Source organism: Sipha flava, unplaced genomic scaffold (genome assembly GCF_003268045.1).
Source record: "Sipha flava isolate LNK unplaced genomic scaffold, YSA_version1 165_pilon_pilon, whole genome shotgun sequence".
Lineage (NCBI taxonomy): Eukaryota > Metazoa > Arthropoda > Insecta > Hemiptera > Aphididae > Sipha > Sipha flava.
In genome coordinates, this window is record NW_020271833.1 from 709,101 (window position 1) to 781,189 (window position 72,089).

The following is a 72,089-nucleotide window of genomic DNA, read 5'->3' on the forward strand; positions in this document are numbered from 1 at the left end:
ATTTATACTTTCTAGTAACTGTTACAATATTCGATTCCTTAAAAGGATAATTAAATAATACAGATAATCGTTAAATTAACTTCACAATATTTTAACCATAAATATTATTCCATAATAAGTATTATATAAATTTGAATGAATTGTTTTATAAAATTACGAGTATAACATACCTACAGATAATAATTATTTTTTTTTAAACTAAGTACATATTATTTATTACTTATTACTTTAAATAATTTTTGTTCATTATTTATATTGCAAGGACTTATTAAATCATAGTTAAGTTAATTTTAATTTAATTTAATTTTTTAAATATATAAAAAAAAAGTCTTTTTTATCCAGATAAATAGTGTTTTATCTTTTATCTTTATCTAAATAAATTTTTATTTATCTTTGCACAACACCACCTGTTATGTAAGTATAATTATTATAATATCATAATGTATAATATTATAACATAATATGCGACGCGGTGATCGCACGCAGTGGCGCCGACTTGTACATGTTTAATTTACTTGGGCGAAGCATACAAAATAGTTGCAATCGCCCACTAAGTCAGAGCACAATAATGACCGGACACATGATTATATGGTAAATTTGATCGTCACAAAGCTAAATACAGGGCCGAATCACCCCATAAAAGTACGTGATCGGCGCCACTGACTGCGCGCACCGCGATGACGTGGAACTAACTACTTGTATATTACTTAACTTTTGTGTAGTTCGTGTAGAAATCACAGCGGTACAATAAATTCCGGGATCCGCGACAAAACAAAATATTATAATAAATTATAGGAGGGCTTGAAGGAGGAAGGGTTACCTGCGTTTCGTATTGACGATAGAGGCGTGGGTTGTTTTAAGAACTTGCCAGGATTCGGTCCACCGGTCCAATAAACATTAACAGGGATTAAGCCCCTACACCTGGCCTCGGTTGAACCCGCATCTATACAATATTATAATACACGATTACCTATATGTGTAACGCACAAAAATTTGATTTACTTTGCTTTGCTTTCGGTGTGTATAACATCGTTTCGTTCTCGGTTAACGAAAACGAAACATTGCTGTCGGTAGTAGTAGTAGTCAGTAGTCATTTTCAGGGTATGTGATGTTCAGGAGCATTTAAATACATAAATTGTGATACATATATTTTTTAACGCATAAATTATTATTATAAGCTGATAATAAATTACATTTTTTGCACAAAAAGGAAAGGAAATAATATAAAATTATGATGTATTGTAAATATAATGTAATTTTTGTAAATTTGGAACCTTTCAAATCCCGAGGCTTTTAGTCTCATGCCTTAAGATGGCACAGGTAAGGATAGGGAGTGGGAGAAACAGAGCAAAGGCATTTCTCCCAAGGGCTCGGTGATTTTGATAAAAGAAAAAAAAAAATAAATAAGGAAGAATAGTAGTGGTAGTGGTAGTAAATAAATCGTGAAATTATTGCAAACAATTATTATAATTTGTTTTCCGCTACGACGATTCCCGAACAGTAAAATAATGAAAAACTAACCATATTCATTACAGGACGTTTTTTCCGGGCGCAAAACGATCCGCAGACACCTTGCGCGCAGTGTTTACCCGTGCAGTTTCCAGTGTGCGAGCAACTATGGTGTTTACCCATTATTATCCGTAAATAATCACCATCAAGTGTGTGAAAAAAACATGGTTCACCCTCTTTAGGGTCCGAGACCAGTGACCCGGAATGAAAAATGAAAAATAAATTATACTAACAAATACGCTCGGGAAAATGTATAGAAACCGTTTATAATTTTCATTCAACGGACCGTTGTAGATTAGTCGCAATAATCTACAGCTATTATAATCAACTTTTCAAATAAAATATAAACTCGAATGCATATTTATCCGAACACAATTGCATGCGATGTATTAGCATTATCTGTTTTTTTGACCGCTTCGGACCCCTTCTTACACTTGAAGATGGCCGTATCGGCTCCCAATCAACATTTTCTTTCCATTTATAGGCTGAGAACTGGTTACAGTGAGAGAAATTCTGTGTAGGCATCGTTAAAAATGTTGCCAACATGTAAAATAAACAAATAAAATCTAAAAAATGTAACCAAATGCACACTATAAAACATGTAGTTTGATCTTGAAGGAAATATTTTTTACCAACACCGCTCCGGTAATTTTTACTTGTTTAAACCGATCAATACATTTCTGAATGACATTACAAATGTTTCGCTGGTTTTTAGACTTTTCCTTGTATTCTTGCAGCGGAGCTTTATATACGCGTCAGATTGTATCTGCTTCAAAACGTCCACGAAAATGAAAATGTTAAAGTAGAAATTAGAATAATGTCTACCTCATGGTTATGATCAAGATTCTATTCCAATGTCACTTCCTTTCATTAGTTCTACGAAAGCGGTGCACCAACGTTTCATTCACTTCCACCGCGCAATGCCTCCTGACAAATCTTTTCCGAATTTGTATTTGTTGATCACAAGTAATTGTTTACCAGCTTTGTTACTCGTGAAAAAATGATAAAAATGAATAAAATGAAAGAAAAAATTAAGAAAAAAAATAAAGAGAAAAACGCTTTTACGTACCACACTTTACAATCAAACGAGAACTAACAGCTGTTAATATTTATATAACTGAAATTATGCGATATCGCTATTATTATAATAAATGTATTTTTTTTTTTTTTTTTATTATTACAAATAATCTGGTCATCACAATTCGTTATTATAATGGGACGCAATACTTAATCGATGACAAAGTCACGTACCCGCAGCCGATACGGACTCATACCATCTAGTGGGAGCCGATACGGTATTATCGGTAAATGTAAGTTGCGTTCCAAAAAAAAAAGGTTCCGATAACAACACACGTAAGTTGCGGCCCGTGTTTCTGTTTACGTTAATTACGTCCGACAGAAAATCCGTAAAACTAATATTTACTATCAATGTACTACGTGTCTATACAAATTAATAAAAAATATGCGAGTATTTTAAAATTAAATTTATATAGTGTTCAAACAAAATCTGTAATAAAAATCATCTACTGTTTTTTTTTTCTAACATTCAAAAATATTATTGAACTCGTCGTTATTCAGAACTATTTAATTAATTATGATAGTCATAATCAAACGATAGATACAATTTTTATTATGGGCTATTTTATTGCCTTCGATTAACGTAAATCGGTCGTTAATGGTAAAATATTTTTAAGACTTTTAAGAATATAACCGTCATTATACAAAGTGCGTCGTCGTAGCACCCGTAAATTATCATAACCCTCCTTAATCTATCACATTTGTTTGTACTCGATTTGTATCCATTTGTACCCTCCTTAAATACATTTGAAACCTTTTTCCTTTTACGCAAAACCGAATTCCCCGTCCGGGTGCTGTAACGACGTCGTAGTAGCATCCAGCGTTTGAATTAATACTTACTATTTTTAATAATTTTTGTTTTATGATTTACCTAAATGTAACAACTCTATGAACAAGTTGCTTTAGGTAATTCTTCGCATACAGTTAATGTTAACAAAAACTAAAAAGCTACAATTTTTGGGGGATATACATTATTCGGGTTAAACATGGTTAGACTATAGGTTAGACAATTAAATGATTATTTTAATCATGCTCATCCATTTTGTATGCTCAAACTAAGGATATTATTTTCAAATTCCTATACATGGAGAACTTACGTGTTAGTAGGTTAACCTAAATAAAACTTTGTTTTCCGATTCATAGATTGTATACATATAAAAATAATTAAGTATCTACCAGGTGGACGATAATGACTTTTGTTTTTCAAACGGAAACAACATATTTGCTTTACTTATTCTCATAGGCACAATATGGGGTGGGCTTGGTTGTGCTTAGCACCCACATTTTCGAAATTAACACCTCCAGATGTGTTTATGTCAGTTTACATTTAAATACTCATTACTCATTATGTATAGAAAAACATAATAGTTTTTAAGTTTTTTTGTATAAATATATACATTTTTACAACATATACAATACGAAAATATTTCAAAATACGAAAAAAAAATATCTTTGCTATAGTGTAAAATTTTCAAATTTCTAGCCACATTACTTTTGGAATTATGACTAAATAACTAAAATTTGAAATAAGAAAGTCTTATTTACAGCATATTTTTACCATTTCAGGACAGTTTTTTCCTCACATCTAGAAAAACTATTAGGATTTAAAAAAATGACCTATTTAAAGTACCACCGCATGCCAATTTAAAATCTAAAAAGTGTCCTAAAAAAATTTTTGAACCAGTATTTCTATCTGAAAAAGTGTTTAACAAATAAAATACAAACCATTATAAAACTATAATATCCTTCGCTTCAGTCAAAATCTAAAAGTGATAAAAAATTTGTGTTTACAGACAGGTAATTCGTTATACGCACAATAAAAATATAAAATCAAAGTGAACAATTTAAATTTAGAAATATTCATACATTTATCAAATATTTTAGTAACTGTTGAATTGTACGGTTTGCGGGTGTCTATAACAATTAAGGAACATGAAAAAGATAGAAGGGCTTCAGCACCCCCAGTTTTTTCATTGAAATTGCACCCCTGTTTATTCTATTAATTTTTTCGGAATCGATGATATAACACAGTAATCATTTAGACCAGTGCTTTCGGAACCATTTAAATTTTAAACAACTTAGGAAAAGCGTAAAGATATACTATAATATGTTTATACTGTAAAGAAATTTGAAAAAATTAGCTCTAGACAGAATAGTCTCTGAAAGAGTGCAGTCAATCTACCTAGATCGGCTTATAGTCCGTGTAACCGTATAAATTTGTTCATGATATTTTTCTCTAGAGCACTTATAGCGTAGGTAATTGATTAATTACAATATTTTATACGAAACGTGTCGGACCGAAAACGTACTGCTACTGAAAATGTAGTGTATTGTATAATACAAAAAAAAAAAAAAGAGGTCATTTGGTATGAAATTGGATTTTAAAAAGAGATGATGGAGTGCAAGCAGTTACTGGAAGAAATCGGAGTAGGTACAACAGAGGCGTCAAACTCGGAGTTCAAGTTTGGTCATGATCGGCCTTTTTTTTTAAGGTGGTGGGTGGTGAATCCATGGTGGAATTAGTAGTAAATTTATCCATTTAACTATAAATGTCCAATAAATAATTACTAATTAAGACGTTTAAATACCTAAACGCTAAAATAGATAAAACATTTTTGGAAGGGGTTGAACTTCCAACCCCTTAAAGTAAGTCCTTTGATGAGGTGGGCTAAAAGTTGTAAGTTGGTTGGCTATTGACCAGACCATTCAATATTTTGTTTACCGGAGTAGAAGATAGCATTTCATACGAAAACTTCATGGTCAACTCATTTCTACGAGAGAAAGGTACCGTTTTATGATGTTAGATCTTTCTACATAATCGTGATATCGGTGAACGGTTCGTATCGGCGGCCCAAGCCGTTTAGTGATTTTCAAAAATGTTATAGGATGTAAGCATTTCCATAAATCGGAATTCGAACAAACGCACGGTATAATCGTAAAACGGACAAACGATTAAGCGATTACCCTGTACATACGTCAACGGTTCCGCTTCTTTAGAAATTTGGATTAGATGTTGAAAGATGGCTAAAGGTGGTAGTGTGCGCGTAGTTATCGTGGTGAAGATTTTTTTATTATTTTTTTTATTTTTATTTTTTATTAATCACTTTAGGCTACGTATTAACACATGATGCGTGCAATCGTATCGTACAAATGCGTTATAGTATTCTAATAGCAAGTTCAAGAATGTTGACAACAGAATATAGTCGTACGACAACCAGAGGTGGAAAGTTGATTTATCAGACCCCCCTCGTTGTTTGTAAAAGCTGTATATCATACATAAATTATACAACGTTACAATAAATATGAACGCTGCGCAGAATTTCGTGGTATACATTATACGATGCGCGTTCTGTTAGTATAATATTATGCCATTCGGTATAGGTATCCTCGTATTATTTAAATTTAAGTTCAATATTTTCCCCGTTTATTAATACACGCGTGCTCGGTTGCAACTGTTAAGAATTCTTTACGTTAGCGGATTTGTCATCATTATAATAACGTTTTGATTTCTCGGACGAGAGGGACGCGATGACAGATCTGACGAGAAAACGATATCGTCATCATGTTTGTTCTCAACACGTCACGTAAACATTTCGAAAAACGCTTCTGAAAGAATTGATCATAAATTAACGAGGGAAAAAGGTCTCTTCGTTGGGTCCATGGTAGAATTGTTTAGATCGGCTGTCCAAAATCTCATCGCACGGATGGAAATGGTGAAAATCAAACAAGTACTTCTGCACCGTATCTGAAAAAGGAGCACGGTAAACATTTGAAGACAACCGGCATGAGTAACGATTAGACAAGACACGTATGTTCTCGGCGGGTGGAAAATAAGCGATGAAACGGATCGTCAGACGATCAACGGGAACGGTGCAATAAATATGTAATCGTTTCGGAAAAAAAAAACTTTCAAGTAGGAGAAATTCCTCGATAAATAGCAAACACGGCTGTGTGTTGCACAGAAATCGCTGCAAGACGATTCGAAATCCAACGGGAATTCCGCACAAACGCCTACGAGTTGCCTACCGACCACGTAATATGTAAAATATTTCGAACGATTAAATTGTTAACGGTCGCGCGGTCTGATTGCCCGCGGTCGGCTACTGGCAAACTGATAACGTTTCGCACGTAGATCAGAGCCGTTTTCCGTCGCATCAATGGAACTATTTATACCATCACCATCGCTTCATATACACTGTTCAATGGTGGTATTTATTTAGAGGATATAAATAATTCGTTTATAGTCGCTCGACGGAATAGACTCCAACAAAGTCGTCCCCGTGTGATATAAACAAACTCATTTAATTTTACACATTATTTGGAAATATAATTTATGTTGTGTGATTGAACAATTGTTTTGTGCAACATAATTGTTTATTACGTTGGTTTTTTTAATTTTTTTTATTTCACTGATCTCTGTTAAACCAATGATATACAAATGTTATTAATAAATGAGCAATTATAATTGTTCATTTATATCACTGGTGCTGAGCAGTTCGTCAATTGCATAGCATTTGATAATATTCATACGATTGATGAATTGTATTATATGCTACAAAAAAAAAAAAAAATAACGAAAATAAATTCAATAACATGTGTATGTATATTTTTCCTGGATTGTTTACTGGAAAAATCTCCAATAAAATCTCTGTAGTAAAATGTATTTGTGATATCCATTCCTACCTGTAACAGTTTAGGAATTAAGTCTTTTTTCTTTCATTGTTGATCTTGAATAGTTCTTAACTCTCTTGATGTGGAAAAATACCGTTTCGTTGAACAATTTAAAGCTGGAGTATATACAATCATACTAAATTCTATATTAATATACGGATAAACCTCAGAAATATTTTGTATTGTATAAACAATGATTTCTATAATTTTTTATTTTTAAACTTTTTTTTACCGAAGTTTTGGTAAAAGTTGCTACATCTCGTTGCGAAATATCAGTTTAAGTTTAAGGCAAATAACATTAAACCGAGGGAAGGGGAAATTCACGCAAGTTCCACAGGATTATTTCAGATTAGCAATTAGCACGCATAAGTTGGTTCCCGGTTAGAAAAAAAAAAAAAAATTAACTAAAATAATAACCTAACGAAATAATTTAATTATTCAACTTTATCCTCCAACAACTCGTTATTATTTATCATTTTGTTCTTACATATACAACTCAGCGATCCGTAATAACGAGCGAGATTCAAACCAATTTATTATTATGTTTACGTAACGCCCGTACTTATTGTGTGGTGCTTGAGAGATTGATTATTTTACAAGTCAAAAACTCGAAATAAATGTGAAAAAAAATTCGATTACACCAAGTCATCGTTACTGTCATTCAAAATATGGAATTATATTTTGCACATTTCGGTATGATCTGGTCGTGGACATCATACGTTCAGTTTCGTATAAAAACTCTTCCATTGTTTAGATTATTTTCGTCTTCATTGCATATTATTTTTGACACATATTAGTTAACGGATCAATATTATCGTTTTTCTTAGCTGATTTTCATAGTAAAGTTCTATCGGTATTTATACTCATTTGATATTTCATACTTCGAAATAAATAACAATATTTTTAATTTAAAAGGCCAATTTTAAATTGCAAAAAAAAAATTTAATAATTTCTCGGTACACGTCTAAAGGATAAAAAAAATAATAATAATAATAATTATAATAGTATAAAATAAAACTTGAAATTCAGCGTGAAAAATGTTTAATGATAGTATAAATGTTTTATCAATTAGTTATCTTGTAAATGTGATTTTTTATGTTTTAACATTTCAGTAGGAGTCAAATATAATACTTCCGAACAATCCGGACAGGTGTAACGCTTTGCATTCGGTTTTAGTTTCACTGTGTTATCTTCTTGTGCTGCGCCTAAACAAAAAAAAAAAAACAGCAATATTAATGAGTTGTATCGTAAACAACATTAATTAGGCATTCACGAATGTAAAGAAAGGATTCAATTATAAACATCACGAAACTAGTAACTCAACTAAACTCGAAGTTCGATTAAAAGTAGTTACTATATAACATACTATATGTGCATAAATATTATATTATATAACTACGTAATAAGTTGATTATTTTAAAAGGGTAAATAGTTTTCAATGAAATATTTACATTCAATTAAACATTTCAATATGAGTTCAAGTATTTTATACTAACAAAAGGGAATAAAATATGTTGGTGTTTTTTCGTATACAATATTTTAGAACCATACGCAGAAAAAAATATTAAATATTTTTTATAATACAGTATATTATACAAATTGAATAATAATTTTGAATGGTAATCATATTTTTTTTAGATTTAGTGAAACTCAGCTTCAATTATTTATTTCAATATTCTTGAAAATAACTTAATATTAAGATAATGTCAATTATATCATATTAATATTATTTACAATATATTCTGATTGTTTATAACCGTAGAAGTTAAATTTATTAAAAACTCAATATAACCAGAAGCTTATAAAATTATTTTACGTAAATATTAAACGGGAAATAAAATATCAGTACAAAAATATGAAATAATATCTGTCTTCATCAAACATAAATTTTATCATTTAATGGCAAAGATATATGACACACAAACAAAAATGTCAAAACGACCAACGGAAATAAATTGAAAGACCTACTAAAAACGCCCTTAAAATATCTGGCTGGTAAGAAAATAGATTGTTTTTTAAGTTGTGAAATATTTTGGTGAAATATAATTAATAGATACTCTCTAAAAATAAAATATATAAAATAATTATAATATATATAATAATAAAATAAAATAAAATAATATGCACAGTACAAATTTAATAGAAAATAATTAAATACTTTATTATTGAATATAGGTACCTACTATGTATTTGAACAAATCATACATGGTTATGGATATTTGATGTAGATTTATTCGAGAAAATCTAATAGCATAAATTAATAATGAATAATTTTTTAAATATTAAGTTTTTAAAACATAAAGTAATTTATTGAAAGAAATTCTTAATGATATTTATTACTTACTTAATTATTTAAGTTATTACCGTGAAAAAACTATAACAAATTTACGTATTAAAAGATGTTAAACCTTTAAATCATAAATTTGTTAAAAACATAATGCGATAATTACTAATTATTGCACTTCAGCTGTAACATTTAAATTCTTTTTTAATTTTATATATACATGTTTTCATTTCTTTTATGTAAATACAGCGACTATTATATACATTTTAAAACACATTATATTTATAACGAATACATAACGATGTATTATATGTTATGTTATAAGAATTAAATATACGGAAATCAAAGATATGTTTGATACAATTATACTGTCTAATAAGGTTGTAGAAAAACGTTTAAATAATCATGTAAATATGACTGATAGTCTAATTCTTGCTAGACATTGTAAACAGCATAATTGGCGAGTGATAATGAGAATACCAATTGTAAATATCAAAAAATATATAAGTACAGGACAAGCGTGGTAAACCCATAAAGCACGTTTGCTAAATTTCAATTACATATTAAAAAAATGTATAAAAAAATACCTTAAATTAGGGTTATTTCTAAAAAACTATTTTTTATATAATATAAAAATACTTTTATTTCTCGACGCATATTTAGACATGTAGAACACTTCAAAAATTTTAATTTTAACATTTAAACAAACAACTAGAAAGAGGTTCATTACCCCAGGCTTAATACAACTCAAAAATCAGTATTACTGATTTAGCACTTCTAAAACACGTATAGAACTCCGAAAGTTCAAAACTCAAAAGTAAATAAAAAAATTAAGTAGTAAGTAAGTACTTAAAAAAGTAAGTAACTAGTTTAGGACATTGATTTAAAAAAAAACATTTATAATTGTTTTTATTTCAATTATAAACAAATAACACCGATGATCACCAAACTTTTACAAACTTATAGTGAAAAGTAAATTGTTATGGTGTTTACGATTATGGGTTGGACGCCATAAAAATAATGGTTGTTAATAATTTCCATGATATTAACCTTAAGCAACGTAATTTAAAAACTTAACAATCAACGAATACGTTCTTAATAAAAGTAAATACATAATATTTATTATACTTGATTATTTTGTTATTTTTTCAAATGACCATAATAAAAGAAATTAAAAAGTCATGAAGAACTTTCAAATAATTTAAAATATAAACCAGCAATATTGTATTTTTCTTAAAAACTTTGTTATTAATGCAAAAAACATCAATATTTTTTAATGTTTTTGAAAACAGTATCAACCAAAGCTAGGACGGATAAGTTGGAAAACTATTTCATATAAAACAACAAAATTAAAAATATTTTTTTAAAGCACACTTTAGGGTGATATTTGTTGATCCCAATAATTATTCTTCTTAAAATGATAGATAGGTTCCAAGTTTAAAATAACAATATATCAATGCTATTCATTCCTTCCTTTATATTATCCTCAACCTAGGAGTTTCACCTTTATTTTTATTTAAGATATAATAATGATATTATTATGATGATAAAAAAAAAATACATAAATCGTTACATTAAATGTATTGTTTGAAAGCTAGGTACATAAATATTTTATTGTTTTAGTAATCACTGTAATGATACAAACTAAACTCAGTTAATAATTTATCCTATCAAGCGAATGGTTGAAACATAGTATAATTGTCAACTTCGTTAATGTTAATACAGCTAATATTATTTTAATACGAACACAGCAATGTAAGTTATTCTTGCATAATTATAATATTAATGTTTTATTATTGATCTACAAGTTAACATAACTTTCTGGTAGTATAAAATATTTGTTTTAACAGGGAGAGGAATATGTATCGGACATAAAGCATACATTTGTTGATGAATATGTTACCGGCAGTGTTGAATCGGGCACTCTATAGAATGCCAAAAATGAGCAGGAAAAGTATAAAATTGATATAATGATTAGGTATTCTATAGAATACCAAACCTCAAGCAGGAAATGTATATAATTGACATGTAATTATTATATTTTAGTGAGTTTATTTATATTTTACACATTTAAATGTCCGATAATCATAAGATACTACAGATAAATTGCTTATCATGCCATTTTGTGAAAATAGGTAAAATAATGTTATAGCATAATTGATTACGAGATAAATATGTGATGGATTTAATCAAATCCAAGTTTCAATTCAGTGTTCTTTGATTTCTTGTTATACAAAGATATCGAAACGGTTTCATACCGAATTAACTAAAACCAGAAAAAGTTTAAAAAATATTGTTTTTCTATCAAATAAGAAATACGATGAAATATTTTATGAATTTTCTCTACTTAAAAATGGTCAGAAGAAAAAGAAAACGTCACGCCATTATTGGATGCTTCAAAGGTATTTATCTATTTTTACCAAATTATTAGCTACATATTACAATTTTATTGAAAATTTGTAAATTTTCTTATTTTCTTTATTTTTGGTTTTTATTAAATAAGATATTTTAATTGTACAGCAAATTAGGAAATTAATTTTTCCAGTAAATGTAGAAGGCAAAGTATTATTTTACGTTAATGATGGCGAACTATATGAAATTCTAAAAGCGACACATGATTCTATTAGTCATGGTGGCCGTGACAAAAAGATTTCTGAACTTTCATTAAAATATAAAAATATAATTCGGAGTGATATAGAAGTTTTCTTACAATAATGCGAATCGTGTCAACAGAAACAGAAAGGCGTAAAAAAAGGAGTAGTGATCAAACCTATTATATATTTTTAGGTTTATTATATAATATATATATAATAATATATTAAATATATTATTTTAACGGAATACAATTCACGATGTCAACTTGACCTGATTGATTTTCAGTCACATCTTGATGGAAAATATAAATTTATTTTAGTATATCAAGATCACCTTACCAAATTTATAATTTTTAAACCACTTGAATATAAAAGAGCAGAGGAAATAGCTTTTAACATCGTAGATATTTTTACGCTTATCGGAACTCCGTCTATCTTACAGTCCAATAACGGTTGGGAATTCTCAAATAACATTGTTTTAAATTTAAAAGACATGTGGCCTGAACTTAAAATTGTTCACGGTAAGCCAAGGCACCGCCAAAGTTAAGGTAGTGTTGAAAGAGCGAACCAAGACGTTGAGAATATGCTTACAACATGAATGCAGATAGAGAAAAATTCTCACTGGAGTCAAGGATTGAAATTCGTTCTTATAGGGTGTTATATTTTGGAATTAAGATATCACTATATGAAGCATTTTTTGGCTGCAAAGTCAAAGTTGGGTTTAGTACTTTTAATTTACCAAAAGAAGTAATTGATAATTTAGAAAACGAAGAACAATTATTATAAATAATTTAAAAATATGAAATTCAATGTTATAAAAAGATAATGTGATGACCATAGATAAAGCAAATACTATTGAAAAGTTAGAAGATCCAATATCTACGATTCAATAAAATAATGAAAATTCGATAGAAAAGCGAAGAGAAGCTAAACTAAATCTTAAAAATCAAGGAGTTAAAATGAAAACATGGTCAAATAAAAAACTTAAGCCTGCAGACATTTGTGCTACAGTTTGAGTTCCAGTTCCTGTTGTGGACAAAGGTTGCGGAGATACTTGAATTTTAGCTGTTGTTACTGAAGTAAACATAATTTATGAAATAATATATAGTTATTAATATTTTATTGTTTATGATTATTTTAATATGTTTTCGGATTACTGCCAATGGTTATTATCGTTTAGGAACCCAGGAAGGCTTACTGAAATCTTTATATTCCAGATCTCAATTCACAATTTACCAAAAAAATATCATTGATACACATGAAGTTCTAATAGAAAACATTTTAGCCTTATGAACCATAGCAACCCATCAGTCAACGGGAACTGCACAAAGTTTTTTTTCAAATGTACATGCAAAACTAAGTGTGAAACCTAAAAATGTTATTGTAAAAAAAATAATATTTTATGTAATTCAAAATTTCATGCATCAACTATATGCTACAATAACTAAATTAAAATTATAAACATTTTTTTTGATTAAATTCTATTTTAAATTCATACTTTACCTAACGTAGCATTGGCATTCTATAAAAATTCTAGAAATTTTATAGATTGCCTCTAGGCATTATTTAAAATAACATTACAATTTAATACACTGCCCAATGGTACAAGGGATTCTATAGAATGCCTATACTCAACACATTGCCGGTAACATATATATTGATGATATTATTTCGGAAAACAAAAAATTAAAGAATTACAAACGTATCGAAGTTCTACCATAAATAATTATATAGAACAAAATCAAGCTGTCAAAAAGACATTAGTTGATAAGTTAAATTTAAACTTCCACCAACTGTCAATAAACTCTGAACAGAAGTCAACAAAAACCATATGCATAATGAAATGAAGCTAAGAATGAAAGATTCAAATAGAGCATTCATGTACCATGATGAATAAAATAATATTATATTCCGGTTAAATTAATTAAGGCAGTATCTACAGAGTAAACTAATTTAAAGCTATATCACTATATAACTTTTATGCGTACAGTCGTACGGATGTAACGGAAACTTAAGTTGTAAAAAGTATACCTATATGTGATATACATACGTACGAATCCATTGTTTTCATATTAAAATGATACTCCTTCGAGTTACTCAACCAAATCTTATGTTTTACCGAGTAGTTTTCTATGAAAAATATCATAATTTTTAATTTGTGTAACTTTTCTACTATAACGAATGAGTAGAATTAAACATAAAATTATTATTTAGATGAAGATTTAATGATAATCATGTAATACAGAAAATGTTAATTTATTATAGTATTAATATAGGTATTCGTTAAAAGTTCAAGTCCATCTTTCAAGAATCCAATTCATTAAATGCATATTTATGTGTTTTTTTTGTTTTTAAAACGGAATAATGACTCCCAAATTTACAATAGCGAAAGATTACAAAAACACGATATCATTATGTATCCAAATAAATAAATTATAATTTTTATAAACTTCTTGCATGAATAGATATTCTTAAAGACAGTTTTATTTCAGTATTGTATAGTAAATAATAATTTAATAAAAATAATACCCGCAAACTGAAAAGGAAAATATGATATTTTTTTTTAAAAAAATGTTTTTCTTATTTTATTTAAACCTAATCTGTGCCTATTTATACAATAAGAGTATAGACTATATTGTAAAAAAAAAACAACTTTAACAGATTGACGAAAGAAGCCACACATTAATGACACTTTCTGTATTTTTACAACTGTTACGCTTATGTAATTGTATATAATATATTCTTAGCTAGTACTCCTAAAGAATATTAATTATTTCATTTTATCAAGCCTAATAATATAGAATTTAATTGACAAATATCCATTTTGCCGTACTTAAAATACATTATAGTGCCATTCTATATATATATATATATGAAGCCAAAAATGTACATTTCATCAATTGAGAACGGCTGGGCTGATTTGGCTCAAATTTTTTTTAATTGTTCGTAATTGACAGGAGAAGGTTTTTACGAAAATTTTTGGAAAAGTGCTATTGTTTAATAAATCATAGTTTAATTTAATAAATTTTGACCCGGTCGATAACTGCGCAATTGAAAATTAATTATTAAATAAAACTATTAAAAAATTATTATAAACTATTAATTTAATTTTTGATATTAAATGACGGTTATTGCATAAAAATTAAACAAAAAGATCCCGCAACAGGTGCCAAAACAAATAAGAATGTTAGTTCGAAGAATTATTATGCATATCGGTTGATGTTTAGACGCGATCAGGACAAAGTTATTCTACGATGTCATGAGCTTTGTCGACAATTCATGGTCGAAATGTATGCAAAGATAGAGAGCTAACGATTTCGATACTTGCGATTCAATCAAAAAAAGCTGCGTGCGGAAGATTCTTAAAACAATTGTTAGATATTAGAGATGAGAAAGTTACTACAGATGAAACGGGATGCATACAATAACCGACCGATTTCTGCATAATCATTGATTCACAAGATACTCCCATTAACCAGATATTTCCCTATGTACACAGATAATACACAAATCATGAGTGGCTGGCAGAAAGAGCAATTTTAACAGCAAAATATGTGGACGTCAACGAATTGAATCTCAAGATACAACATTTGTTACCAGGAGACTTAGTGTCATACAAATCTATTGATACAGTTTGCGATGCTACTGAAGCTGTAAATTATCCAACAGAGTTTTTAAACTCATTGTATTTACTAGGCATGCCCCCGCATAATTTACAATTGAAGGTTTGATCTCTGGTTATTTTACTTCGTAATTTGACCCACCACGGTTGTACAACGGCACGCGATAAGTCGTTAAAAAATTAATGAAAAATGTTATCGAAGCTACTATTTTAAATGTCAAATTCTGAAGTAAAAATATATTATTACCGCGAATCCCTATTATACCTATATGTGCCAATATAATTTAAACGCCTTCAATTTCCAATTAGATTGGCATTTGCAATGACTATTAATAAGTCTCAAGACCAAACGATGTCTATATGTGGCTTAGATTTGAGCACATCATATTTTTCACACGGACAATTATACGTGGCGTGCTCTCGAACTATCCAGTTTATGTTGGCGTATGATAAGATAACAAAAAATATTGTACACTCTGTTGCATTAAGGGATAGATATTTTTTTTTACTAATATTGTCATAATTAGCGATATATATAATTTTAATTAAAATAGATCAATTTTAATAAATTATTAAAAAAATAAATGTTTGATGTTTTTTCATTTTTATATTTCGTCACCGTTCATAGCACTCCATACCTCTTCCTTACATCCTTATCCATATCCACATCCTTACATGCCTATATTAAATTAGCTATTTTTTTCTAGCAAAATATTCTCTAGAAATAATTTATATGACAAAACAACGTTTGTCGGGTCAGCTAGTATTTTTAATAATATGTTCACTTTATATATTTTTTGTTTAGTTTGTTTTGTCAAAAAAATACTGTCAGTATTTGAAAATAAATAGGAACTGTCTAATACACTGAAATATCTACCTAAATTTAAATATTATACAAATTAAAACAGTAAAATTATATTGTAATTTATTTAAAATAGTACAATAAGTTTAAAAATAATAAAATTGGAATAACTGCAGTTAAAAATATAATCGTCAAATGGCTTACGAGTATGTATAACATTTGAATGTTAAAAACTAATTTTGTGAATAATATTTTCAAAAGTAACTTAACCAAACAAATTATCCAAGGAATTAAATGTACAAACAACTTATATATATATATACACAAAAATATTATTTTGTGTAGCGAAATAACAAAACTATGCATGTTTAATTTTTTATTGATCAGTCCATGTTTGCGTATGAAATCTTATGCCTAATTCATATTATTACTGTGCCATAAAATAAAATTATGAGTAATACAAATGTCTTACATTTTGTATACACACTTTTAAACTTAATTACTTTTACATGTGTTAATAGTTAAAAATACTAGATGTATTAAATTTAAGCTACTTGGCAAGATTATTACGGTTTTACAACCTGAAAGTTAAAACTGTAAAAATATACAAAATAAAATTATAGGGTTTTTAAAATTAATAAAATTAAAGAATATTAAATGGTTTAGAATGATGCCAATACATTAATTAAGTCAAAAGTTATAACAATATATAAACCCCAATTCGGAAAGAATTTTCATAATGTAGTAATAAAATAGTTAATGTTAAAAAAATAAAAATATCTTATGGTTTTATATTACATATCAGTTAAACATATATCATATACAAATAATTAGAAAATATAAGTACTAGATACGCATAAGTGTGAATATTTTGGCTTGAAATTTCTCCTCCCCAAAATAATTTAAGATTTTTTTTTATTATATTAATAATAGTTTATTTTTCATTAGAAAATTAATAACTATAGGAATTATAATATAATATATATATAATAATAATAACTATAAATAACTATAGGAAATGCGTAAAGTACCATTTTGACCAAGTTAAACAATATTAAATCTTTCTCACTAACTTTAGTTTAGAATACAATTATTTTATACTAATCGTGATTTAGAAAATATATACATTTACCGTGGTTATTTAGTTATTTCCTTTAAAATGTCTTCAAAAGTACTTTTTTTATTGGACGTTTGATCAGAAATATGAAATTAGTATAGTAATAATAAATCAATATTTTTTCATTGAGGTTTCATTACAAATTAATTAAATTAATTTAATAAATATCAATACAACAAGTATTAATTATTTCTTAAATAAATCGTATTCAACTGTTTTAGATTAGTTGAACAGTGATATACCTACATCATCAATCATCAAAATGATAAGTTAGAAGTACTATATTTACAGATTAGGATATACATTTTGTTTTGTATTATATTCATAAGTATATATGAGTACATTATACAAGCTAACAAATTCTACTTAAATGATACATAGAAAAAAATAATATTATGTTTAGAATGCGTTTTTAAAACGAAAATTTAGCACGCTCGCAGAGGGAAGCCCACTTGTTTGCACAAATAATATACAATTATAGCTGAATTTTACGTAATAATGTGGAATCACATACATTTTTTTATTTGGTGACAAATTTTTTTTAGCTCATGTAGTTTTAATAATATATAACCCAATAGGTATAATATTCATAAAGACGATATGTTACACAAAGAAAACTTCAATTATAAAAAGTATGTACATACCTTCGACTGTGCCGGTAGTGGTTTGAGAGTCGCATACTTGCCGATGTTGCAGTCTTTCAAGAACACTTGTCACTTCTATTGTACTTTTGCATAAGGGACAAATCCACGGTTCGTAGAGTACTTGACTTTGACCCGTTAAACTAAAAATTCATCATACTGACCATATGAGATAATGACTGTCGAAATAAATATATTTGGCTCACCAATCATAAGTCAAGTACGGCGACATCCTCAAGCCACCATATTTATCGTCTTCACACACTTGCCATTCATCACTGAAAGGATTAGGACCCGTAAATGACACCTTATCACCCGACGGTCCAGCATACATAATTTTTTGATCCGCTGCTAGGAGCCTTTTAACGGTGTAACCGATTTCCACGTTCATGAACCGTATCATTTCTTCGGACAGCTTATGTTCTGCTCTTCTGTTACTCTTTTCTAAAACATACACATATTTTTGTTTAAAAGTATTACAAGTTGTTTTTGAAATGATATAACAACAAAAATTAGTGATACCTTCGAGCTTAAGTTTTAAAAGCTTATCCCAAGTATTGCGAAGTTTTGAAGCTTTTAGAATTAAACATTCAGCAGCTTCGGGTAAGGGAAACTCCAGTTGCAACCACGAGTCACAGATTATTCTAAAAAGAACAATAAAAATAAAAATAACAATTATTATTCGGCTAAATATCAATGAATACTAACTGAGAAAAATTTTGATTGGTGCAAATGTTTCGGCAAAATAACAAAAGAGTTTGTGCTGCAGGCATTCGTAACGAGTTCATAATATAAGCTTTAGTTGTTTCTAAAAGTGACCTAAAAAATAATCGTAAATATATATTAACTCTACTTTATCATAGATATAAATTGATGTTTGGTTTTAAAATACCGAAGCGAAAGATATATTTATCTATAAAATCTCTTCCTAAAAAAAATGTATGATATCTCACGAAGACATAATTGTACAACATAAGAAATAGGTACCAGAATAGTGGAATGAGTCGTTTAGAAAATGTGAAAAAGGTTTGATTAAAAATCAACCAATTTATTAAATTAAAATTAATTTTATGTATATTATATTTTATCGATTGTTGACAATTTTAAATATTTGTATAAAATATTAATTATGGTGCAAATTATATGTTATTTTTGTACATTTGTTACTTATTACATATACCCATAACTGACATATAATATTAAATAATTGGCACGTATGTCTTATAAATGTAATGTCATTTTTGCACTTTTGGCGCTTATATCATATAGCCTTCTTTTATAATAGGTCAGCTGCAGGGGTTCTGTCTCATGGCCAATGAATGACCGTATGCATAAAAAATATTTTGAGGGGTTGACTGTGTCCCAAAAATGCCCAAAATCATTTATATACAATTTTAAATAAGTGATGGAAATGAAACCACCAAAGCACTGCTTAACTATATTTCTAAATGGCGGTTTTTTCTTAAAAAAATAGATTTCTAGACTCGTATCTTATAAATTTATTTGTCTAGAACCCTATTTAAATTCAAACGGAATTCAGTTTTAACTTATAACTGTTGTTCAAATCATGAATATAAACATAATATTCTATACCTGTAATATCTGTCTACAGACGTTTTGTTATGATTCACATAAAAAATGATGATAAACGTTTTAATTATTCAATATCGATATATCAATATATCAATAAATAAATATTTTACAAATTTATAAAGAAACGTAATATTTTTCGTAAAGTGCATAAGTATAAAAATCAGAGCCACTAATTTAGAGGGACATGGATGAAAATTGTTCCCTTTAATTTAGTAGACAGGAGGGCAATTTATTAATACACAATAGTCAATTTTCAGATATAACAAAAAGCATAAATTTATATTACGTATTTAATACTATGCAAGTGCAGCGACCAATTTATTTATAGGTGGGTATTGAATACTATTATTTTTTCCTCTTAGAATAAGTTCTAACTGGTTTGCGCCTCTGTTAAAAATGGTTGGTTGATCACAAATAAGCATATAAAATCTCAGAAGTGTTAAGAAAATTTAATTAACGTAATAACAATATAAGTAATTTCGATGGTACACATGAGGAATGGAACGAGGACTTGTTTGACAATATTACAATTGGATACATCTAAATACAGTGACGTAACAAGAGTGTCAAATATGCAGGTGCAGACAAATGTACATGGGCCCCTCTATCTTAAGATACATAAAAAAATCGGACTTCAGATTATGGGAATTTTTTACTCCTTAGATCGGATAGTTTTTGAGGATGTATTGAATTTTAAAGAACCGATGGATACTTTTCTCGCTGAAAATATTCTGTGTAAAGCTTCAATTTAGTAGGTATACAACATCACAATTATATATTGGGTAGATTTTATTAATAAAAAAAACTTGTAAAATAAAGTACAAAGATAGATAAAATATATAATATGAATATATGATTATTGATTTTATAAATATGATTTACAATAAAATATATATATAAAAGTAATCTATTTATGTCACTCTAGGCTTATTTTTCCCAATATTTAGATAAACAATTCCAAATAAAACGGACTAGACTCTACATTTTGTTAAATAAAATTAAATACAAGATAATAATACAATAATCATGAATCAAATTGAAAGAAAAAAAATTGATGGCTATCTATTGTGGGCCCTTTGACCATGCGGGCCCCAATGCTGTGCACCGTCTGCACATATGATTTTTACAGTACTGTCCAAATATCTAAAACGTGTTTTAAAAAAAAATTATTTTACCTATTTTAAAAAAATTAATACGCCAAAAATATTATAGGTAGGTACTTTATTATATTATTTAAATAAGCATTTTCGAATCTTGCGTTTTATTTTTTTTAAAAATTAATAAAATAACAGGATAAAAATCAAAATAGGACTAATTATTATATTCAACTTTTTAATAATGATTCAAAATATTTATTAGGTTATTTATACGAATTAAATAAATTATTACATTTGATTAGATACCAAGAAAAATATAATGTTTAAGAGAACGCTTTACATGTATAAATTCGTCCATAAAAATAGTTTCACGCCGGATAGAACCACTCAGACTGTAATAATGTTTAAGACTTCAAATTTATATACAATATAGCTAAAAACATTATCTGTGAAATATCGTTTTTATTTTTTTGATATCACTTATGCGAAAAAAGTTCTTATTGTTTCAAAATTTATTATTTTTGTGTTTTTTAAGCTTAAATAACTTTTTTTGTTGTTCCGATATCGCAAAATTAAAACGATATTTTACAACTAAAGTTCCCCTTTTTATGGTGAAAATTCCGTTTCTTAGTTATGACTGTAACCTTCTCGGTTCTTTTCCGCGCGAAACAGTTTTTACGTAAAGATTTAAACTTTATTAAATATTTTTGGTTGTCTACGATCAGGTGCACGACGAATACGATTTCTCCCACCACCATTAACTGAAATTTTATTTGCCCGTATTGTTCCGCACGCTGTGGTTATCGGTATTCAGCACGCCCGTAATAATTTCCAGGAATATTTTCGATATGAAATAATTTAATTTTAGTGACTACTTTCTATATAATGTAGTACCATTGATATATTGTTAAAATAAATCATGGGTATACGCTTTATTTCGTGTAATAACTATCGTATGCAGTGCCGGATTAGGCTATGGTTGCTATGGATGCGAATTTTGATGAAAATGGTGTTCTGACGAGTACGTTCGAAATCCTCGTTAGAACACAAGGTGGTTACATGTGCGAGTTTTCTAATATTCTGACAATCAGTACGTTTCTGCCACCCAGCAAAGATGAACGAACATGATGAATTTTGTGTTCTCGAAAATCCGTTTATGAAGTTATCATTGTTAAATGGTGGAAAAACAGATCAAGTTAACCAGTTATGTTTAAGAAGAGACGAAAAAATATCTCTGTTGTGGTAATTTTTTTCTCTCATGTCCCACAAACACCTGTTCTCGTACACGATACTGATTAATTTATCGGAATTCATCATTCAAATCAAATAAATAAATAAATATTAATAAATTGTATAAAAATTGTGAAATATCAAATTTGCTAATCTCAATCACTTCGAAATAGACGCAGTTCCTACGAAAAAATCAAACTTGTTTGAACGCTCAATTTTTTCTGACGATATCGTGTATGTTCTGACGTGATCGTCGCTGCCAATGTAAACACTCATTGGAAAATACGTGTTTGTTTGGACGAATTCGTCAGAACTCGTCAAAACACATTTTCGTCAGAATTCGCATCCATAGCCATAGCCATAGTAACCATAGCCTTACCCATTAGGCGAAGTAGGCGCCCGCCTTAGGCTTCACTCATTTAAGGGGCCCTGTGAAAATGATAAATCATATTTTTTTTTATTATAATATTATAATACTTGTATTTTATTTACAAATTCACGGGACAAAAATCATTATGAAATATAATATATAATAAGTTGTAGATGTTATATGCAGTAATAATCAAATTATTTTGAAAAAAATAGAAATAATATAGTAATTAATTAATTTTTCTTGCAAATAAAAAATTTTTATAAACATGATTTTATTTATTAATAATAGTTGGTTATTATTAAAGCTGTATTTTAATTATTGGATATTAATGTTAAAGATGTGTGTAAAAAATAATTTTGTAGGGCCCAAAATTGTAATTGCTTAGGGGCCCACAAATGTTTAACTCGGCACTGATCATATGGTAGGAACCAAAAAAAAAAAAAAAACTCATGAACTACACATCCACAAAAATTCCTGATCAAATGTCCAAATATACAATAAAAATCAACACCAAAAACCTTTATTGACTTTTCTTTTTAATGATTGGTTACCTAAAAAAAGCAACTTCGCGATGCTTGTTTATTAAACATGGTAATAATTTTGTGGGAAAATAAAATATAAGAACGTCTAGACGGTTGACTTTTACTAATTAATAGCCAACAATAAGATAATATTTACAGAATAAGTAAAAACATGGAATTACTAAATGCAAAATAATTAATATTGCATGTACCTACCAACTTGGTATACACATACACGGTATCATGATGTTTGTAAATTTTAATACTTTTTAAACCTTTTAAATTTATCTTATGTTAATTATATATAATTTATATTATCAAATATATAACTAAACAATTGTATATCAATTATATTCATTAGGAAAACATTATAATGAAAGTATAAGATAATTTATAAATAATATTAAAAATAAAGATAATATTTTCAATAAACAAGTAACGTATTCAATGTCTAACATTATTTTTAAACAAATAAGTTATTCTGAACCGAGTCCAGATGTAAGATACATTCATGTGTAAAATAATTTATAGTAAACATAAAATTTAAATTACAAGTATTCAAACGTGTTTTTTATTTCTAAAAAAAAAAAACAAATATTTAAAAAAAATGTTGTTACATTTCACATTATAATAAATTAGCATACATAAGAAAGTACCAATTACAATTCAAATATTTTTGTAATGCAATGGGATTAATTTTAATATATACATCACAAATACACACTTGAGAAGAACTTTTAGAATATTGTGCATAAAGTACTTGTTACCTTAATTATTATTATACGTACAACAAATATGTACAATACTACAAAATATTATATTATAAATTATTAAAATTGGAACAAAGCTACACTTTTAGTTTTTTTAAGAATAAAGTAAAAATAAGTATATAATAACTTGTTCATCTACCACTGTAGAACTTTAAGTACTTAACACAAATAATTCTAATTTTTATGAGTAAAATAAATTATAATTGTGTTAACATATCATAATATATCATGATTCTTTGAAAGTAAAATTATTTATTCATATAAATAAAACTAAAAAAAAAAAGTCCTTTTAGCTTTTTGAATAAGAGCCCATACAAGGTACCTATTCGATTAGTGTTTGTATATGATTGTGCATAATTTGATATGAACACATGGTTAAATAATAAATTGAGAAAACTTATAAGAGCCAAAATAAAAATAAATATATTGTTATTGTGATGAGATTATAATTAATTACCTGAATTATCAGATTTAAATTTACAATAACAAACTCCTAAACTTTTAACTGTGAAAATTATTATGATAAAGATTTAAATTCTGAAATGTAGTACTAATAAAAAAAATTTAATTAATCATTACATTTTAACAGATCTAGGTCTAGATCAAGTTATGTATACGCCACTGAAAAGGACCATTAATAACCGGTAATTTAATATTTAAAAATATTTTTGTACAATAAAATATATTGTATATTTATATGTGTAAATTATAAATTATGTTTTTATTATATATTGTAAATCGATTACAATTAACAATGTACTTAGAGATAAAATAGTCAAAATTAAAAATTAAACAATAGTACATTTCCTCTAAACGTCTAAGCCAGGAAATATGGACGTCCCGAAAACATTTTTTAGGACACCAAGACGCAAAGTCCAAAACCGGTGACAATCCCGGTTTTCCAGGATGCATGGCAACCCTAGGGTCTACTAAAATATATACCAGATACAGGGACGGATTATAGTCATAATATAAATGGGGCTATTACTTTTATTGAGGCCTTTCTACCTAAAACAATTTCTTTTTTTTCTTCTGATTTATTAATTTGTAATAAATATAAATTAAAATAAGTATAGCATTGTTTTTAAATAACATTTTATTCTTATATCATATTATAAATTTTTCGGCATATGCAATAAAAAAAATATACATATATATTTTTAATTTTATATAATATTATGTTTGAAAAACTTTTTCCTGGGCAAATTGTTTTATAATATTTTTAAATGAAATATTCATAGTAAATTCACACTCTATTGAAAGAATAGATAGAGATGTCAGTCTTGATTCACCCATCATACAACGATATTTATTTTTAATTATTGTTAGTGCAGAAAAAAATCGTTCACTTTCACAGTTAGTAACTGGTATACTTAAAAAAATTCAGAACGCTACATAAATATGTGGAAAAACGCCCGAGAGATTATCATCAACAATCATTTGTAACATGTTAACCGGGTTTTTTATTAATTTATTATCTTCCTTGACTTTAACCATACCAATGAATTGTTTCAATTCGTCGTATAGACTTTCTTCTAGATCACGAGAGTAAACTTTGACTTAATTATTAATGGATTTTTTCAATACCAACCGACAATATATAATATAACCGACAATACCAAAATACTTAGATTTAATAATTTCATCAATAATGTGATCAAACACTTTTAAAGACATGATACCAATAAGTTCCTCACAGATGGTTTTTGATATGTAAGATACACTGCACCTGCCTTTGTTACCATAATTTTTTATGTGTGCTTTCAACACAGTATCAAATTTAGCAATCAACTCAAGTATTCGAAAATAATTACCATTATCCGTAACTCCAATCACTTCATGACTACCTCGAAATGCAAGACCTCGTGTCGAAAGAAAGTAATCAAGTAAACGAGTAACATGTTTTCGGAAAGACATGATTATTAAATCACACTTGATAGATAAATTCAATAAATTTATAACGTTTTAAAAGGAGCTTTAAATATTATATGATAATAAAGTAATAAACAATCGGAAATCTTAAGCTAGCGTCTGCAGTCTAAGCTAACATAATCAGTACTGCACCTACGGGCTGCAAAAGTACATGTTTGTCGTTCATCGAACGTGTAATGTACTAGGTTTAAAAATAAATTTAACCGATTATATTTATCGCGTTGACGGATCGGCCGGAAACCCGTTCGATAACGAGTTGCAAGAAGCGACGACCACTATACTTATAATTGGGTCTTGTGTGTCGGTAATGAAGTATCCAAGTCCATAGTCCATTTTCATATGACAAATTTAAAATTTATAAGTTATAATAATGTTTTGAAAAAAAATGAGTTGACACCCTGTGGCCCCTTTCAACTTGCGGCCCAGGGCTATAGCCCCCCCCCCCTTGATCCAACCCTGACCAGATATTATATTATATACTTAAAATATGATTATCATATAGTAAATATAAAATCTATTATAATCTAAATATTACTTTCAATAATATTATATCATTTATTAAAAGTTAGTTGTATTTACTTCCAAGATTAAGTAAACTTCATAGAAGTTTTAAGTCCAAGATTACTGTTACCATTAAATTTCAAAGTGATATCATAATTTAAACATTTAATTTTATCTATGATAAAACAAAGTATTTTTATTTTAGTTTTTGTAATATATTTTAATATTACATTTTAGTTGAGTGGTATGTATTCAATTTAAACATCATAACAATATTATTTACTAAATAATAACACAGTAAATGGTATTGTATTTAGATTATTACAATTATTTATTTGTATAATGTAATCCAGTGTAAAGATTCCACTTGTTTTTTATTCATTAAAGAGATAGATCGTCAAAAAATTATACTGTATATATTTATTTAAACTCTTTTGTGAATTATAAGTAATTTTATTAATTAATTAATATTATCAATATCATTATTATATTATTTTTAAAGAAATATAATTTTCAAAATAGTATAGTTAAAATAAATTAAATTATTAAACTGTAGTAAAATAATAATAGTAATTACCTATCTATTTTGAGAGCAATTCATGAACAATACTTTAAATCCATTTGATAATATTCATAAATATATTGTTTAAGAGTTTACTTCAACTTTAACAAGATTAACCATCATGTGATTTAATCATAAAATATAGTACTTACATATATACCAATAATTGATGCTTGGAGCTTACAGTGTTTTTCCCTTTAAACTCAGGAACATAGATTATTTCAGATTCGGTAAGTTGAAGTACATCTGAATGATTACCAAAATAACTCATAGGATGGAGGGATACAAATGGTTTACCTTCTGTATGAAATAAATGTTCCTTGGTAGTCTATAAATTAATAAGTAAGTATTAATTTAACATATTAATTCAAATGTTATCATAAATCACTAAATTTTATAACTGTATCACATAAAATTAAAAATCTAACTGGCGAGAATGTGAGATACATAAGTAAAATAGTATACTGATAGCATAAAGAAACAATATTTTGTCAGTTTTTTCTAGGAACACATTAATGATGAAATAGATATTGTGAGTTTGGTATAAATATAACTAAGTGCAAGTTACAATTATGGAAATAAAATAGTTATATTTATTGTATGAACTTTTAAGAATTGTTGACTTGGTTAACAATATTTCAAATTTCCTAATTTACAGAGAGGCTAACAACTGAATTTATATGCAACACCAATAAACTACTTTCGTAGTTTTAATACCAAAATGTCTTTAAAAATAAATAAAAATGTTTAATCAATAGGTATATTCTTTTTATAGAATTGTACTTGAAATAAATAAATAACTCTCTGAAAAGAGAAACTTTAAATAATTATACCTTGCATGAATTGAAATCATCAGCGATTGCTAAATGAGGATAAAGCCCACTACTTAAAATAATTTTTAACATCATTAAGTCTTTATAGCTAATTGCAGTAGATCCTTTCAAGAGTTGCTAGAAAAAAAAATTACATTTGTACTTCAGTATGATGTTTATATGACATGATCTAATAAGTTTTTACTTTAACTTGACGTTGATTGTGTCTCAGTCTAAAATCTATATCTCTTATATCAACTGAATCATCTTCTGCATCTAAATTTTCTTCTATTTCCCACATATCTTTTTTTAATACTTTTCTTTTTCTCGAATCTTCTTCTTTGTGAATTTTTTTCATGTCGCGTAACAGTTTAAGTTCACCGTGTCTAAGTGCTCTTTCAGCACTTGTCATATCATCCATATTTTTTTCTTCATTCTTTTTTAAGCCACATTCCTGATATTTAACAGTAAAATCATAAATTCAATTTTACACATATTAATTAGAATATATAAATTACATCCAACAAATCTTTAAATTGTCGTCGTAGTTTGGTCATTTCATAAAAACGTTGCTCTTCAAATCCTCTTCTTTTACACCACTGTCGTGAATTGGTATTTTGACCATCACTTTTTAACTCCAACCATTGTTTAAATGCATTGAGTAAAATTATTGGATCTCCATGATCTGATTCTAAATCCATCCTTGCTCTCTAAAAAAAAAAAAAAATCACAATATAATATTATGACTTAATTTTATAGTTTAGATGAATTTACCTCACATTCAGGATCTTTGTAAGCTTTATTTGTAAATGGTGTTTGTACAGATAGTACACATGCTAATGACAAGACAGGTTCTAATTGATCAAAAAGAGATCCCATTATTAACATTTTTCCAAGAGGTATATCAACTGGAAGACGTGATAACATATTTCCAATTGGTGTTAATTTTTCTTCTTTTGTCAAAGCCCCCTAAAAATATGTACATGGATAATGATTTAAGATTTAATAACTAGAATTTTTTTTTTTAAGTTTTTAAATTGACTCAATTTGAATTCATAACGAATAAGCTAGAAAGTAAAATAGTAAAAAACTTAAGTAACAAAATATTTTTAGAAAATAGTTGTTTATCGTTTACATGTTGTTTCAAAGACTCTATGGCATTTTCTATATTTTCAGCTTGTGGTGGTTCAATAAATGGAAACAGTCGAGCATTGGGTAATCCCATGGCCACCATTTGAAGTAATAATGCATCTAAGGGTACTTTTTGTAATTCTGGTGTACTGTATTCTGCCATAGCTTCAAATTCATCTTCAGAATACAAACGGTAGCAAACTCCAGGACCCGTACGACCTGAGCAAAACATAACATAATATTATAAAGAATATTTTGATTGATATACAATAAAATATACCAGCTCTCCCTTTACGTTGGTCAGCACTTGCTTTGCTCACCCAGAATTCTTTGAGTCTTTGCACTTTACTTGTAGAATCATAACTCATCTCTTTGACTTTACCAGAATCAACTACAAATCTAATGCCATCTATAGTAATTGAAGTTTCTGCTATATTAGTCGATACAATACACTTTCTTGTACCTTCAGGTGCATAATCAAAAACCTAAAATCAAAATACAATTATAGAATGTTTACTATAATATATAGCACTTTTTCTTCTTTGTACCTTATCTTGTTCACCCAATGACATTGAACTGTGCAAAGGTAATATAATCCAAGAATCAACTTTTTCACAATAAACTCTAGCTGCATCCACAACTGCAGTAATCTCTGCCATACCACTTAAAAACATAAGAACATCACCTCTTTCATGTTTTGGATATTTTTTGTCAATCATTTGAATAATTTTTATAAATGGTGACGGATCAAAACGTTCTGATTTTTTACCAAGAACTTTCATTTCACTAATAACTGGATGATATTCCAACTTAATAGGATATAAACGACCCGGTACCTAAACAATATATATATATTTTTATAGTAACAAAATACAAATATTCGTAGGCACAATTTACTTGTATCAACTTGGCTAACGGAGAAAAGTATTTATTAAACAGATCTACATTAATAGTAGCAGACATAAGAACAAGTTTTATATCAGATCTTTGATGTAACAAGCATTTCATAACACCTAACAAAAAATCTCCATGTAAATGTCGTTCATGTATTTCATCCAACACAATAACATCATATTGCGATAATAAGTCTTCTCCACAAACCTAAATTAAGAAATTTAATTAATTAAATATTTAAATTACCTAACTACTATTTAGAAACTATTTATACTATTATTATTAAACTATTTAGAAAAATTATTCCTTTAGTTTTTATATTTTAAATAATCATTTCAAAACTTTAATTTAAATAAATTTAAGTCTTTGTTAAAAATGTAGATTTAAAAATAATAACCTGTCTTAATAGTAATCCTTCGGTAAGAAACAAAATTTTTGTATTTTTATTAACAGTTTTTTCAAATCGAATTTGATAACCCACATCATTGTTATAAACGGCTAAAGATTCATAGGCTACTCTCTTTGATAACGATATGCATGCAATACGTCGAGGTTGTGTGCAAGCTATAAATTAATATTAACATTAATTATGGATAAGAAAATTTTCATTTTAATTATTGTACCAATTCTCTTAAATCCAGCATTCGATAAGTATTGTGGAATCTGTGTAGATTTTCCACATCCAGTATCTCCGGCAATAATGACAACCCTATACTCTTTTACTGCTTTGATGATTTCATTTCTAAACCAAAAAAAAAAATAAAAATATTGTATATCAAATTTAATTAAATTTTTTGAATTAAGCTCACTTAAACTGATAGACTGGTAAACTAATTTGTGTTTCTCTAAGTTTTCTCAATTTATTAAACTTTTCTTTTTGTTTAAAATCCATGTACATAAGAAGCAATTGACGGAAATTTAATATATCTTCTTTAGTTAATGGTCTTTTTTGGTAAACTTTTTCTTGATCATATGTAGGTAACCTTGAAGCTAACTCATCATCGGAATATTTAATTTTTAAATTAATTAGATGCATTTTATCAAATACTTCGGGAAGTTTTAGAGGATTAGATTTCAGTCTAGGAGTATCAGAACTATCTGTGATAGTTTTTTTCAACGTAAATGATTCAAACTTTTTAACAAATAGCCATACATCATTAATGTCTTCAACTAAATCATCATTGAAAAACACTTTTTCTAAAACTCGTTTGTAATCCAAAAAAGTAAAAGCCCTATTATCTGTTTTTTGGTGTTTTGAATGATGTTTTATGTCATCAGAATGTGTTCTTTTTTCACGGTACATACTTCTAAATTAACCCTAAAGTATAAAATAATACAAATTTTCAATAGTTCATGTATTAAATAATGTTTAAAAACAAAAAATTCATAATTTATAGTTTTAATTTATATTTATGCCTCCTCCCTTAAACCAAATCATACTTCACTGTTGATACTACCTAAACATAAACTAAATGTAGCCATTAATAAAACATTAGTTATTTATAATTAATCAAATGTTTACAACTGCTATTATGTATACAAGGCTTAATGAACAATACCAAACAATGTAGATGAAAATAACAGTTATCAAAACAAATACAATTTCAACATTAAATAATAAACAGAATTCATTTATCAATTTTAAAGATAATATATATATATATATATACACAAAATTATTTGTCATATATATTACATTATATCTTCATAACAAGTATCACATCTAATAATTGAAAATTTGATTACAAATAAAATACATTATATTAATCTTTTAACAATTAAAGAAAAAATAAATTTCAATCATAAGTATTTTGATGTAAATCACTAACTTCATCCAAAATATTCTCAACAAGATCAGTTTTTGAAGGTAAAGCATTCGTAAATATATTACCTAAAACAAAAGTAAAAAATAAAAATAAATTTCATATAATATAATTGCAAATAAATTATAGATACTGAAATTAACAATTTTTTTCTTATAAACACAATTCTCCTATAAGCGATTTTATAATATAACCATAAATAAATCTCACAATAATATAAATGAAATAAGTTTTTCTAATGATTTACTAAACAGAGATTTACTAGAGGAGTATTTCAATAATAATCTAATGTATTTGAATGATTAGTTAAATAAAATATTTTATATTTTAAGAAAATACACTTTGCTGCTTACCAATAGTATTAATAGATGGCTTTTCTACAATGACTTTACATTTTCTACGAGTATTAACTTGATAAACAGTATGTTTGTACGGTAATTCTAGTGTGGAAAAATCAATATTCAGTCCTGGATTTAAGGCTGGAAGTCCAGTATATGGATGTATGAAGTCAGCCCAATATCCTGAATTTTGAAGACGATCACTGATACCAAAAGCAGCATGTAGATACTAAAAATTATACATATATATAACTGTTGAAAAGGATATAAAAGTAAATAGGGCTACTGAAATAAGTATTTTTTATTTTTAAAACACTCATCGTACAGTATAGTTTACTTGAAAGTTAAGTTTAAATTACTTTAATAGTAACAAAATAAAAAATAAATTCATGAATATCAAATCCAAATGACCTATCAAATCTGATGATTTATATTTTAATTAATTGATCTTTAAATTGTTTTTTAATTTTTTTTTTAAATTTTTTAAATTATCTATTTCAATTATTGAAATTATGTACAGGTCAAAAATTTAAATGGGGTTTTGAAAAAAATTTGAATATATATAAGAATTACAAATACAATGACAAAACTTTAAATTTAAAATAATTTGCCAAATCCACTTGATTTAATTTCATATATCATATAATGTGGTCACCAAAAGAGTAGCCCGCGTAGCATTATACACAATACACACAACACATACAATACATTAGCATTTGGCCACATTAATGTTCTATATAAATATTAGAAACATATAAAGTAATTATTTATCAGACATTTCAAGATATTTTATATAAGACTATAGCTAACAAAATTATATATTTTATTTTCAAGTTTATAATATGTCCTATTACATTTTTTTTTTTTTTTAAAAAAATTTATATCAAATCTTAAAAACATTTTAAAACATAAAAATTGAAGTATTTAATTAGGTTAAAGTAAAAAAAAAACTAATAAACAATAATTTCTTGTTTCACTCATGATCTAAAAATAATAAAATTAAAGATTTTATTTACCTGTCTTGTTAAATTTGACACATCTGTATTTGATGTTTGCTTTAAATTAATAGTTATCATGCATAGATTGTAATTTTTCAGATGAGGTACATTAAACCGTTCTGTTATTTCTAAGTAAATAAAATAAAATAGAAATCATAAATAAGAAAAAAAATAATAAACACTATACTACAAACCTGATTTTAATAAAACTGGACAGTCTTGCGTATAGTAATTTAGCCGAGTGGTTATAATACAGTCCTGTTAACAAATAATAATTTTAATTTATAAATAATAACCATTCATTATTTTAAGATGGTTTAAAATTTATATATATATATATTACTATAAATATAATGACAAGAAAATTTTCATCTTCATATTTACAAACAATTCAAATTATATATTAAAACCAAGTTAATGAATGGTTTATCAATCGGAATCAAAATTGTTTTAAAATATAAGTTCATTAATTGGAACTGATCGTTCTAGATTCTATAAAGACATAAGCTAATTTTTTTCAGGAATATATTTCAAAAATCAATTTTTTAGTAGTAATATATCAGTGTAATAATTATTTTATATATTTTTTTAAGCCTTAAAAACAATATACTCAGCATCTTAAATTAATATATTAAAAATACTGTATTATAAATTACTATTGGCATTGATTTTAAATAAATGTAATAAATATATTCTTTTCTCTATTTTTGATAATATAAATTCCCAAACTTTATAAGATACATAATTTATTGAAATAAATTGACAATTTTCCATTAACCTTTGCCAATTAAAGTGAGAGTATAGCAAATAAGTATTATGGTATATAACAGAATATAGGAATATAGATATAATTTAAAATTTCATTTCTGAAGAAAACTTATTTTATGAAAAAATATTTACAATAAAATAATTTGTATTGAAATAAACATACATTTTGTCCTTAAAAATATATCGAGAAATATATAGAGAAGTTGAATTAAATTAAAACTATGTTGCCATGTAATAAAATATTATTCGATTAATTCTATGAAAGTTATGTGAAAGTTTTAGACATAAACCCGTTTTGAACACAATACTTATAAAGAAACATAATAAGTAGTTGATTATTATATACTTTTAACTATGCAGAACTCTACAATCATTTGTCATTAATTCTTAATATTTATTTTTAAAAGTATAGATTAAAATAAAATGTAACTTACCTCAGGAGCAATACCAAAATTATTTGGTAATTTGAACTGACTATCTTTATGTCTTGGTAACAACTGCCAATTAGGATTTGTTCGGAATTCAGAATCTTCAATCTTCTATTAAATTACAAATCATTGCAAACTATTTATACTTAAAAATATGTTATTATTGGGGCTCATATTTTGTAGCAAATACTTTTTTTTTAATGGGAGTGTGATAAAAAATAATTATTATATAAAAATATGTTTTGAATTGTTATGATTTTAATGAAGTAAACTCCAGAAAAAATACTAAGAAATATAATTTTAAAGAAACATTCATTATATCTCAACCACATAAATATAATTTAGTCAAATTAAAAATAAAATATAGATGAGAGCTTTAATTTAATACAACACAAAGAATGAGAATTTGATTTAAAAATGTCAATGAATTACACATATTTATATTGAAATTACTAGACTAATAGTCACAATTACATTTTTTTTCAATCATAAATAAGTTGAATTCAAATATATTATGATTGAAAACATATTATTAAAAAAAAACCATCACCTGTACCGTAATTCAGACTCAAAATGTTCATAAATAAACTGATAGCATCAGAGTTATTAATTTTCAGAACTTTTTCAATATATAATGACATACCTACTAACTTTATATTTGGTTTATATTTCATAAGACATAAAACAAAAGGAAAGCATGGAGAACTGCAGCAAACCAATCAAACAATAGAAGACGCAAAGAAGAAGACATAAAATTATTGAATTCAATAAAAAAATTATGAACATTCATACATTTGTTATATGGCCAAATATGAAATAAAAGTTTATGATTTTTGAATTTGAAATATAATTTGAATTTATTTTTAACTGTTAAACTAATTTACAGTATACAATATTTAGGATACAATTATTTGTTTATAGAAATAGTAAAACTTACCATGACAAGTTCATCTTCGTGCTCTAAAAGTTCTTCTCCCCTAATTTCCTTGTTACGTCGTGATTTCCTGGAGTAAGCCCTATTGGCTAACACATAAACTAGTCGCCTTGCATTGTTGCTCGATGTCATTTTAAAACACGACTGCAGCATAACTGTACACCTTTTAGTTGGGAGGAGGCAAACTGTTACTTAACATTAAATTACACTGAGTCAGCGTTAAAAATATTAATTATAAATCGGAATCAGTAATAAAATAGTTCTACAGTTAAGTAAATGAACCTTCAAATAATATTCACAAACAAAACATAGTTAATTAAACTGAGAAATGATTTGTATAAACTAAATATAAACATGATAAGAATTCTGCTATTGACCGAGTTAAAAAAAACTGCGTTTCAATTTTTTCAAAGACCTAATTTTAGTGTTTTGTTTTTGTTAAAAGATATAACCAAGTAATACAGTATACTAACCTTCAAGTTGGAGCAGTAAACAATAAAAAGACGCGAATTTTATGGTTAACTAATAACGTTTTTGATCGAACTTCAACTATTTCTTAATTGTTTCGAAAGCATTTCTTATGAGTTTATGACTTTTGTAGGAATGTGAAAAATACAAAACAACTTGATGTTTTCGTGCTGTAAATAGTTGATGATAATGAAAAAATATTGAAATGATTACAGATTTGACACACACGCACGCACACAATAAAAACAAACACACACTCACACACACACACAAACAGTCTCATTCATCAGACCGACTTTTCAACCGTTACCTGCTTCGCGGTAACCAAGATAGGATGGTTAGAAAAGGCGGACTTATTCTCGATTTTAAATACAAAAGTTAAAATCCTTTTTGTTTTTACCAGACTTGGGTAGTATAGAAGTGACGGCGACAACCAATAACATTATCACGGTGATCGGTTTACGTCGTATAGTTGTTACTTGTTTTCTTTATTATAGATAAATTTTGTATAATAATTTTCCAATTTTTGTTTTTAATAGGCTGAATTAGGGAATTTCAGTTAGCGAAAATACCACAACCCCTCCCCCCCAAAAAAAATATCTAAATACGACCTTGGGGCCCCACAAATTATATATTACGATTATTACTTAATTTGTAAATAAAAATAATATAGTCCCACTACGCAAATCGCCACCCACGTGGTCGCGTGGTCTTCTCAGTAAACGGGTTGTTATCGATAAAAATTAAGATGGTACCAATTACGCATAGCTTTGAAGTATTTTACATGCATGCACTTGTAAAATTGTTTATCGTCGACAACAGTTCGAAATACAGTTATAATATATATTTAGTTACATAATAATACGAAAAAACATAGATTTATATAAACAATTAATAAATTAATATATTTGTATGGGGCCCCGCAAAATTCTGCATCGGGCCCCGAAAACCGTCGGGCCAGCATTGAAGCTAATATCAGATATTTATTATTATTGTAAACCATAACCTATAACAGTTATGTATTATAAAAATACAATAAAATAACATATATTTAGTCTACAGTTTCAAATATTTCTGTTGAGTGGACATCTATTATTTTTTTAGTATGAAAACTAGAAGTATTTTCAAAGTATTCGGAATACAATTTGTATGAAGTATTTGAATACATATTCGGAATACTATTTTTTGTAAGTATTCGAGTATTTATTCTAAATACTTTTAAAAAGTATTTTACCCAAGTCTGGTTTTTACGAATCGGTATAACAAATAATTTTTCAAGATTGAATTATAAGTATAAATAATAAATGTAAGCTATAAATAATATGACGTAAAATCGATTAGTCAATAGTCAAAAAGTATCAATACAAAATTAAATTAAAATTACAAGAAAATACAATAACGAACAGTATTTTTAATAAATAACGGTAATAACTAGGGCTCGGATTTATATGTATTTATTTAACCAAAGTATGTATTTATACAACAAAAATATGTACATAAATATGTGTTAAAAATGTATAACATGTATTATCAAAAAAAAAAAAAATAATAATAATAATAATTAAATGAATAATATAATGAAATGTAATAAAAAAAATTATTTATCTAACTATCTAATTATCTTGATTACAATTAATAACAACACGCATTTTTAAATTCTCGAATTCGAAAGATCGCCGATTCTGTCGTAAAATTGCTTTATATCGACTGAAAGATCTCTCAATTTTGACTGATGTTATAGGACAATATTGCACGTTGACTATGTCTGAAGGAGAAAGTTCTACATTCAATGAAGCTTCAGTCGAAGTACCAGTCAGAATACTTTTAATAGCTTTCATTTCTGCTAGACCGGAATTTTTTTGTAATAAATTTTTAACTTTAGCGTTTACAATATCGCCAATTGGTCCTTGGACTTTTTCAAGTCTTTTTACCGCTTCCTCTACTACACTTAAACTTTCTACTAAAGTTAAGTCTTGAGTTTCTTTTTTCATAATGACATCAACCAAAAAATAATAATTAACAGAAATGTTTATTAATTCATTTTTTAAATCATTATTTTCTAAAAGAATTTCAGCTTTTTCAATATATATTGAACTAGTTGCATCAAGTTCGGCAACAACATTTTTGATTTCTTGAAAGTTTTGGCAATAATAATTAGTGGCATTCAACCAAGTGCCTCATCTAGTTACAATTGGTTGTGGAGGAAGGTTTAGATCTGGGTACATATTTTTAAATATTTCGACACGGCTAGGAGCTTTTAAAAATATCTTTTTGACTGAAGATATTAACTCGTCAACTTTTGTAAATTTTGATCTTATAGTTTCTGCTATTCGGTGAAATGCGTGTGCTAAACACGTTAAGTGGATCATTTTTTGAGAAAAAAGCATTTAATGCTTTACTGGCTTTTACCATATATGGCGTGGCATCAGATACAAATAATAATACATTCTCGTACATAATTATATCGGGCCATAATATACTCAGAGAATTATTAAAAAATCTTGCAACAGTTTGGTGGTTGCATTTATCTAATTGCTCACAGTGTGCCAAAAAAGGATTAGATTTACTGTCATTTAATTTTCCAACAATAATATTTGTAATGAATTTACCATCTACATCGGTTGTTTCATCGATTGATACCCATATGGATCCATCACCAATTGAATTTCTAGTAAAAACAAGAGTTTCTTTGTAAATTGGTTAAATATAATTTTTTCTTAGAGTACTTTCATCGGGAATCGATTGTGCAGTATATTTTTCCAAGAATGATTTTAAATTAGAATTTTGAAGTTTTGTTAGTGGAATATCAACTTTAATAAAAGCTTGACATAGATCGATGTTGAACGTATTAGAAACTGAGGAAGACGTAGATGACAAAAAATTTTGTATGAATTTCAGCTTTCTATTTTTGTTCTCTTTGTGCTTATTAGTTTGTAAATGTTGTGTTACCTGAAATCGTTGTTCAATTGCTATCGATTTTTCACAAGCAGCACAATACAAAATTTGACCGTCACTTTGTAAATGTTCATTTGGAAATTCAGAAACATATTTTATTACTTTGCAAGTTCTAGACGATCGTACTTTCGGCATTATTGGTAATTAACACGTAAATATAAAATAACGAACGACGAACACAGATTAAACCCACGAAATTAAAACACGGGCCGTTCGTTACTGTAAGTATACTGACCCACTGTCAGTACTTCAAAAATAAACATGTCTAAATAAATCGTAATCGAACATATATCGACAGTAGATTAGATTAAATTTAATAATTGGTATTATTTTGTAATTTTGGAAACATGGGAAAGTTTGTATTAATAAATAATAAATCGTTAATGAACAAATTGTTGATATATGTAAGAAAAACGGAATTATTGAGAAATATGTAAAAACATGTACTTATGGTAAAATATGTAAAAATATGTAAAATAAAATATAGTTCATTTGATTGGACATTTCTTGAAACGAATTTATCACTTACCTAAATTAATTTATCAAGTCACAGTAAAAATATGTATTTACATATAAATCCGAGCCCTAATTATAACCAATGTTGGTATGGCTCATGATAAGACCTCGGGCAAAAAATTTACAAAGGGCCTCTAAACAACATAATATTGGAGTAAGATTTAATAAACACCTATTAAAAATGTTTTTTCTCGCTACGCTCTAACTCTACTACAAATTTATTTTTACAATTATTGTGTTCGTGTATATCAGTGTTACCTACTCAATTCCCATGTGAAGCCACGGACCCTTAGCTATAATCTGATTGATCCGGTGACCCATTTTTTTTTTGTAAATACTTACTTTTCAATTTAATTTAACTATGAAAATAAAAAGAATGTATGATTTATTTTAATTTGACAAAAATATACATATAAAAAGATTTATTTGATTTTACACTTGATTTTACATATAACATTATTGCGATTACTTTTTACAATTAAATTATGAGTTAGTTACTTAAATTAGTTATTGCATTGATTTTCGAACTTTATGAGACAAGTAAAACTTTTCTTTTTTGTTCATAATGTCATCCAAATTCGGTTGCGCTCATAAATCAGCGTCAGTAACAGTAGGTTAGCAGATTATAAAAACTTTTTAACATCTGTATGTTGTGCAAAAGGGTATCAAATGACTTAAAGCTTTCTCGGCCAGTTGCTTTTGAAAATTTTGAACAATTAACCAAAAATCAATTATTTTTTTATCTTCGAAATTTTTTTTTATCGTTCCGTTATCCATCAAATCAATTAATTCATCTTGTTTCTGTTTAGAAAAATTTTCTATTTTTTCAATATCACAGGAGAATGGATTTTTTATCCACGTATTGTTTTAGTCAAGTTATGATATTTATTTATACAAAAAGAACTGGCAAAAAAAAAGACGTCTAGGTACCTTTTTTAATATAAAAAACTATTCATTTATATTCATATTAATAGTGAAATTTAATATAGTATAAATAATATACCTAATTATTAAATCATAACTTGTATGTATTTCTTTATAATATTATAAACTTATATTAAATATTTAGACCCCCCTCCCTCAGAGAAAATTTGAAAATACGCCACTGGCTACAAGTAGCATTAATTTTACCAGTTATAGATCTTCAACGTTGAGTAATGTTTTCAACTATGCACAGAATAAAGGCGAGGATAAAAACTTCTATACATCAAGAATTTTTTTACAAATCCATCTATTTTACACATAAAAAATATTTAATAAAAAGTATTGACAGTGAATTTATTGAAAATGAAATTTCAAAATCCTAAAAGATAATGATTTCCCAATAATATACAATATAAGTCTAGTATAGTACAGTATAGTATAAAGTATTCGAAAATGTTATTTCATTATTATTAAATTTCAGATCTGAACAAAATTATCTGTTAATTATTTTATTTTAAGTACCTACCTAATTTAATTAGTACAATACTTGCATGTTAAATTAAATTTTTTTTAACAGTTATTTAAGGTAGGGATCTTTTCTCCTACAGCTTAAAGTAACTTAGTAACTTAAACTAAGTTCATGAGAAAAATTGTATCTCCTTCAAATTATTTCTACCTATGGTCTGCTATACCAATACAATAATTAGTTGAACCAGTAGTGGTGTTTTCAGGATTTAATGTTGAGTAAAGATATAATTGCAATGAGAGCATTAGTGTCATCCACATAATTAGAGTTGCTCCAAAATAATGATATAATCTACAGTCAAATTTAAATGTTAGTATATATTATTGAAACTTTCCTCCATATTTTAAAAAAAAAAATTTATATTGATAAATGAATGGATACAATATTATATAAATTTTCCTTGTTTTTTAAGTCAAAACATTTATAACTTTTTATTAGAGATTAATTTACACTTCTTTAAAAAACCCAAGGGAAAGGTGAGAAATGGGTGTTCATTAGAGACAAAAGCTATATGACCAAATCAATGAATAAAACAATAATATAATGTTGATAATAAATAACTTTCAGTAAATATAAATTGTATAACATATTAATAAACAATAAATGTAATCTAGTGATATGCAACTGTGAATTAAAAAAATATTTTAATTTGTAAGTACATTTATATATGTATGAGCACTTATATCAATATAGAAACCACTGCAAATAATGTATGTAATATATAAATTAAATATATAAAATATATAATATCAATCTCCGAGTATGATTTTGACAATTTCGTTGATAAAATCATTGCAATCATCACATTTATTATTTTCAACAACCCAATCCCATCCTAATTGGTCATCCAAATCACATTCTGATGGTGCATCGTCAATTCCTAAAAATTTAGAAATATTAAAAATATTTTCAAAATACACAAAATAGTTATTTTATATTTTAAATTATAGTAGTTTACTAGGTACAGAGCTTAAAATTGAACAAGGAATGAGTATTAAAAAATACAAGTATACCTGTTTTAAATAAGACATAATCTAATGATTTTGTATTGGATTAAAAAAATATCCTGATTTTTAAAATAAAAAATTTAAAAAATGTCTTCCTAGTTTTATTATTTTTAATTAAGCACAGAGTAGAATTGTTTAGAATATTTTCTAATATATTTTAAGCTTTAGTTACTATACAAAATATTTACATAATTAATATTGAATATATATTAAATACTTTAATGACCAATAATAATTTAACTACTTTAATGATAATTATAATAATTATAAAAATACAAATAAGCATCACTGTGGATTCTAGTTTTAAAAAAATTTAATTAATTTCATTTAATTTAAAAACAAAATAATCAATTGTAATATGTAACTACGTTCAATAATATGTACAAAAAACAGTAAAATCTAAAAGTAAAAAATATAAATAAAATTAAAAATTTTAATTTACTCGTATTATAATTTTTTGATTTAAAGTGCTCACCAGGAAATTTCCATAATTTGGAATTATAATGAGTCTATAACGAGAACTTCAAAATGCAATCCTGATAAATGATTAAGTAGGTAGTCAGTTAAATATCAAATTTATCCTTATTCAGTTCTTACAGACAACAGATTTATATAAGGTTCATTCTTAATATATATTTTCTTGAAGTCTGATATATTCACTTATATGCTATAGGTTCATAGGTATCATAATATTTATAAATGCAGCTTATCAACATATCAAGTAAAAATTAGAACAAGTCATTGAAAAAAATTGACTGATTTAAATATACATAAGTGAATAGTGATACATTTGATTAATGCTTAAACTAAACTTTATAATTAGGTAATTGGTATTTAGTTATACTAATAATAGTTGTACTTCTAGTTTAAGTATCCAGCTAGTTAGGTATTATTAATATATTATTCTAAATTTTAATACCTGAATTTGAAAAATAAACATGTAACTGATATATATATATTATATTATATGATTTAATATAGTATAATTTTACAATTAAAAAATATGTATTTATAACTATATTTAATAATTACTTTTGTTATTTTATTTATTTATTTGTTTGTTAATTGGTATTAAGTATGTATTAATGTATAATAGGTAATATAGGAATTGATAGGTATATAATAATTATGTATAATCAATAGTCATGGTGTATTTGATATACCTTGTGTAAAATTCCATCCTCTTTCTTTTCTAGTGGATTCATCAGCAGTAATTCTGATTAATTTTAAATTATTATAATTAGATTTGAACCATGCAATGTCAGTCTTCCTCCGTGCATCACTTACAATCCATATTTCTTTTGAACAATCTAAAAAATATATGAAATTAAAACTCGTATTTTTCCTAGTTTTAGTTGAATTATGGAGATACTAACTTTGATCATACATTTCTATAGCCTTACGACAAAAGTAACTATGATCATTAAAACGAATATTTTCACTCCATTCAATCATTGCCTTTCTATGTTGTTCTTTCATTTTTCCATCACTGAGAAGTTCATCGAGTTGAAGCGAATTAGTTTGGGCCCAATGATTTTTAATAGGACCAGAAAGACGAATTATTACACACTTTTCTGATCCTATTCTGTAATAATTATTTAATGAGGATTTCAGGTAAATTTGAATTAAACAATAACAATCATAAATTAAAATTAGAATTGAAAACACAATTTTACATGGAATTTGAACTGTATAATTTATTAATACACTAACTATTTAAATATAAAATAAGTTTTAATAATCTAAAAAATCATTGAAAATGAACATTATTTATAATTTTTGTTATAATAGTTTCTACTTCAGCCATTGCACCAATACCATATTCCCCACACATTAATGTCTTGACAATTGGAGGGATTAGAATATAGCCCCATGACTCCAATTTGTCCACCTGATCTTTAGTAATAGGATGATTCCACATTTGAGTATTCATTGATGGACAAAATAATACTGGTTTTGAAACATTCCAAGCTCGAACAATACACGTCAACAAATTGTCACAAATTCCAGTACTCACTTTGGCCATGGTATTGGCACTCAATGGAGCAAGTAGCAGAAGATCTGCTTTTTTTGCAAGTTCTATATGCAATACAGGATCACCTCTATTTTTCCAAGCATCCCATTCATTTTGATCAGTGTAAACGTCAATTTTAAAATCTTCTGAAATTTTTTCTATGTCTATAAAATGCTTACTAGCTTCTGTAATGACCAATGTTGAATGAATGTTATTTTTTAAAAGTTCTGAAATAATATTGGGTATTTTGATGGCCGCAACACTAGCGCTGGTAACGATAAGTACATGTGGCATGGTTATTCAGGTTTACTACTATTTTTCGATTTTTCAGTATCAGCTAAACCAAGTTTTGTCCATTCTTCTTTAGCCATCAAATCATTTTGCATACGGCAATCCAAGTACTCTTTGGTTTGTTGACGACACTTTGAGTTATCTCCGTTATTTACACTTAAACAAAACATGTACCTGTATGCAGATTTTTTGCATTGGCCTTCGTGATCTAAAGGGAAACTACCTTTTTCTGGAGGTGAAGGTTGAAATCTCTTTTGGCCGAAGGTTGAAGAAGACATTTATGTGAAATATTGAATGTAAAAGTTAGGAAATCGTTTATTTAATTATAATTAATAATGAACTATAGAATCATCCATAACTTAAAATTCTAATGGAAAATGATTTTTAGTATCACTATCAGTAATTCGTTGAATGGCAATGATAAGAGTAATAGATAATAGTATCATAATTCCTTCATCAAATTAATTTCTCAATTTTCATAAGCATAATACTACATGTCTTTAAAATAATATGAACAAAGAACCAAAGAAAAAACTTGTGAAAAATGGTATTCATTTTTTAATACAATTATCAATTTAATATAATTTAAAAATGACAAAATAATTCTTAAGTAATAACTTAATTAATTTTAAAATGTTTAACAAATCAGTTTTTGTATAAAGCATTAATAATTAAATATACAGTCTAAGTGCATTATATATGTATATTAACTACAATCAATTCGTATGACAAGCATTTAATTATGATCACATTATACGTCTTCCTATTTCTTGAACATCTTTCTTTACATCAATATCTTGAGTTATATTAACTGAGTTTATTCTAAGGGTGGTAATTTCTTTCCGGATAAAATTGATTCTCATGTATTGTTTACGTTTAATACGTTTAAAATTTGTTCTGGTATGAGACAGATCTTTGTCAACTACTGTTGCAGTGATGTTTACAGTATCTGGGTTCAAAACTGGTCTACCAATCAGAGTAAAATCCATGCCTCCAACTAGTAGCACTTTTTGCAACTTGATGCGATCGCCTACGTTTGGTGGCCAATAACCATCTATAAGTACTAAGTCATTATCAGTTACTTTGAATTGTTTTCCACATATATGTACGACAGCAAATAAACGATTGTTCCTTTTTACTGCTTTATTGACTGTTTTGATTATATCATCGGAGTATTTTTTAAGAGCGATTGTATCATCGACAACATACTCTTGGGTGACTGGAGTTGAAATTGAACGAACATTTAGACTTGATGTAATCATTCGACTTGTAGATACATTTTGAAAGGTCTTGTTTATAAATTTTATTAAGTTATTACACAACATTATTGCTGTTATTGTTATTTAATCATTAACACGTTTGTTAACATAAATAAAAACTTTTAAATGAAATAAAATACTTAATAAAATAAATTATACTCTACTGTTTTTATATTGCATTTAAAAATTACGAATTTCAACATAACCTCACACCCAAAATCCTATCATCGTAATGATAGTAATAACAATAATCAGACCGTTATTAATTTAGAACGTGCGAATATTATTACAAAACCCAACAACGAGAAGAAATGTATGAACAACAATGAGTGATTTAATAAAGTTGTAGAACAGAAAAAAAAAATCGGACTGCGATGGAAAAATATGGTTCTCGAAGAAAATTCGTATGCGTGAGCGTTTTGTGTTCGAAAACAAAACAGTGGCTGCACTGTTTGACTGTACGGTGTGAAGGCACGATGTACAGAAGATAACTTCTCCACATCTTTAATCTCTTTTCTATGGGTGGAGGATTGTTTTTTTTATCCACCCGTGCGGTTAACATAGTAGTGATAATACTATCATTGTTGTAACGGTGGAGTGTTACGTTAATGAGATCGCGTCGAGGCGCCACCGTTGAACGAATGAATTATTCACGAAACATGTTAAGAACGTTCGTCGAGTCACTACGTTACGTTTACCTAAGCCGACAAGCGCAAGCGGTTTTGTAGCGCCATAAATTGTAGAAAAAAGAAAAGACAAAAAGTTCCGCCACCGGACAACGTGATAAATAATTATTATGTAAGTAGAACGATTGAAATGATCGAATCAACTCAATCGGTCGTCGTCACCTCTTGTGGATCTCGTTGGTAATGTAATCCTTTCCGCATTTCCGCTTACCGCTGAACACCAACACCATCCTCGGGCATCGGGACGCGCCTTTGTCCTTCGCTGCGGCGGCTGCCATGTTTCGGCCTCGGCGACGACTGTAACAACTGCGCCGTTCTCCGTCCAATTGGTCGTTAAACCTGCCGCGCCGGGACCCCCGCCGTTCGGTTTGGGCTTGGACGGCTGTTGTGGGCGCGCGCGATATGAGTTTCCGATTTTCCGTCGTTACCAATGTTGGGTTTCGCGGTCGGCTTTTTTTGAAAAACAAGTTTTTTTTTTTTTGGCGAAGTAACGCGTTCCTAATTACCGTATTTTTACTGTCGTCGTAACTGAATATTTTCTACAGATCACGCGATCGTCGCGGCCAACACGACGGCGGATATGTTAAAATCATAAAACCTAACCGTCCGATTTGCTCAACTTGGCGTGGGCCATTGGTTTATAATAAACGTCATAAGTTACTGTTTAATCATAACTCCTATACTTACGGTGCTGCGTTTACGTTAGACGGTGATGAACCCAATTCCAATTTTTGATATAATGAAAACCAACGAAATAGTAACACGTTTAACACAATTACGTATTGCGGAGAAGGCACGGTTTGTTACACAAACACCTACTTCATCAAGTTTTTGGTTCCTTTTCTCCTGATTGCCGTAAAAGTTTCGGGCAGCACTACGTATTACTTTTAATGATTCACTTGAACAGTACTTGGAATCATGGAAGAAAACTCTATTTAGTATCTCTTCAAATTAATTTTCTGAGTATATAAGTATTGTGTATCAATCGGAATTGTTATATATATAATACTAAATACAATATTATACTCTCAAGAATGTTAAAAGGCCGAGAAAGGATTTTATATTTGTAAAAATTCACCATAATTTTTTTTTTTTTAAATAAACTTCAAGTAGACACTAACAGTAAACTTTTCAATGACTCGATTTAAATTATTTTATAGCTAACATAAAAACGTTATCTAAATTAAATTATAGTATGTAACCAATAATATTATTAAAAATTAATGGAAAATTTTAATTTTTGCAAAATAGGAAAACATTGTGTAATAATAAAATTTAAACTCAAACATAACCGTCAGATGCAGCAAATAAAATTTCTTTTCTTTTTAACAAAATTGTATTTTAATTTTCACCTTAGTTGCATCAGATTTTTATGTTTTACCGATGAATTAATTACAAAAACTTATTTTCTACCTCAAAGTAAATATATTTCTATATAATTGGTACACAGTTTTTATAAAATATTTGTTCTAATCGTTTTTTTTTTGAAACAAGAAAAAAAAACGAGTCTATTATTTTTAAAACAAGATGTAAGTCGTTTTTTCTTAGACCATATAGTTATCAACTGTATATGGTCTAAGAAATACCATCAATTAAAAATTACCTATCTGGTAGTACTCCTGTTATGATTTTTATTATGTTTAGAAATAATCACGTTCCTATAATAGTATTACAATAATTAAGAACGTTTATTAAAAATAAACTAGCTATCATGTTTATATTTAACTGATAAAAATTAATTTCTTTATTCATATGTTTCTATTGAGAATCTGTATATATTATTAATAATTAAACAGATATTCTATTATCGTAGGTGCTTTTTTCTTTGCTTTTATTATTTGTTAGACGTCTTATAACATATTTATTATAGACATGTTTTGAAGAAATATTGTAATGATTTAAAACCCTCCGAGTCATTTGATTTCCCTTGTTAAAATTGTTTATACGATCCAAATGATACACATACAATGTCGATGATAAATTTTGAGGGTCCCGGGGCTGATCGATTCTAGGCCCCCTTTACTTAAATTTGTTTGGCTAAGATATACATACTTGTATATAATTTAATACTGAACAAATATTAAAATTTACATCTTATGCAACGGCGAATGAGATTATCAAATAATTTTGTATAAAAGATATAACGACCGGCCCTCTCAGAAGTACAGGCCCCAGGATTTTAGCTCTTCCTGCCCTACCCTCTTGCCAGTTCTGTACACAAAATTGTAGAGAATAAAATCAACATTAAGGTATATAAATATATTATATATTGTTGGTTTAAGTTTGTAATTTTATTTGATTATACATGTAAATTGTACGTATCAATATATCTTACCTATTATTTATTATTTATTTGTTATAACTAGAGTTCGAGTTTTGTATTTATCAAAAATGATTTGCAGAGTGCTGTTATATAACAAGATTCCAACGTAATGCTCTTGCTACTCCTGAATATTTGTCCATCTGACCCCTGCTTATGATCGGTTTATTTACTGTATCACGAATTAAAATTCAAATGTATATTTAGTTATAGAAACATATTGCAATTAAGTTAATGTTTACTTACTCAGTTATCACTATTGGGTTCCGATTAAACATTATTATACAACATCTTACAACTCGAATATTAAATCAAAATTAGCGAGGAACATCTTTGTACAAACTCATAATTTTAATTCCTTATCAATATTATCGACTTTATATATAATTTGAATTTTTTTATTTGTACGGATAACCCTTTAAATTTACTCATTTTTCTAACGGTCTAATTTTATAAAAGCGATGATAAAATTGTTGGTTATAATTTATAATTTATAGCTAATCATAAACTAAATATAGTACGGATAATTAATAATGTTGTAAAGTAATATTACCCTGATGATTGTTATAAGTTGGTATATCATTAATAGTAAATAATTTCCGTCCTTACATTCTTTATTAGTTTTACGAATACATTATCGATAACGGTTTATGTTAAATCGTCACCATTTTATGTATATAAATATAAACATGTATATGTTTCACAAATGTCAGTTACAGCTTCTGATCCGATCACCCAATCACAATCCAAATTCTGTATAGCTCGTGTATACGACTATAGAGTAAATTCAATTCTCATGTTAATATGATATTCCTATATTATGCATAAGTACCCTTGCAATACATACCTAAGTTGTTTACACTGCTGTTCTTTGTGTATGTTTGACAACACGTACCTACTATCTAAAGCCCTCTCTTCCATTTTAACATAATATATATATATGTTTTTTTCTTTCCACACTACAAAGTTCGCATAAATTACCAAAAATGAAATGACGGTAATATACATTATTGTATTTTTTACGTATAACTATAAAATTATTCCGTTTTTATCGTATAATTTACTACTTATTTAAAAATTGTTTTCTATTTAATTTTGTTAAACGACCGATTTCTAAAAATGCTAACAATATAATATTAAACATTGTGTGTAGAAAATAGCAACATGGTGCAAAAGATTATAATTTTTACTTAATTACAAATTAACTAAAGAGTGAATATAATTAAGAAAAAGAAAATAAATATTCTTAAATATAACCAAAATATAATTTTTAAATATAATCAAAGACACAAGTATTACTTGCATTCATAAGAAGGTTAGCCGGAGAGTTTAAGATATAATTTTTAGTTGAGAAAAGTGAACAAAACGGTTTTAGATATCTAGTATTAAGGTTATGAATTTTAAAACGGATCAAAGAAAGAATTACAGGACAATCAATTAAACCTAAAATTGATTTTTGTAAGAATTTAAAAGGTAAAAGTATGCGATGGTCAAAGAATAGAGAAAAATTATGAAAATGTGAAACATCATCTGTGTCATTGAAAGGTTTGTTGATGTGAACTTTAAAAGATAAGTTGGGAATCTGAAAATCCAATATTTTGCAATTTTCTGATAAGAATTATATCATTAACACAATCGAAGGCTTTAGGAAAATCGGTATAAGTAATATCAGTTTGTGCATTCACTTCAAAATAATGAAGGATTATATTTTTTACACCAGCTAAGTTATTATAAGCAGATCGTTTGGGAGAAAATCCATATTAATAATTTGAAAATAATAAAGTACAAAAGTTTGATAATTTTGATTAGATTAAATGTGAAAATAACTTCGGAATAATAGATAACTTGGAGATAGGACGACAATTTAAAATTAATGAAGGATCTCCTTTTTTAAAATTGGCGAAATAAAATAAGTTTTCCAAATTGAAGGGAATAAACCTTTATTGAGAGTTAATTTAAAGATATTAGGTAGTTAAAACTGGAGTTATGATAAATCTACAGTTTTAGATGAATATAGAAGGTATACCATCTGGGCCTGTATTTGAACTAAGCTTGAAATTAGAGATCATATTAAGGATACGCATTTCAGTAAAGGAGATGGAATTTAGATTTAAATTGAAGTATAAATTTATGTAATTTGTATTTAGAGAAGAAGAATTAAATGGTTGTTGTACATTAGAGTTGGCGTCAAAAAAATATTTAACGAAAAGATTTACGATTTCATTGCCATTATTTACGACCGTTATATCTAAAGATAATGATTGAGGTAGTGAATTATTATTGTTAGAATTTTTAATAAATTATCAAAACCATTTTGGATTGTTTTTTATAGAAGATTGAACATTATTTATGTATTTTTTATAGTCAGATTTAGCGAGTCTTTTATATTTAGCTTTTTGGTGAGAGAAATTAATATAATCACAGATACTTTTGAATTATTATAAACAAGATCAGCAATAAACAAGCAAAAAATAATTGTATAGGTAACGCATGAAACTATTATTGATATTAGAAACAACGATAAGAAATGATACGATATGTAATAAACCTGTGCGCACAACGGTTAGAGAGATGTAGTGAATGTAATCACTAGGGACCGGATTTATATGCAAATGCATATATGCATTGGAATAAGCTTTTTGAAATCTGATGAGCATTGTCCCCGATTTAGATCTTTCTTATTAAAATAAAACTAATTTTACTTTGCATATTTTGCATATTTTAACGTTTTAACCTATTAAATGCATATTTGTAGTTTTACAGTGCATATTATTATTAATAGCACATTTATTCGTTTTTATTGTATTTTCACGTTCATAGCCACATAATATCGATTAAATTGCGACCGAATACAAAGGGTTGCCGAAGAAATAAGAAATCAATTCCCTCAAGTTGATGAACTCATTTCTGACGTCAAAAAAGTTTTTTAAAAGTTCCATCGCGTACGACACTTTTCTAAAATATGGCCCCTAATCTAACACTTCCACCAAAACTAATATTAACGCGTTGGGGTACATGGCTAAACGCAGCCTTTTATTATTGTGACAACTTGGAAATTATTAAAGAAATAATTCTTCAATTAAACAGTGAAGACTCTATTTCAATTAAAAAATCACAAGATTTGATAAAAGATCCTAATTTGAAAGCTAATTTAATTTACATTAAATCAAATGTTGAAATAATTCTGAGCATAATAAAAATGTTAGAATCAAAAGATTACTTGTTATAAGAAGCCATGATCAAAATCAAAAACCCAAAAAACCACATTAAAAAAATTGGTGGTATTATAAATGCCAAATTTTTTTACATTTAAACATACCAAATATTTGTACATCATTTTAAACAACATTTTAAGTGAATATTTAAGTACATATTTAAAAATAAATACATATTTTATAGCATATTACAGCATTTTTAGAAGCATATTTTGAGGATTTTTTGTGCATATAAATCCGGTCCCTAGTAATTACTTATATTTAATGAGATAAATATAGTCACATATATGTACAAGGAAAACTATTTTTCACGTGACCTTTTGACGAAGTTTATTTTATAGTGGCCCCCCGGCACCTGACTACCATTCAATTTGATTATTTTCACAATGAAACGAAATTCCTAATTTCTAGTTTAACTGGGTTTATTGTAGGATAATCCTTTTACATGTGCTACTTTTAAAGGATTTCAAACTGTAACGATGTGCATCATTCGAAAATGTTACATTTTTTAAATTAAGAAATAACAAATCTTTCGGCACGTGCTCAGAAAACACAGTTCAAATAATAAGGGCCCAACCTAATAGTACATCAATATAAAATTGGATGTACACCTGTATTATTATAAATAGGTTAACTCTTAAAGGAGACCTCCTTTGGTCAAATAACCGTCCTAATATACACTTCTATACAAAACATCCAATAAACCCTTTTAGAGGCTCTTCGTTAGAAGTTATGACTTACATGCATGTCGACTGTTAACCATTCCGTTTTTTACCGTTTTAAATAGCAAAATTCTGTTGTCAATGTATGCACTAGGACTTGGCTGATTTAATTTCTCTAATACAAAGCTATTACATTATCGAAATATAAATTTTGTGCTGGTGTCGAAAAATGTATTATATCGGTCCATCAAATTCCGTGTCTGTTTCGATTAATTTCAACCCCACACTATTATTGTAATTATCAGAAGTGTTAGACACATCGACTTTCGAAGATCGCCTACGAACCAAGTGAAATTTTATTTAGCTTTCGAGACTACTCAGTTTCACTGATCTGCTAACAAATTGTTGTACCTTCGGATGCCTCTTAAATAAGAAGAAAAGTAAATTAACATATATTTTATCACCACCTACGCAACCAACCATATCATATGCTCTTATATATTTTTAATTTTTTTTTTGAGTTATAACAACAAAATATTTAAAATATTAAAATAACCATTATTGTCTCAACTCTTTCGTATCCCACCACGATTTATATTGTATGAGATTTTCATAATCCAGTGGCCTATCAAAATAATTGTATTTTTTTTTATTCGTTATGTATACATTATTACTTAAAGGATCTATGATAATGTATCTAAATGCTATTTAGAATGTAGTATATAATATTTTTTTTAGTATATTAGTATCCAATCTAGTATGTTACCGCTTGAGAAAATTGATTATTTATGAATAGGGCTCGGAACTTAACGCATTTAAAAATTACTAAATATGCATGCACTTGTGCGCTTAAAAAGTACAAATATGCTTTAAAAATATGCATTTCATTTATTTTTTAACGTTATAAATTGTTATGTACATACATATTATAATGTCACGGACATAAATTCTATTACAGAATGTTACAGATATATATAAATACTATATCGAGTGCATTACAATAACACAATGATTCCACTATGGCGGACATATGTATATGTAGAATCAAAACCACACTCGTGGATAAATTAAATTATTCTATTTAATTAGTTTATATGATCATTATACGGGAAATTAAAATTACAAATGAATAATCGAAACGACAGTGACCTTATTCTGAAGTTCTGCATCAGTAATTATGTGCCAGACGAGAGATATCACACACACACACACACACACACTCACACAGAATCAATGAGGAATTATCATATTTTTATTATCATTTTCATATACACACACTTGCATATATCGGATATAAAAGGGGGTCCCGAACAGGCCCTAATTCAGATGTGTTTTAGTCTTATTAATGCACGCACCTTCACGCCAGTTTGTTTTATAAATTAATTATTTGGACTTAGAATAATTTTTATAATTAAATAAATTAGACTTAGAAATATTTAAATAAAGTTAATATTTTAAAGTCTTGAGTTATTTATTTCAACATTATTATTATTCTACATCGATTACGAAGCTGAACAGTTGAGTATACTCATCTCTCGTTGCACTGTCCGGTACCCATATACCGGGCACGTAACAAAATAAAGATATTTTACTAAATATACTCGTACATAATAACAGTATCAATATTTTACTAAGCTAAATATAATTTCTAGGTATAAATATATAAGATAAAATAAAATAAAATTAATGAATAGCTTGAAATTTGAAAACTTACTTTCGAAATGTTTTCATTAAATTATATAACTGTAAAACATAAATAAAAACTTTAGAACCCAATTCATAAATGAAAAATACATTTTTTTTATCTGTAAAACTATTGCGTTGAACAACTAAACATTTTTTTAATGTTATTAATAGTTGAAAGATCGCTGATTATCCAATTAATGCAATCAATGATAATCATTAAATTGATACGAGTAATTATAAATAAAACTGGATATTTTGTATCAACTTGGTATTTAAGAATCATGATAGGTATGGCATCTAATTCCTTATATCAATATATAATGAAAACTTTCAAAATAAATATTATTTTATTATTGCTACATTTTTAAATGATGTTATCAATTCATCAATCATCATCAAATTTGTATGTACTAAAAAATGGCAAAATTAAAAAATATGTGTTTAAAATTACTAAATCACTAAATATCCAAAAATTAGCACTATGAACATTTAATATGCTTTTCGTAAAGTTATGAAAATAATTTCAAGCTTACTTAGCAATAAATTGAATAGCTCAATAAATTATGCAAATGCAACATCTTTCGAGCCCTATTTATGAATTATGTGCATGCAAAGGTTGTCGCAAAAGTTGTCGATATTATGAGTTTTCCTGATATTTATTGCTCATCAACTAATTTCTCGCCAAACAATGATAATTCTACAATTACATTTTTAATAATAATTGCATTTAATACTTCATAAATACAAATGTACCTATACGAATGTAATACCTAAGTTATGGATGGGTTTAATTTTGATGTTGGAGGTAGGTATAGTAACCTTGAAAATTAGGTAATTTATAGGTATTGTATATATACAATTAATATTTTTCAAATCCAGTGAGTATTGCGGTCAAGGACTACGAGATTATCTTAAATTATACATTTGCACTCATTTTTTTATATAAAACAAACCACTTTTTTTCACAACAAATCAATAAGTCATTTAAAACGAATTGACTATACGATTAATTTCAAGTCACGCGATATATTTTCAGGAAACAAACGTTCTGATAAAAATATTTATGTTCGAATATTTTAATTCATGTAAAATGTTCAAAGTATGAATTATACCTCAATGTCAAGGTAATTAATGTAATTAAATATAATATTATATAATTCATCAGAATTTCAAATTTTAAAAGGTATTAAAATCAGTAAATTATAATTTTCAAATTAGATTATGATTATATAATTTTTAGATATTTAGAAGCTTCTAACATTATATACCACCATAATTAATCAATTGTATATTATTATTTATTATAAATTCTATCTATAAAGCAATTAATTATTTAATTTTTTTTTTGTTTTTTTCCCATCAATTAGAACTAAATTATAATAGTTAATAAGAGACTATGAGTACTTATTCCTATAACTATTTCTAGTAGAATAATTTTTCGTTTATTCTATAATCAATGCTATTACCCATGATTATATGAATATTCATTAACGTTTTGAATTATTATATATTATTACTTTAATTTATCTTAATTATTATAAATTTCTTTTGTTTGGTAATTTTTAATTATTTATAAAAAAGAACTTAGTACTATTACTATATTTTATTATAAATATCATTATCAAGGTAGTAGATTCATGAACAAAACCTTGATGTGTACTTTGTTCTTGTACGATAAAATTATTGCAGGAACAGGAATTTTATCATTTTTTGTTCAAATATTTACTATAGAAACATTGCTTGCTGACTACTCAATTTGTCATCAAAAGGAATAGGTTGTTTTTTTCTTATCTTAATTAATATCTGGCTATCAATATCATAGCATATAAAGTCCGACGACTCCAAAAACTGCACACTTTTGGTAGGTGAAAACCACACACATTTTTAAATTCTTGTAACCAAAAACCGCACATTTTATAATGATATATAATTTATTATTTATTATTTATACTACATATTTATTAAAAAACAATTTATTGAGGTACAATGTATAAAGGCATTGAAAAATTTTAAATATAAAATTTAAAAAAATATATAAAAATTTTTGTGGCTAAAATTTTTTGCCGACGTTTTTTCCAAAAATTCAAATATAAATAAAAACTTCCCCCTTTATAATTATCTTTTTCTTATTTTTCTTAGGATTTATTGGACTATTAAGACCATCCCGTCTCACAACCTTTATTACTATCAATAGTTTTAAAATTCATTTATAAAAACATTTTTTTTTTTTATAATATATATATATATATATATATATGTATATAAACTACGTTATACCACGCGTTTCGGTCGACAAATATACTGGTTATTTTTCGAACTCTTCAAAGTGCGGTAAGATAAGGTTTTGAATGTAACAATTAACTTTAAAATTATATATGTTACGGGCAAAGTATACAATTTGGGCAGTATAGATAACAGATGATATGATTTAATGAAATATGATTAATCAATGAATAATGACATGTATTTATATTATTGATTAATTCATCTCAGTAGACATAATTTATTGCACTACCAATCCTTTCTTGGCTGTGCTTCCTTTTCTTTTACATGATTCGCAACTATTTAAGTATAGCATAATTATATCTCTGGTGATATTTTTATATTTTGTATTTACCTCGTGTTCCATCCTGTTTCATCCAGCATGCACAATCGATAAATGTACATAATATTTAATTTTGTTGTTTTCAGATACTGGTACAATTAATTTATTAACATCAGAAACTTTTAACACGTCATATTTTTTTAAAAGTTTAAAATCGTTCAGTTCCTTTTTCTTTGAATTGTTTTTTAGATGATTTTTATGTAAAATTAATTGATTAAATTTTAACTTGGTAAAAAATGAAGTATTTGAGCCTTTTTTTTAAAAAAAATTGTTTAATTCTTCATTAAACTTTTTCATATTCGAATAAGTAGTTAGGTACGTACTGAATGAATTAACCTGCACTATACAAACGATTCACGGTTACTAAATAAGTTCATTTTTGAGAATAGGTAAAAGGCTGACTGTACGATAATCACTACAACTTCATATAATATAACTTATAAATCAGTAAATTTAGTAATAATATATTATGTCACGTATATAATTTGTGGACAAGCAGACATCCCCATTGTAAAAATACGATGAAAACAAACAAATTAGTTACAGATAATAATTTTTAGATAATAATTTGACTTTGTTTTAACTATGTTTTACGATTTATCATATTTCATTAAATCATATCATCCGTTATTTATATTACCCAATATATGAAGGGCATTTTACATACTTTCCGGACAATGTATAAAATGTCCAAATTGTACCTATACTTTGCCCGTAAAATATATACAACATTCGTCTATACAAAATACATTATTATAATACATTATATAGTGAGGTTTTTACCCACTATAAGTGTACGGTTTTTGTCCACCAACCTTTTTGGTGTTAAAATCAAATGTGTGCTGTTTTTGGATGCAGCCATAAAGCCTGTCACTAATATCTTCTGCATTCTAGGCATATTTAAAAAAATCCATCTTTTATATATTTATAAAGTTAAAATAAATACATTAGTCAGTCCCGTGGCACAACTGCTAATGCCACACAAAAACCAATTAGTATAATTAATAAGATCGACGCAAAGCCGATAGTAAACGAAAAAAAACAAATTAGTACTACATCTACGGCAACGAAAATTAAAAAAGATCAAGTTATCAAAAAATCCAAAACACTAGTTAGGTCAAATTCAACAGAAAAACTTATCGACAATATAAGGCAATATATTGAACCAGCCAGAAATATAATAAAAAATAATAAAGTCATAAATATAGATTTTGACCAACTCAAGAACATAGTAATAAATATACAAGGAAACGCAGACCCTATCGATATATGCAAACAATATGGAACTGATAACAAAACTATGCTAAACACGATAGAGATGATCAGACCGGCAATTAAATCTCAAAGCCTGAAAAATAGATCGACTCGCTTATCAACCAAACTATTAGAATCAATGGATTTAGATAATAGCGAAACAACCGTCCTCGATACGGATGACCCTTCGTCACCCAATAATTACCTAACCAATTAATTAGGTAATTAATCACTTCACAACGCAAAACAATGTCTCACATACAAAATATATACCGAAACACATACATAAATAAACGGTATCCCATACCCACATATAATACAATAATTAGCATGCATAATATAATATCAAATAATATAAATACGAATCATAATATACTACAATGGAATATCAACGGATTCCATAAAAAAATTGACGACCTTAAAAGATTAATTCTTAAATACTCACCACTTGTTATCTGCCTACAAGAAACAAATTTCATCGAAAATCACACACCCGAACTTAAAGGCTACCTCGGATACTCAAAAAATCGCTCCATTAGAAGTAGAGCCAGCGGAGGCGCATCAATCTACGCAAACTTATCCTTCCCCTCTGAAGAAATTAAAATCACTTCCAATTTTGAAGTAACAGCAATAACCGTTTTCACAAAAGAATAAATAACTATCTATAACATAAATCTTCCAAACCAACACGGTTTTGAAATTGAAAATCTAGAAAATATAATCAATTAACTACCACAACCCTACATACTAACCGGCGATTTTAGTAGCCATAACAATCTATGGGGAAGCAATCATATCGATATGAGAGGAAAAAAAATAGAAAAAATGCTAGACTATAATTATATCACACTGCTAAACGACGGAAGTCCTACACATTTCAATGCTGCGAATGGATCCTTATCCGCCATAGATCTATCCTTTTCATCACTAAATATATCAACCAATCTTGAATGGGGGGTAGAACAAGAATTATATAACAGTGATCATTGGCCTATTATCATAAAAATCTATAACAGAGATTCCACTTTATTAGTATATGAAACCAAAAATAAATGGAATTTAAAAAAACCTAATTGGGAATTATTTTCCAATACAATTCAAGCTGAACTTATAAAATGCTCTCCTCTGGATAATAATAATACAGACGAAATAGTTGAGAACTTTACAAAAATAATTCATGACACTGGTATGAATATAATTAAAAAAAAAAAAAGTACAGTGGAATTAAAAAACCCGTACCTTGGTGGTTGGAAGGATGCAAAAACATAATCCAAACCAAAAATAAAGCCTTAAATAAATTCCGAAAAAGTAGAAATATAATCGACCTAATCGAATTTAAAAAACAAAGAGCTAAAGCTAAATACATAATAAAAAAATTGCAAAACAAACTCATGGAACCAATTTACGTCATCAATATCCTGCCGCGAAAATCCTAATATAGTATGGAACAAAATTAAATCTATTAAAGGTGTTCAAAATTCAACTGTTATCAAATCACTTAGAACCAATAATAATAAAATTATTATTACAGAACCTAAAAAAATAGCAAACGCACTAAGTAAATACTTCCAGGAAGTAAGCGACGATAAAAACTATGACCCGAATTTTTTAATTTACAAATCGGAAGTTGAAAAACAAAATATAAATCTCAGAGAACCAATTGCAACTGAACATAATGACACACCATATCTAAATTTAATTATAACAAGAAAAAAACTTGACAACATTATTAGTGAGCAAAAGAGCAACTGTTGTGGACCGGATGAAATTCCATTTATATTTATACATAATCTACCCGAAATAGGAAAAACTACATTACTTGAAATATTCAATATAATGTGGACACAATACAAGTTCCCAAAAAAATGGAAACATGCAACCATCATTCCAATACATAAACCTAACCAAAACAAATTCTTAGTACAAGGATACAGGCCGATATGACTTTTATGTACAATGAGCAAAATATTTGAAAAAATAATCAGTGTCCAACTTAACTGGTTCCTAGAGAAAAATAAACTACTCGCAGAAGAACAATTTGGATTTCGGAAAAACAGATCTACCTACGACTGCCTCATAAACATTGAGACAGAAATATGCGAAACAATTGCATGTAATCAATACATGGGACTGATAAGTTTCGATATACAAAAGGCATACGATGTGACATGGAAATACCAAATTACTTCAATCTTACTTGATTGGGGCGTTAAAGGTAACATTCTATACTTTATACAAAATTTTTTAACTGATCGTACATTTGAAGTTGCTGTCAACGGACAAAACTCGTCGGCATATAATCTCAACAACGGGATTGCCCAAGGCTCCTCCTTAAGTGTAAAATTATTTCTAATAGCAGTAAATGACTTAGCTAAACGTAAACCATCCCCCGGAAAAATTACATTATATGCGGACGACAGCAATATCTTCGTCCGACATAAATGTATTGACACTATAGAAAATGAACTTCAGAAATACATAAATTCGTTATTCGAATGGAATAAAAGCACAGGATTCAAATTCTCACCTGAGAAATCTCAATCAATAATTTTTACACACAAAAGAATTAATAAAAAACTTACTATTAAAATGGACAACAAAATAATTCCTTATACAAAACACTTAAAAATATTAGGCCTTACCTTCGACAAAAAACTTACATGGACAGCACACATAAAAAAATTAAATGACATAGCAAAAAAAGAGATTGAATATTATCAAAGTACTCTCAAGTACGAAGTGGGGAGCAGACGTTAAGACTTATAAATATATACAAATCTCTCATCAGATCAATTTTGGACTACGGATCAACCCTATACATGACAGCGAAAAACTCAATACTGGAAAAACTTGATGTTATCCATAATGCTGGCCTAAGAATGGCATCAGGTGCCTTTAGAAGTAGCCCCATTAATAGCATACTCAATATTACGGGAGAACAACCTCTTAGTAGTCGAAGAAATCAGCTTATGCTTCAATACGCAATAAGAACAGCAACTGACCCGAATAAACCAACGTACTCCATAATTTTCAACAACAGATTTGAAAATACTTTTAATAACAACCAAAAATTAATACGACCTATATACAAAAGGATTAAAGAGATAGAACGAGAACTTAAATTATAAATAAATAATATAATGACTAGAGAAGTACCCATAAAACCACCTTGGACAACGACAAAATACTCATTTGACATGTCAATAGCGCACTACAACAAAAAAAAAACATCAACTCATGCATACAAAAATTTATTCTATGAAGTATCAAACAAATTATCGGACCACATATATATATACACAGACGCCTCAAAAACAGACAATGGCGTGGGTGTTGTGGCAGTCATCCAACAGACCGAGCTCTCAGAGAGGCTGTCCGATTATTGTAGCATATACTCAGCTGAAGCACTCGCTATATATAAAGCCTTATCCTATATAATAAGTACTAACTTGCAAAATAAAAAGTATGTAATTTTTACAGACTCTATGAGCACTCTAACTAGCATTAGTAATATTAATAACGATAATATCATCGTAAATAAAATTATCAACTTGACACATACATTTAGCAACAACATAATTTTTTCATGGATACCTGGACACTGCGGAATAACTGGCAACGAAAGGGTGGACAAACTAACCAAGGAAAAAGCGAACAATCTAAATCAACAAAATTTCTGGAATATAAACTCAGACAAAGATATTAAAACAATTATATACAACCGATTTAAAAACAAATGGCAAAACGAATGGGTAAAAATGGACACTAAATTAAACGAAATAAAAAGAACTACAGAAAAATGGAATAACCCAGTTTTCCTCAAAAGAAGAGATGAAGTTATATTAAATCGCCTCAGAATAGGGCATACATACTACACTCACGCACATCTCATGAAAAAAGAACCTCCCAAAATATGTCATACACGTGGACACCTAACTTCAATCAAACACATCATCACAGAATACAGAGACACTCAAGAGGCCCGAAAAACACAACATACCTGAGCACCTTCAAGACGCACTCGGCCCGGACATAGAAGCCATCCAAAACATATTATTCATAAAAAATATTAAATTGTACAACTAAGTTTAAGTACCCTTGTAAAAAAGCCTTGTAAAAAAAAAAATACATTAGAAATATAATTTTACGCCCATGGCATTTACAGTTTTCCAAACTCACCACTGCTCACCAATAATAATATTTTTATACGTAATATTTTTTTAAAGCAACTATCACATGTATTTTATCAATTAAATAATTTATAGCTTAGAAAATTATGTGTATACTTTACATTGATTATGTTGTTGCAAATATGTTGATATTGTTGTTATCTGTAGTATCTGTTTGTTGTTTCTTAGACTGAAAAAAGCACGGCACTGGTTTTGCGTGGTTTGTGTCATTATAATGTAATGACACAAACCATTTTTTAATTATTTTTTAATAGTGATATATTAAAGCACTATTACTCATCTTCGTTAATTTTTGTATCATAATATTAAGCTAGTTACATCTATGGCAAGAAAATAAAAATGCACTCTGTTGACTTTTTTATTACTGAAACCATTAGAGAATCAGCTTCAAAAAGTAAAAAAAATTACTTACTGAAAATATTAATTTATTTATTAAACACTATTATTTATTTAAGCTCGACGTTTTTTAACATATATAACATAAATAGTCTCTTAGTTTAAAAGTTATATTGATGATACAACTATTTAATTTTCAACGACTAAAAGGAAAAAGAAAAATTAGACACTTTGTAGCTGTACGATAAATAATACAACAATAATTTTCTGTAAACATTTTACACACCAATATGAAAAATGTCAGCAAATTAATTAATTTAATTTAACGACCCTAGACAGGTAATTTAAATTAAATCCTAATTTCAAATAAGACTTTTTGATAATGTTTCATAATTTCATACATCATATATAAATTCACTATACCTTTAATTTTGGACATATGCACATATATTCATTACTCTATTTAGACTTTAATATATATGTATATTCAAACCAATTCTTAAATCCTATTACATTTTACAGTGACAGATTTTGTAAATTATTTTTTCATATTTCATACATTTATTGATTTAAATTCAATGTATTAATTTAATAATTTAATCACGTTTTTATAAAAATCAAACAATTACATGATCTTATAAATTTTTAATTTATTTTTATTTTTATAATGCAAGGTGAGATAAAATATAATTACATAATTATGTTTAAAGAAAAACATAGTATCTAAAATGATTGACGAAAAGGAAATTTGATTTACTATTTTTTTTTTTATCTAAATAGTCATAATATAATAATAAAATATTAGATATCCAATCATATCGTTTGGTACAGACGATTGTTATTTCATTTGTACAGATTTGTAATCGTCATTTGAATATTTGTACACCTCTCAAAACTCGGGAAAATCAACTTTTCCGTGGCGATAACGGTGTAACAGTTACCCCAGTACCGCTATCGGCTTATATTGGTCCTATCGACTCCGGATTGGTACAGACGATTGTTATTTCATTTGTATAGATTTGTAATCGTCATTTGAACATTTGTACACTTCCTAAAACTCGGGAAAATCAATTTTTCCGTAGCGGTATAATTTGTATAGACCTGAACAATTCCAACAATGAATGCCAAGTTAGTATATTTTTCTGAACTTTTATCAATTCTGATTAGAGCAATAAAATTATTTATTCTACAATTATGTATGTTTTATTTTAAGGGTTTGTCTGTTTACACAATTCATAGTACAAATATTTCTATGATTTTTAATGTTTAAAAATGGTTTTGGATAACATAGTAAATCTAGTTAGTTTTATATGGAGGGGAATATATAAAATTAAAAGTATTTACTAAAAAAAAAAAATTTTAGAAAAATTTAATTTATTTTTAAGCATTAAATTGTATAAATTAAAAATTCAACATCAAATGTCTGTTTAGTGTGTTGAATTGCTGTTTTCGTATCATCATAGGTTTCCCATTTTGTGTTGCCTCGAAAAGCGCTAGCATTATAGTGACCTGTAGCTGAACGTAGCCCTCGAGTTCACCATCATGAAAATTAATTATTCCTCGAAGGTAATACTTTTCCGAAAATTGCTGTTAATTGTTTTTTCTATATCGGATAACTTGCTAATGTTTTGTTTTGCAAAATTTTGTTTTACTAGTGTTGCCGATAATTCTTCAACGTTTACCATACTATTTGATGCTTCTAAATCTAAAGACAATTTTATTATATATATTTTTATACGACAAGAAAAAAAAATAAAATAGGTTATAAATTTGTATGGTATTTTATATTTATTTACCTTCAGGCAGTGAATTAGCTCAACCAAAATATGAGTAGTAGGCCGAATAGAAGATGTCATTTGACAACCACAGTAAATGCATTTCTGTTCCGATTCTCGGAGGTATTCATACAATTCTTCTTGGATTGAAAAATCATCGTTGAATTTATTCAACGAAATTATTGTAGAAGTTGTCTCAACATTCTTTACAGAACAAAATGTATTTTGACATTTGCTCTTTTTGATAAATGATGGCATACCTGCCATTAATTTACTCGCCATTGATGCTGCTGTGTCAGTGATATCAATGGATTTTAGCCCACCAACTAGAATTTTTACTTTATCACTAAAAAATGGTAAAACTAATAATAAGCGTTCATAATAAATATCTTTGAAATCATCTTTAATATCAATTTAGCAGTTTTATTAGATAATGAATTGTTGATAATCATGTTTTTAAATTTCAAACTATCGGCAGCTGAAGTTGTTAAAATTGATAACATTGCATCTACCGAACATGTGTTACTCAATACTATTTTTCCTACTCCAGGAACCATAATCGCTCTGTTAGTAAAATTATTTCCATTTCTTAACAGAAATGTTGGAGTGATTGAACCTTTTTTATTAAAATTGCTCAAAACCTGATTGTGGAACAAGATATAAATGTGAACATCTCTTTTTTTTTGATAACCGTTTTTTTTTCCATACTTCTGTTCCATTATTTTCCGCCTTCTCCGATTTTTTTCTATCACAGTCCTTACATACTCTTTTTTGTCCATATTCTTCATCACTATCTGGTATTGAAACTGAACAACTGAAAGTATAAACAGATTTTTTACAAAACATGCATTTGTGTAATCCTGTAGGATAATCTCCATCCGTACCAGTAATGCGTGTTAGTTGATGCATTAATCTTGACCTAAATCTAGAATATTATATTATATGACAATCAATTTTAATCCTGATATACTTAATTAAATCGTATTTTTACGTTTGATTTTTTTTTCAAGTGTGATGGTCACTAAATTATCAATCGCTACATATTGTCTTTTATCCGACAGTAAATATACTAATAATATTAAATTAATAAACAAATAAATTTTTTACTTACCTTAGTTTTGTTTAAAAAAATATGACAATATAATAAACACTATAAATTATTTTGATTTTATCAAACAATAAAAATATATACACGTTACAACCATTCAATTCTTGATGAAACGGTATAATGACGACACATTCTTAGTCTAGTTATAAATGTATTTCAGTTTTTAGCATAAACTATTTATATTATTAAATATAGTATTAAATTCTATTCAAGCTGTATTATCTGACAGCATTCGAGAATTCCAGAAGGCCTCTATTGACATGATTGTTGCTTCCCTATGAAATTCGTAAAATACGATCAAAATTTTCTGTCATCTAAAATATTTAGACCTACACACCAGCATAAACACTATATACGTCATACATAATGAGAATAGCTAGTTTTACACACGTAATCACCATTATAAGATATTTTTTTTATTTGTGTACGTATTGAATGTATCATGTAGTTTGTAGTCGATTGGACCATTATAGGCCGATGGCGGTACTGGGGTAACGGTTACACCGGTACCGCTACGGAAAAATTGATTTTCCCGAATTTTGGGAGGTGTACAAATGTTCAAATGACGATTAAAAATCTGTACAAATGAAATAACAATCGATAAGATAATTTTGGAGTTGTATATACAATTTGGTGGTATTGGGGTAATGGACCTTACGAAATCCGACTTCAAGAAACTGCGATTATGATATTTTTAATTGGTAAAAACTCTTAAACGATCTAATAGTAATTTGTCTTCAATCATTGATTTGAAATACCTAAAAAATTGGTTGAAATGTTTATGTTAAATGGAAAACTCATTGGTTTATACTAAAATTAAAATACGTTTTACTTTTCTTAATTATTAAATAGTTATTACGTACTAATATAAAATGGTTACATTCAAAATGTAAAACATATTTTATTATTATGAGAGTTCTTTAAGTTTAATCCGTATATTATTGAAATTATAAAAAATAATCAGTAACCTTTTTTAATCCTGTGAATCTTGTGTATTGTGAAATAATATTATTTTCATACTATCAATAAGATTAATCGTATGCTTACGTATTAGTACTAAATAAACTTATAGTCTGTACAGTAAACTTTGTATTAAACTTTCTTTTGTCTAAGTATACTGCATCTGTAATTATTATGTCAGCCGTCTGTACATAATTCATTACTATAAAGTTTCAAATAACAGATGCACGATAATACACAAATAATAAAAATAGATTAACAAAAATAATTATGGTTAGTTTTGTATATTTTTAGTATAAAATGTATATTTAATGTATTAATAAATAATATTAAAGCATAAAAATGAAATACCAATTTAGAAATAAATATACAAACAAAATTGTACCCAACCATTTTAAAAATGTTCTCCTTTACATTTTGTAATGGGCTCATTAAGTTAATCCTATACTCACTATAACTAAACCCACTAAACATGAAATGGATAGATAGGATACTTGTAAAGATGATAACTTGTAAATACAGCATTAACAATGTTAAAATAAAGTGCTCAAACGAAAAAAATATTAAATATTTTAATTAAAATCAGTGTGTTAAATGTTAAAATTATTTTTTGTATTCCATCAATTGATTGTTAAAAAGTATAAGATTTATAAACGAAAATTCAAGACAAGACAAGCAAAAACCTATTTTGTAAATTTTAATTATATTAATATATTTTAGTGTATTGAATAATTGCTGTTAAATTATTAATTTTTATAATTGTACTTAGTTATTGTTTAAAGATATAAGATATTCGGCCACAATACAATATTATTTTTTTTCTTTTTACTTTTTATGATTATTTATCGTATGAATATAATTAATCTTATAGTATAATAATATAAATGAATGAAAATAAATTGAAATTAAACAATACTTGATATTGTTTATTATTTTTACAAGATTTCATATTTTATTAAATTCTAAATAAAACGATGAAAGTATTGGTTTTATCATGATGTGCGTTTACTTTTGTGTTTGAGTACATGACTTAAACCTGAAGGAATGTTCCGATTTCTACAAACAAAAGATGTTTTTAGTAGGTTATGTTATCCAGTTGATATATTTAGGAGGTCATTTTTTGAATTTCTAAATGATTTTCCGAATAATTGTGAATAATGGATAAATAATTACAAAAAAAAAAAAAAAAAAATGAGAACATAACAGTATATAAAATCGATTTATATTTGTCGTAACTAAAAAAAATTGTAATTGTAGTGCTTTGAATTATTCACCGAGTGCTTATAAAACCGTTTGTTAAAGTAAGTATAGATTTCAAGATTTAAAGTATCTTAGTGCTATATGTATAGGGTTAATATAGGGTGTTTCATAAATATGGAATAATTTGATATTTACAACATTTTATTAAAAACATTTTTTCTTACAAAATATTTTGCATCATGTACACACTGATATGCTCCTATTTTCGTATAAAAAACTATATCAGGATATCATGACTTCGGCAAGAGACAAAAAAAAATTATAAAAAAAAAGTCTAAAGGCATTAGGTCACATGAACTGGGAGACCAGTTCTAGTCACGTTGGAGTGGAGAAGTAATTGGACCGTAATTTTTTGAGGATGATTAAATAAATGCAGTGACCATCACAAGAAAGCGTTACATACGCATAATAACTGTTTTTGTTGTTGTCTGAATTAATATATAAGAACAGAGTTGTGCTACCGGCCACCGGCCATAACACCCATGATACCTTGAACTTGTTGAGAGACAAATTTCAAGACTACATTCTCTCGTAGAATGGTGATCAAACCTGGCCTCCCAGATCACGTGAATTAACACTTAGAATTTTTTCTATAGGATTACATCGAAACTTGGGTGTATAAGAATAAGCCTCGAACGATTACAGAATTGAAGGAGAAAATTCAGGACAAAGTATATAAAAATGATAAAAATGTATAAAACATTATATTTTAATACTTAAAGCTCAAAAATTTGTTACAAATTTTTTCATGAGATTTCCTTTGTCGCCATTAAACTTTTTTTTTTACCTGAAAGTCTTATAAAAGTTTTACAAGCACTTGAAAATGAAATGTTGACGAAATATAGTATTTCAACGAATTTTGATTATATGATATTAATTATTTGGTTGTCATTATATAAATATTTTTATTGGAATTTAAAATATTTACTAAGTATATGCTTATATTAGTATTTTATGCATATTTAATATTTATATGTAAAATATCGAAGAAAATATTTTTGCTAGTTTAGGTTATTCAATTGATAAATAATGCAAAGCTGATGACAAAAATATTTACGTAGATAATTTTGTAAAAGTAATTTTAATTATAAGAAAAAATTGTCATGTACTTATCCAAGTATATAATTTTTTTTAAGTTATGAACTTACTTTATTAAGAAATTTGGTTTTCCTACAATAAAATCTATCTTGTATCTAAATTTATCTCAACGATATTTTAAAAAAGAATCGTATTTTTGAACAATAGTAGATATATTAATTTTAAGTTTAAAATACTAGTACAGAAATATAATCTTTTTATTATTCCGTACCTCACCTGACCATGGAGTCTCATTGATCTAGCGTCTCATACTTTTTTATTTTGTAACTGTTATGATTCTTTAATTTACATGGGTTTTGGTAGGGTTTTCCATTAAAATCAATTTTATCAAACAAATAACTTAAAAGCTATTAAATAACTGAAACTATATAACAATAAAAGTTATATTTTTTACCATACGTTTATAATATTGACTATAATTATAACGATTTTATTTAAAATATACGAGTTTAACTACATCGAAATTATTATAAAGAAAAATTATATGAAATAATTGTACAAGCTCCTATTGTATTATCTACCTAGTAAATAGTTGAATAGACCTTGCGTTTAGTCAAACGTCTTATTTTAATTTTATGACATTATACCACGATAGAACCAAAAAATTCTTATTGATGTCTGTTCTTCTTTGTAAATATTAATGTACCTATGTATATTTTTCAGCTTGTATTATTGTTACAAGGGCGTCATTTCACATTTTTTCATGGTATGCAAAACTAATACTAAAAATCTAAAGTAATAGGTACCAGTTACTCGCATAGTCGAGTCATCCCATAATTTTTTTTCAACAGCTTTTTTGTGTAAATATAGATAATTTCATAGAAATTATACCATAAAACAATAATTTTGTTAGTAAAAATGGTTTTTATTTTGTTTTAACACAAAATTATATGGATCACCACAGCAAATTGTTCAATTATCAATTAGATCAACAATTCCTAAACTGTGCACCGCGCTACCCTAGGGGCACCACGACCATTTTCTAAGGGCACCACGGTTTACGTACGGTTCATGACAAATAGTTTAAAATGTATAAAATTGTTTTTCCTTATGGTTTTCGTAAAAACTTTATAGCAAATAATGTAATATTTTCTATTGTATATTCGGATATTCTCATTTTAACCTTATAATAATTTTATACAATAATTATAATCATAATAACAATAATTATTATTTATTTAAGTTTAAAAATGCATTAATTGATAATTAAGTTAAATTTTAAGAAAATTAATAAAATTGGTTATCAATAGGTTTTTTTTTGTTCTGTAATGTAGTTCACAGCAGGGTATTGTGGCAAAATTGGGTTCAAAAAAAGGCAACGCTGAAAAAAAAGTTTGGGAACCGCTGAATTAGACAATACAACTGATCAAAATTAACTTTATTCGATCATTAGACGTTTCGATAAACTAGTTCATGTTGTACCGGTGATCAACAAAATATTGTGACAAATCAAAAAAAATTACAAAATTATTGTTATTTTTTTAATACTATAATTTTATCAAATGATATACACAAAAAGTGTGTTAAAAAAAAATCATGGAATGCATTTGCACATCCTTGCATTTCACAAATGACGCCACTGATTGTTACCATATATTATATTATATTTATATAATACAATATATATATATATATATCTTCTCTCAAATTAGTACGAAATCTATCGCATAGTCATATCAGGTGTATTATTATGTGATTAAAAATATCCATTTAAATGATTCTGTATGTTCCATATATTTTAATGATCCGATCAAATTGAAAAAGATAGTTGCTAAATTACGTAAAATTTATTTTTATTTGTTTGATTGATATCAACAAAAATTTCAACTGTATAAGATGATCCCTGTAAATGATGTTTTTCTTATTTGATTTAACAAACACACAAGAATAAGCATTGTAGGTAACAGAAATAATAGCATTACGTAAGAAGATGCTATAATTTATTATCAGTCGGAAAATATGGAATTAATATGTAATATGAAATCATTGAAAATACGAAAAACATGCAGTAAGCCACTAGTTTCAAGTTACATAATAGCTTGATATTTGATGTATTAATGTTATTTTTTAAAATATTTCTTTTTAAAAATAATATATAATTATAAAAACTAGAGGTAAGATTTGAATTCAATAAAAAATTACATATAAGTACTTCAAAATAAACTAAAAATAAATCTTATTTTATAACAGTGCAGTTTAAAATTAAATATTAAATAGTTTTAAATTACATTTTATATAATTTTTAAATTAATAGTTAACAAAAAAATTGTATAAAACAATGTGTAACAATTTAATATATCATGGTATTGATAACTTTTTCTAGTAAGATATTATGAATATAATATGGTAAGTAATATATTATAAAAGTATAATGATAGTACATAGGTACTTTTAAAAATTATCTCTATTTTCTATATTAATCGATAACATTATTAGTATATTTACAAACGATTGGTATTTTATAATATTTTAATTTTATATTATGTCATTATTTCAACTGGTGGTATAGTACAAATTTAGTAAACGTAAGATTGCTCGTAAAATAGCACATTACACGAATATAATAAATCATAAAAAAAGTCTCTCATTTGACATTAGCGTAAAACATTGTTTTTGAAAATTAAAAGTCTTTTGTAAACTAAAAAACCATGAATGAAAAATTATACTTATGAACTTGCATATTTCAGACTAGGATTGTTTTCTTGATATTATAATATATATTTAGGAAATTATCACGAATAAAATCCAAGTTCTAATGTTCTTTAAATTTAAATTACGATGTTTTTGAAAATTTGTCGCAGTGTGGCGTGTAACGAATCAGCTTAGTAGAGTTTAATGATGTTTCATGATACATTTAATATGAAAATGATTGATATGAAATATTTTTAAATCATATTAAAACGTTTCTAAAATTTATACTACTACATACTTTATTAACTTTCTTTTTTAGTTAACGAAGTAGTTAGTAAATAATAATACTGTCAATTTAATGTATACGAAAACATGTTAGAGCCATTAATAAGACTTCAAATATCATTTTTAAATTATAATGTAATATCCCTTGGAAAACATTCCTACAGTTGTAATATGAAATATTATAAATGTACTTAAATATAATTTCGGTTACCATTATTAATCATATTCACCATAAAACGTTTCATCAAATTGGAACATATATAATTTCTTATTAATATTATTAATTATTGTATACATTAAATTACTTATTGAATATTATGTACATAGTGTAAACTATTGCTTATATAAACAGAACTCAACCAATTATCTATAAACGAGTTGTAGAATCGTATAGCGTTTATCGTTGTAATAATATTCTTGTAATCTAATTAAGATTAGAATTATTATGCCTCATAGTTATAACTGAAAGGTATTACGTAAATTAATAACCGTCCATCGTTCCTATTTTTTTCGGATATAAAATGAAAATCGACATTACATTTTAAGGACGCACATACTATAATGTGAAAAATAAAATAAGATTTATCAACTCGTTAACGAGATAATTAGTTAATCATTCATTACCTTTATCGTTATGAAAAAAAAAAAAAACATTAAATTGCTATTAATTATCACCCGGTACCGCGTAGGTAAATTATCATTCTAATAATAAACAAGAATTTAATTATTCTGTTGAAACGATTGTTTACGGAGTCATAAAACTATCAATTTTAAATTTTCAAATAAAATGACTGATTAAATTACAGTAAACCCTTGTAAGTATATGTTATACACACGGAGTAAACGGACACTTTAATATATGTAAGGGTTGAAATTTTTGTTATTTAATTACGCGTTTTTCTTGATTACGTTGTGTTTAAATAATTGAAAAATTGACCATATTGCAAAATAATAATATTACTATGATAGTCACCACATCTTACGTTTCGAAAAGGTATACCGTTGTACTTTGTGCATAGAATCCAAACGAATGTAT

At 27.0% G+C, this 72,089-nt stretch overlaps 6 protein-coding genes across 7 annotated transcripts; all 6 read right to left on the reverse strand.

Annotated features, from left to right (window-relative positions):
- Positions 1–8,288: 8,288 nt before the first annotated feature.
- LOC112679647 (probable ATP-dependent RNA helicase DHX34) lies at positions 8,289–35,718 on the reverse strand. Of its 2 annotated transcripts, XM_025549536.1 has the most exons (18): positions 35,496–35,717; positions 30,543–31,051; positions 30,357–30,475; positions 30,131–30,297; positions 29,737–29,940; positions 29,388–29,675; positions 29,120–29,324; positions 28,844–29,058; positions 28,483–28,677; positions 28,227–28,418; positions 27,914–28,162; positions 27,730–27,846; positions 27,049–27,224; positions 19,026–19,136; positions 18,840–18,961; positions 18,524–18,761; positions 18,321–18,460; positions 8,289–8,462 (listed from the first exon to the last, which is right to left on the reverse strand). In XM_025549536.1, the coding sequence occupies exons 2-18, from the start codon at positions 31,034–31,036 to the stop codon at positions 8,326–8,328; spliced, it is 3,369 nt and encodes a 1,122-aa protein (XP_025405321.1). In that variant the 5' UTR covers positions 31,037–31,051; positions 35,496–35,717; the 3' UTR covers positions 8,289–8,325. The 2 variants fall into 2 exon arrangements, with proteins under 2 accessions (XP_025405321.1, XP_025405322.1); XM_025549537.1 differs by lacking the exon at positions 8,289–8,462 and having other exon boundaries at positions 18,385–18,476; positions 35,496–35,718.
- On the reverse strand, positions 31,117–35,454 carry LOC112679649 (methylmalonic aciduria and homocystinuria type D protein, mitochondrial). The gene is made up of 6 exons (XM_025549538.1): positions 35,026–35,454; positions 34,095–34,199; positions 33,087–33,150; positions 32,911–33,020; positions 31,910–32,123; positions 31,117–31,624 (listed from the first exon to the last, which is right to left on the reverse strand). The coding sequence occupies exons 1-6, from the start codon at positions 35,173–35,175 to the stop codon at positions 31,530–31,532; spliced, it is 738 nt and encodes a 245-aa protein (XP_025405323.1). The 5' UTR covers positions 35,176–35,454; the 3' UTR covers positions 31,117–31,529.
- A 5,304-nt stretch (positions 35,719–41,022) lies between the features above and the next one.
- LOC112679650 (probable phosphomevalonate kinase) lies at positions 41,023–46,241 on the reverse strand. The gene is made up of 4 exons (XM_025549539.1): positions 45,831–46,241; positions 42,795–43,003; positions 42,582–42,728; positions 41,023–41,291 (listed from the first exon to the last, which is right to left on the reverse strand). Exons 1-4 carry the CDS (start codon positions 45,944–45,946, stop codon positions 41,161–41,163), a joined length of 603 nt encoding a protein of 200 aa, XP_025405324.1. The 5' UTR covers positions 45,947–46,241; the 3' UTR covers positions 41,023–41,160.
- On the reverse strand, positions 43,134–43,749 carry LOC112679652 (phosphopantothenoylcysteine decarboxylase). Its single transcript, XM_025549542.1, has one exon. It carries the CDS (start codon positions 43,724–43,726, stop codon positions 43,169–43,171), a length of 558 nt encoding a protein of 185 aa, XP_025405327.1. The 5' UTR covers positions 43,727–43,749; the 3' UTR covers positions 43,134–43,168.
- Positions 43,706–44,087, reverse strand: LOC112679653 (cytochrome c oxidase assembly protein COX19). Its single transcript, XM_025549543.1, has one exon. It carries the CDS (start codon positions 43,999–44,001, stop codon positions 43,729–43,731), a length of 273 nt encoding a protein of 90 aa, XP_025405328.1. The 5' UTR covers positions 44,002–44,087; the 3' UTR covers positions 43,706–43,728.
- LOC112679651 (39S ribosomal protein L21, mitochondrial) lies at positions 44,413–45,090 on the reverse strand. Its single transcript, XM_025549540.1, has one exon. The coding sequence runs from the start codon at positions 45,046–45,048 to the stop codon at positions 44,470–44,472; it is 579 nt and encodes a 192-aa protein (XP_025405325.1). The 5' UTR covers positions 45,049–45,090; the 3' UTR covers positions 44,413–44,469.
- Positions 46,242–72,089: the final 25,848 nt, after the last annotated feature.

What these genes read in the sequence shown, in the direction of transcription:
- LOC112679647 (XM_025549536.1), bottom strand. Translation starts at nt 31,036, where the DNA reads ATGTACCGTGAAAAAAGAACACATTCTGATGACATAAAACATCATTCA. An exon ending in TTACCAGTCTATCAGTTTAA is followed by an intron (nt 30,476 to 30,542) that starts GTGAGCTTAATT and finishes TTTTTGGTTTAG; the next exon opens with AAATGAAATCATCAAAGCAG. An exon ending in TAGAGTCTTTGAAACAACAT is followed by an intron (nt 28,678 to 28,843) that starts GTAAACGATAAA and finishes ACATATTTTTAG; the next exon opens with GGGGCTTTGACAAAAGAAGA.
- LOC112679651 (XM_025549540.1), bottom strand. Translation starts at nt 45,048, where the DNA reads ATGTTGTGTAATAACTTAATAAAATTTATAAACAAGACCTTTCAAAAT.
- LOC112679649 (XM_025549538.1), bottom strand. Translation starts at nt 35,175, where the DNA reads ATGCTGCAGTCGTGTTTTAAAATGACATCGAGCAACAATGCAAGGCGA. An exon ending in ACGAAGATGAACTTGTCATG is followed by an intron (nt 34,200 to 35,025) that starts GTAAGTTTTACT and finishes GTAATTTAATAG; the next exon opens with AAGATTGAAGATTCTGAATT. An exon ending in ATTTTGGTATTGCTCCTGAG is followed by an intron (nt 33,151 to 34,094) that starts GTAAGTTACATT and finishes ATTTGTTAACAG; the next exon opens with GACTGTATTATAACCACTCG.
- LOC112679652 (XM_025549542.1), bottom strand. Translation starts at nt 43,726, where the DNA reads ATGCCACATGTACTTATCGTTACCAGCGCTAGTGTTGCGGCCATCAAA.
- LOC112679653 (XM_025549543.1), bottom strand. Translation starts at nt 44,001, where the DNA reads ATGTCTTCTTCAACCTTCGGCCAAAAGAGATTTCAACCTTCACCTCCA.
- LOC112679650 (XM_025549539.1), bottom strand. Translation starts at nt 45,946, where the DNA reads ATGGCAGCCGCCGCAGCGAAGGACAAAGGCGCGTCCCGATGCCCGAGG. An exon ending in ACCAACGAGATCCACAAGAG is followed by an intron (nt 43,004 to 45,830) that starts GTGACGACGACC and finishes TAATTATTACAG; the next exon opens with AATAGGATCAGAAAAGTGTG. An exon ending in AGGATGGAATTTTACACAAG is followed by an intron (nt 41,292 to 42,581) that starts GTATATCAAATA and finishes CTAAATTTTTAG; the next exon opens with GAATTGACGATGCACCATCA.